At 36.9% G+C, this 69,794-nt stretch overlaps 2 protein-coding genes across 2 annotated transcripts; both read left to right on the plus strand.

Annotated features, from left to right (window-relative positions):
• Positions 1 to 22,110: 22,110 nt before the first annotated feature.
• On the plus strand, positions 22,111 to 34,717 carry LOC126699996 (purine permease 3-like). Its single transcript, XM_050397976.1, has 2 exons — positions 22,111 to 22,924; positions 33,940 to 34,717. The coding sequence occupies exons 1-2, from the start codon at positions 22,211 to 22,213 to the stop codon at positions 34,282 to 34,284; spliced, it is 1,059 nt and encodes a 352-aa protein (XP_050253933.1). The 5' UTR covers positions 22,111 to 22,210; the 3' UTR covers positions 34,285 to 34,717.
• A 4,376-nt stretch (positions 34,718 to 39,093) lies between these two features.
• LOC126699997 (purine permease 3-like) lies at positions 39,094 to 53,900 on the plus strand. The gene is made up of 2 exons (XM_050397977.1): positions 39,094 to 39,883; positions 53,167 to 53,900. The coding sequence occupies exons 1-2, from the start codon at positions 39,173 to 39,175 to the stop codon at positions 53,509 to 53,511; spliced, it is 1,056 nt and encodes a 351-aa protein (XP_050253934.1). The 5' UTR covers positions 39,094 to 39,172; the 3' UTR covers positions 53,512 to 53,900.
• The last annotated feature ends 15,894 nt before the right edge of the window (positions 53,901 to 69,794 follow it).

Genomic DNA, 69,794 nt, shown 5'->3' on the forward strand with positions numbered 1-69,794 from the left:
CAACGGTGTCAGGCTCAAGTTGGGTCTCTTTTGCTGTTTGAGTTGTGGGCATGTGAAAGCATTGAGGAAGAACAAGGTCTTGGGGCTGTAGCCAACCTCTCCTCTGACCTACTTCCTCAGCTTCATTTTATTCTCTTGTATCTTCCTTTCTTTTCGGTTATGTAATGAGCTTTGACGCAAACTGATTCCAGCTTTTCATTATACGCTGTACTATTTCTTTGTTTTAGTGATAATGGAAATTTCTTTACTTGTTTTGGATACTGTTCCTTTGACTACACTACTTTGTGAGTGAGTGTGCCCCATGCGTGTGTTTCTTTCAGAATATTTAGGGCCAAATAGCTTGAAACATAATCTAACTAACTCCAATTTATCAATACTACCAGGCATTATACCGATAATTCACAGTAAATCAAACTTAGGAAACTAACCGGGATAACAGTCGAATATTCTGTGATAAGCGTGTGAACACCGTCCAAGGCTGATAATCTCTAAATAATCCATCCGAGCAATCGACTGGGAAGTAGGGGACTCCGATGGTGCTTTTGTGTATTTGGTTTCCCCATAGGCTTGAGTCCGAGGATCATACAAGGCCTAGGTTCCGTCCAAAACTTACGGTTTTTATTTTGTGTACTTGGTTTCCCCATAGGCTTGGGTCCGAGGACCATGCAATGCCTTGGTTCTGTCCAAAACTTGTAAGATTTCTTTTTTGTACTTGGTTTCCCCATAGGCTTGGGTCCGAGGACCATGCAATGCCTTGGTTCTGTCCAAAACTTGTAAGATTTCTTTTTTGTACTTGGTTTCCCCATAGGCTTGGGTCCGAGGACCATGCAAGGCCTTGGTTCTGTCCAAAACTTGTAAGATCTCTTTTTTGTACTTGGTTTCCCCATAGGCTTGGGTCCGAGGACCATGCAATGCCTTGGTTCTGTCCAAAACTTGTAAGATTTCTTTTTTGTACTTGGTTTCCCCATAGGCTTGGGTCCGAGGACCATACAAGGCCTTGGTTCTGTCCAAAACTTGTAAGATTTCTTTTTTGTACTTGGTTTCCCCATAGGCTTGGGTCCGAGGACCATGCAATGCCTTGGTTCTGTCCAAAACTTGTAAGATCTCTTTTTTGTACTTGGTTTCCCAATAGGCTTGGGTCCGAGGACCATGCAATGCCTTGGTTCTGTCCAAAACTTGTAAGATCTCTTTTTTGTACTTGGTTTCCCCATAGGCTTGGGTCCGAGGACCATGCAATGCCTTGGTTCTGTCCAAAACTTGTAAGATTTCTTTTTTGTACTTGGTTTCCCCATAGGCTTGGGTCCGAGGACCATGCAATGCCTTGGTTCTGTCCAAAACTTGTAAGATCTCTTTTTTGTACTTGGTTTCCCCATAGGCTTGGGTCCGAGGACCATGCAATGCCTTGGTTCTGTCCAAAACTTGTAAGATCTCTTTTTTGTACTTGGTTTCCCCATAGGCTTGGGTCCGAGGACCATGCAATGCCTTGGTTCTGTCCAAAACTTGTAAGATCTCTTTTTTGTACTTGGTTTCCCCATAGGCTTGGGTCCGAGGACCATGCAATGCCTTGGTTCTGTCCAAAACTTGTAAGATCTCTTTTTTGTACTTGGTTTCCCCATAGGCTTGGGTCCGAGGACCATGCAATGCCTTGGTTCTGTCCAAAACTTGTAAGATCTCTTTTTTGTACTTGGTTTCCCCATAGGCTTGGGTCCGAGGACCATGCAATGCCTTGGTTCTGTCCAAAACTTGTAAGATCTCTTTTTTGTACTTGGTTTCCCAATAGGCTTGGGTCCGAGGACCATGCAATGCCTTGGTTCTGTCCAAAACTTGTAAGATCTCTTTTTTGTACTTGGTTTCCCCATAAGCTTGGGTCCGAGGACCATGCAATGCTTTGGTTCTGTCCAAAACTTGTAAGATCTCTTTTTTGTACTTGGTTTCCCCATAGGCTTGGGTCCGAGGACCGTACAAGGCCTTGGTTCTTTCCAAAACTTGTAAGATCTCTTTTTTGTACTTGGTTTCCCCATAGGCTTGGGTCCGAGGACCATGCAATGCCTTGGTTCTGTCCAAAACTTATAAGATCTCTTTTTAAGTAGTCTTTTCTCTATAGTTATTTATTTTTCGGAGGTTAGCCCTTGGGCCAGGGAGGGGAGAGTTGGCTTGAGGCTGGAAGCCCCTAGAGCTGTCCGCGCCATTAGCGGTGCAAGGCGTAGCCCCTAGCAGAAGTTTATGGCCGAGCAACAACTGCGCGTCGCCGGAGATAGGAAAGACTCGTGAATCTCTGCTTGCTAGAAAGCTGACTTGTGCGCCACCCGCGCCAACGCGCAAGCCTTCCCACAGATGGCGCCAATTGTAGGGACACGACTTTCAAACGGCCCAACAACGACGTTGGGCTCGCGCGTGAAAGATCCCCCACAATAATATTTGTAGAGAGTGGGCTTGAAAGGCTAACGTTGGGTCTTGGGGCGTTAGTACAGGCCGGACTTTAGGTGAACCGAGACAAGAAAAGGCTTTAGTCTGGATATTCAGGCCTTACACCTTTGTGACTTGAGGGATTTGGCTCCTCGGATCATGTCCGAGGAGCACTAATGTTTTCTCCGGTTACCCGACGGTGGGTTTTTCGGGGTGATGCGCATATATTATCCGGGAATTCTCCTTCCTGAGGTTTTTCTCCGGAAGTGAGATGGGAGCCCCCCCTTTACTTTGTTACCTTACGTTTTCTTTTATACTAGCCTACGCTCGTTGTCCCTCGTCCACGTGTAGGGTCGATCTTTCCGGGACAGATATTTGTCCCATCAATCTAATCCCGAAATTGTTGGAGATGGTCAATAAAGCCTAGGAATCCGGTTCTGTTAGGTGCAGTGTCATATCAGTGAAGGGTATTAAGGACAATTTCCCTGAGATATTTTCTGATCTTTTAAGTTTGCTTGTATGCCACTCTCATCCATGAGACTCTGGGCTTGCCGAGGACTAAGCTGTCCTCGGCTGTATCTTCGGGCCACTTTGGGCTTTCTATTTTTGAGCTTGGGCCCTGGCCTCCTTCAGTTTGGACCTGTGGACTCCCCATAAGCGAGCGGGCCGGGCCCATAAACTATTGGGCCCCACAAGTTCATTTACCATTTCCCTTAAGGCATTTGTCAACATTTCTCTCAATTTAAATAGCTTCAGCTTAATCGCTAATCTAAATCTTTACATTTTCTCTAATTTTGATGTGAATGCTAACTTGGTTACAAAATCCTAGATGGACAAATACAGTTCTCTAAAACTATTTTTGATCTGACTTTAATGGTTTCTTATATACAATAAGTAGTAGGGCATGAATTCCTAAACAATTGTCGACTTGCAGGCCTCGGCATAATTTTGGCCTTATGCATCTCGATCAATTGAGAGTCGATCAAGCTGGCTATTGGTAGCTTAATCTCAATCGGTTGAGAGATGATCAAGGTGGCTATCTCCAGGATAGAAACAACCTTTTTATTTTATTTTATTTTATTTTTTTTAAAAAAAATTAGTCATGTATACAATCCTTAACATATTCTTCAAAACTTAGAGACTTAAGATTACTAAAATAGTACAATTTGACCTGGTTTCCTAATACTATAAACTATTAAGAGCATCTCCAATAGTTTAGGTAAAAGCAAAATAATCTCTATAGTAGAGAATGAAACCAAAAAAATGGTCTCCAGCGAATTCTTTAAATCACAAAATTTTTTTGCTCATAAACAGTAGCTCATCAAGAGTCTGATGGGCTACTGTACATAAGCAATTGGATTTTTTTAATTAAAATATTATACTAGCTACTATTATATGAATTCTTTTTCTTTCTTTGGATTTTTTTTTTCTCTCGTACTCTCTCTCTGTTGCTTCTCATAGAACAAGTGAAAGGAGGCTCTGCCTTTATATTTTTTTCTTGGATTCTTCTTGTTGTCTTCTCAAATTCCAGCATTGTGAGATCATTGACGTCAACCAACAAAATCAAACAACTGAAAGAAAAAAAAAAAGGAATTATTCTCTCCTCTTGTTTTCTTTCTACTACAAAGGGTGATCTGCAAAGAAAGAATAAAAAAAATATTAAAAAAAGAATAAAGAAATAATATTTAAATGAATTAGAGAATGAATAGAAAATCTGTTAGAAAATATATTTGAAAAAGTAGGTAACTAAAAAGTAAAAGTCACTGTAGTACAAAAATTTGGAGAATCTACTAGAGATGCTCTAACCTTACAAATATTTTGCCTACCTTTTCTAGTTTACATGCAAAACACTTAGAAGGCCATAAATAAAAGTGTAAAATAGAAGTAAAATATGATTATTTGGGTTAAATAACTTGACATTAAAAACCAAATGGTTCGAATAAAATAGTGCAGTTCAATTTTTTCTATAAAAAAATTGATTTTTTAGCTCTTTAATTATTGTTACTATTGCAAATCTGGTATTTATTTTCATTTGGCCTAAAATTATTTACAATTCAACTGTTTAATAGTAAGTGTTGGGTTCAATATGGTTCAAACGAGCCCAAATCCTCTGTCTCACTTTTATTATTTCACTTTATACTCCATGAATAAAAATTTAACACATGTCCACCTATTTAATTAAATTCTAATTTTTTTTGTTTTTACACATTCCCACTACCACCACCACCACTAGTCACCATTAGAAAAGATCACCGGCAACATGTGTTTTTTTTTTTTTTTTAATATTAATTTTAGGTATCTAAAATAAGAAAGGGAAAAAAATTAGAATTTAATTTAAAAAATTGTGTAAAGTTTTTATTTGTAAAGTATAGAGTGGAGCAGAAAAAGTGAAATAGAAGATTTGGACTCGGTTTGGACCACTAAAACTCAAGTTTAAAGAGAGTGTTTGGAAAAAATAAACATGATTTTAGGTAACTGCTTTGAACAAATAATTCTAAAATGTATTTGTTATTATTCAAGTGGGTCATATTACAGTATTTATTGTTTTTTTTTTTTTAGGCACCATCAATATCTATATCTATATCTATAACTATATGTACTGAAGCCTCTTACTTTTTGTTGATTTCATGAGAGTTTGCCATGTAAAATTTGCAGACCTCACAATTTTCCCAGTGAATGAGGAGCATTAGATGGTTCAATGAGGGAGAAAGTCAAAAGAGATTGAGAATCATAGAGAGAGAGAGAGAGAGAGAGAGAGAGAGAGAGAGAGAGAGAGAGAGAGCTATAATATAGTGAGAATGAGAGAATACAACGGCGGTTAATATTACATGGTACACGACTTCTTAGATATTGAGTTACATTTTACATGGCATTTGATTTCTAAGATATCGAGTTTCATAGTTGTCAAAATGTAAATCGTATCATGAATTATTTTTTTATTTTTCTGTATTATGTATTGTATCATGTATTGTAAAATACACAAACACTTAATAAAATTAATAAAACTTATTAAAAATTACAAATATAGATATATAAACTGTATATTCATATAAAATTTGAATATATTCAACTAATTAATGACTAATTTATTTAACACTTATGTAATAATTACTAACAAGTTAACTAAATAAATCAAACTAGCATGTGTCTATAATATACACATTCATATTGATTAAACTCAAAAGTGATAATACATTACAAATAACCCAAAATAATAATTTATTTTCATCATATTGCCTTATTAACTCCATCTAAATCAATACTATATCATCATGTTCATCATTTTACAAACTTATATCTTAATTGAGAACTCCTTCATTATCATCAATATTTACTATCTCTTCTTTTTCTTTTACTTTAATAATTTTAAAAAAAATATTTATTATTGGTATTCTAGTTTCTTTGACTTATAACAATAATGACAAAAATAAAAAATTATTATATTGTCGGTTAATACCTTATTCATAGTATAGAAAAAGAAATTTGTAAATATAAACATGAAGTGTAATGTGCGGTCCAAATTTAGTAGGAAATCAAAAAAGAGAAGAAAAAAAAAATTATGGATATATTAATTTATTATGCTAAATTAAGTAATCTATTTTTTTTTTTTTTTTTTTTTTTGTTGAAAACAAGTCTAACAACTTATTTGATTCAAATAAAATAAATAATTAAAAAAAAAAAACTCATTTTAAAGCTTTCCTTTTTTAGAATACTAAGTATTAACATACACGGGAAGAGGAGGAAAGGTTTTTTAGAGAAACTTATAGTGGTATATATCTAAAAGAACCTAGTTTTTTTTTTTTTTTTTTTTTTTTTTTTTTTTTTTTGAGAATGTATTTTAAAGCATTTGTTAGATATGTATGATATTGACAACTATATCAAATCTATATATATATATATATATATATATATAACCAAAGTTTTTGGAGCTTCCACAATTTTCCACATCAGCACAATATTAAAAAAAAAAAAAAGCAAAATAAAAATTTTCCAAAATCCGATAAACTTTTCTCCCCTAACGCTCCTTCAGTCCCACGGTAACCCACCTTCCATCCAAAGACACACCACTTCTGCCATCAAAAACACAAATTCCTCCATCAAAAGATTCAAAACCCACCATACCCACAATCCAATAAATATCTCCTTCCTTAGACCCATGGCAAAACCCACCTTCCATCCAAAGAACACCACTTCTACCACCAAAAACACAAATTCCTCAATCAAAACCACCATACCCACTATACCCACAAATCAACAAAGATTGTTTTCGGCCAATCCCTTTCTACTCCCTCCAAAATGCAGACCCACCCACAACCGCAAGCCACAAACCATCGCAGACCCACCAACAACCGCAAGCCACAAACTACCAACATGCAACCTCAACAACCCACAAACGCCGTTGAGAACAACACACCCCAACCCACCCGTCGGTGATACACCATCACACCCAACCCACCCATCGAAACCGGCCCAAAGGTAACTAAGTTTGGTTAGAAATCAGTGTTTTTTTTTTCATTTATTTTTGTAGATAAGTTTTGGTAATCAAATTGGTTTAGAAATCTGTAACTATAAACAAATTTAATTAGGACTCTATAACCAAAAATATATACCCGTACTCATAATGTATTTCATTATTTAGTTATATATATTATGCGTTATACTAAATGGTTGATTTTCATGTTGGTATTTCTCTTCCATTCTCTGTTGAATATATACTCTGCCCCTCTTCACTCAGTTTTCTCTCCCACAACCCTGTCGGCACCTGGGTTTCTACCCCTATCGAATTTTTATTTTTATTTTTATTTTTGGTAGCTAATTTGAGTTTGGGATGAGTTTGTAGAGAAATTCAAGTTTGGGTTTGAGAATATCTGCTTATACATGGCTGTATTTTGATTGAAATCAGAGAAGCACCCAACACCCGAGGCAGAACAATCCCACTTGAATGGTTGCCTTAGTCCCTACCATTAAGCGAATCCTACCACAAGTCCATCTATGGCAGAGGGTATGGCTTCCTTTTCAGTTGTCATCATTGGCCACTTGGCCTCACTTGGTCTATCTCTATCTCTCTTCAAATTTAGACTCTCTGTTCTATAAATTTTTTCCCTTTACAAGATTTATTTTTATGGTGGAATGCTTGTGATTAAGATGACTGATATTTAGGTAATTGTTAACTAAAGCTTGGTTTTATGTTTAGTTTAATTGGTTTTATGTTATGTTTAGAAGCTATCTACAAATTCCAGCAATAGCAAAGTGCATAATTGAAAAGGTAGAGCTATGTTTTTACTTCTTCCATATCTATTTTTAAAGAATATTTTGTGCAAATAGTGGGTTATTTTTCATTGTTACCAGGAAAAGGATTAAGAAGGTTACTTATTGATTAAACTAAATAAATGAATAACAGGGTTGAAGGGGTGATTGATACATGATTGCATGTCGTAACACTAAAGATATGGCCCTAGGTAGTACATTGGAGAATTTAAAATCCATTGCATAATATTTATCTACAATTGAATGTCCAAGCAATTTGATTACATTTAAAAAAACTGAAAATTATACCTTTTCATTAGGCCTATTAAAGGAACCATTTTATTTTTCTTAAATGGGTATTTCTATTTTGTTTCAATGTTATTGTAGCAAACTTAAAACCGCTGGTATGGTTGCACATTTTGGACAGAACAGTATTACTCCAAAAGCATTACCAGTAAAGTTTTTAATTTCTTTTTAAAACTCTCTCCATTGTTTCCTCAAACATTCTATCTCTGCAGCTCTGCCCTTATTATAAATGCTCCACTGCAAACTTCATTCAAAATACAAAACAGCAAACATTAGGTGTAGAGAGAGAAATCTGAGGGATTTTTCCATTGTCAGCCTGTTTCCTTCCGCTTTCTGGCTGCAAGCCACCATTATACCTCTAGAAACATTACCGGTAAAGTTTTTAATTTTTTTTTAAAAAGTTGTTGGTAAAAATATGATTTAGGTTTTGGTATTTCAATTTAGGGTTTAGATTTGCGTTTATTTTGGTAGATTAGCCTGGGAGCATTAGTTTGTATGATAAATCTTCAATAGCTTATGATCTTCAAAAACTGAAAATCTTTTTTATTCTATTAGTTGGTTTCTCAATTCTAAGAAACTCTTTTTTTTCCCTTTGGTTTCTCAACTCCCCTAAAAGTGTTCAAAGAAATGCTTGAACAGAACTTTTATTCACCATATTTGATTGGATTGGTGTTGATTGCTTGCTTTCTAATTTTTTGGGGTGCATATCCTTTAAATTTGTAGAATTTTAGTGTTTTAACTATTTTCAGTTCAACTAAACTAAGGAGGTTGTAATCAAATTATAACATATAATTTAGCAAATGTAAATATTCATTAGGTTAGTTGTAATCAGATATAATGTATAGTTAAGCAACTAAGAGATCAATTTAGTCCAGTATTAAAAGATTAAATGCAAATCATATTCATTTTAAAATATAATGTTATAGCGGCAATATAACCCATGCATTACAAGGTTTGTCACATTTTACACTTAGAAAAAGTAATGCAGCAAAATGGTTGAAATCATGACGAATCCAATCATATTTTAAATTTATTAAGAGATTAGAAAGGACTCTACAGATATTCACAAATTCAATGGCCCACCACTACAACCAATGGATCAAATAGATAATTGGATTGCTAGGATAATATTGGTGCTACATCTTGTGCTGCACTATCTATAGAGGTTTGCTTTGGTATTTCAGGTTCTGCAGCTGAATTTAGGCATGTACATTCATTCGTTTTACAAGTTTTTGAAAATAACGATTAGTATGTGTAAGTAAAAGTATGGTGGAAGCTATGAAGCATTCATTTTTAACAAATTTTTTTTTCCTATTTCTTCTATATTATTTTCGTGAATAAAAGGCAATAGAACAATTTAAGTTTATATACACTACACAATCTGTTTGAGAAATTTTACCTATCAAAAAAAATATATATATTTGAAGTTAGGGTAGGTAGATTAGTAGATATATAGTTTATTGATCTAGGGAGGTGGATGAAAATTGTAAGTGACTAAGATAATTGGTTGCCATACATAGAGCTGAATTGGGAAATTGGTGCTGAAATATGTTCGAAGAACTTCATCTTTGAGACTTATTTAAGTTTTTATGTCGCTCCTCTTTCAGATAATGATTCAAAGTAGTTGATTCTTCAAGTGATTTTTATTTGAAACTGATGTAAATTACTTATAGTTTTTGATAACGTTTTAGAGAAAAAGAATGATTGAACTTTTACTTTTAGTTTTAATATAGAGCTATATTCCATTTGCAATGAGATGTTGACTCAAATTCCATTGATGACTTACATTAGTCCTCTCTCTATATTTGTCATCAATAAGTTATTAGCAAGTATGCAGCCATGAAATGCAATAATGACTTTTGGTTATGAGCTACGATGCCACTTGGGTTGATTACTTGATGGACAAAGTAGTCTCTTATTGGTTCTTTTAGCCTTTTCTTTTACTATGAGATTGATTAATTATCTTTTTATTTAACTATTCCGTGCATCGCACGGGTTAGCAACTAGTTTCATTAAAAATAATTGCCGTGCCGATTTTCATCATATGGGCCGAACCACTTCATTGCATAGCGAGCCAACTGATTAGCCACGCAATTGTTTTGCCATCTCGTGTCTAAGATCAGAGCAAACCCAATATTGCTCATTAACTCCTTTGTATTTTATATTGAAACATATTAGATTCTATTTTTTTTATGAAACATATGTAACTTAGATTCAACGTTTCCATTAAACAATAGATTAAATACAATCAACCTTTCTCTGCACATCCACTCAACTAATCAATACAAGTGAGGGTATTATATTATTAATATATATATATATATATATATTAAGCTAAGTTTGCAACAATTTCACAATAACAAACTAATTTATCTACCACCTAACACATACTAAAAATAATAATAAATAAATTACAGATTTTAATGTAACTCTTTATTTTATTTTATTTTTTTAAGTTTATGGTTTTTATTTATCTTTCTTCCCTATTTTTCATAGTTACTATCAATATCGCACTGTCAAAATCATATTAATCTATATATAAAATAATAGGTGAAACAGAGAGAGTGTGAAATTGAATTCCAAATTAGAACTCTAATTTTGTGCCATGTGTCTAGAATCTGAAATTGAAGTTGAATTTTGCATCGTGTGGCTAAATGTATGTGGACTCATTCTCATTAAAACCACTTCTATGTATCGGGTCAAGTGAGTTACTATGCTAATTAAGTTTTTTCTTGATTTTGTAGTCAAACGTGAAAACCAAAGAGATTAATATTGGTGATAAGAACTTGGTTTGGGTACATTGCATAATTTCCAAAAAGATAGCAAAGCCAGAGTTTGCATCTTTGTTATAAATTGCTTACAAAGTTTGCATCTTTACATTTGCACTGAGTTTCGGATTAAAGTGCTTTCTTCTTGTATATGATAGTAACAACAATAGGAAAATTCAAATAAAATTTCGAATTAAATTGTAACAATCTGAATAAAAAATTCCAGTAGAAAGACAAGGTGGAGTGATCCACTCCAAGAAGGCGACCAAACTTGCGTAAATATAGAATAATAAATCTCTCTTCGGAAAATTTACATTGTTCTTAGCCTTTACCTTCACTGAACATTTTAAAAACATAGTGACTCACATCTGCCATCCAGACATCTACAGCCGGATCCTCTCCAATTCGCGTGAGATTCCATTGATCACTAAGTTCCTTTGCAGCCTGCAAAAAGTATCATCCATCGGTCCACAGCAGTGCTTTCTTCATTGTTATAGGTGCCAAACCTGAACAAAAAGCCAAATATAAGGATAGTGAATTTTAGGCATAATGTGCATCTAATCATATATTAGCAATTTATAACAAATGTAAAGATGCAAACTTTGTAAGTGAATAGTAAACAAAACTTAGTGTCAGAACCAAGAAGAAAGCACTTTAATCCAAAACTCAGTGCAAATGTAAAGATGCAAACTTTGTAAGCAATTTATAACAAAGATGCAAACTCTGGCTTTGCTATCTTTTTGGAAATTATGCAATGTACCCAAACCAAGTTCTTATCACCAATATTAATCTCTTTGGTTTTCACGTTTGACTACAAAATCAAGAAAAAACTTAATTAGCATAGTAACTCACTTAACCCGATACATAGAAGTGGTTTTAATGAGAATGAGTCCACATACATTTAGCCGCATGATGCAAAATTCAACTTCAATTTCAGATTCTAGACACATGGCACAAAATTAGAGTTCTAATTTGGAATTCAATTTCACACTCTCTCTGTTTCACCTATTATTTTATATATAGATTAGATATATGATTATGTTTTTTTTTTATGATTTATTTATATTGGACTCATCGTTTTCTACTCTAAATTAACTCATTGGCACAAAAATTAAAGAACTTCATTTCGATAGAACACGTACCGTAAAATTAAACTCTAATTGAAATCTAATTTTTACACTGAATTAACTTAGTTCAAAATTTTAAAAATTTTGATTAGATGTGACACGTGGCGCAAAATTAGACTCTAATTGAATTCCAATTTAAAATCTAATTGGATTTTCTCTTAACTTTACTTATATATATATATATAGAGAGAGAGAGAGAGAGAGAGAGAGAGATGACTCATAAACTTGAATTGTTTTTAGTTCTACCAAAAAAAAAAAAAACTCATAAATATAAAATTATTCAAAAATTATATTTTTTATGGTTTACTTATTTTGGACTCCTCCTTTTTTACACTAAATTAACTCATTTGGTACAAAAATTAAAAAACTTACTTTAGATGGGACATATGTCACAAAATTAAATACTAATTGAAATCCAATTTTTACATTGAATTAACTCATATGGCAAAAAATTTAAAAACTTAGATTAGATGGGACATGTGGCACAAAATTAGACACTAATTGAATTCTAATTTGAAATCTAATTAGTTTTTCTCTCAGTTTTGCCTATTATTTATATATATAGATAACATTAATTTTACTATTAATATTTTAATCACATTTCTTATATAGTGTGCGAAATGTCTTATAATTTTTACATCGGATGTTTTAATTTTTAATTTTTGTTGTTGTTGTTGTTGTTGTTGTATTTAGATAGGTTTTAGTTTTACTAAAAAAAATTTAACCCACTGGTTAACACCTCTTAATTCTAATAAAGACATATTTGATTCAAATCTCACGTATCCCAATTATCCATTATAAAAGAAAAAGATGAAGAAAAAAAAAGTTAGGTTTTAGTCACAAATTATATGGATTTCTGGTATTTTTAAAATTTTATTCTTTTAATTAAAAATTATTCAGAATTAGTTTTTAATTTGAAATTATCAAAACTATAACGAAATTATATAACTTATCAAAGTCCATAAATAAGGGTAGCAACTTGTTGTCACAATGAGAGTGTAACTATTTTTTTTTTTTTTTTAAATTTAATGGGAGAGTGTAACTACTTATAAAAAGAGAAGATAACCACGAGTTATAATCAGACCTATTTTTTAAATTACAAAGTATATATATCATGTCCTCCTTCCCGTTGTAGAAACAATACCAGAGCCTGTTTCTTAATTTTCATATTTTGTTGTTAATAAAATCTCTCATTGTAATTAAATAAAAATAAAAGTTCAAATCACATTATTTAATACTACATATTCTTTAATTAAATAGCGTTTTTATGAAAAGCATTAAACTATATATAGAAATGGTAAAAAAATCAAGAAAAGTTATCTTCCAAAATTTTTAATTAATTTGTAGTGGACTCCAGGTCAAGTCAATGAAGTCATACGAGACATAATCATAGACGAAAAGAAAAAGAAAAAAAAACTGGAGTCAGCTGGTTGGACTGCAAGCCAATTCCAACCCATCGTAAATTCCATTTAACTCTACATAATTACTTTTGAAGTAGTCATTGCAGCTTCCAGTAGTTTGATCTTTTCTCGAATGAGGACTTCAATTGCATTGATTGTCTTCTAATGTTGTTTTCGATATATACAACTCCACCTTCAAGTCAAGCAACCGTCACTCCCCATTATGAGAGGCGACAGTTACATAACGAGGATCATCAACATTATAGGAAGTGGAAATAGTATTACCACCATTTATATATGGCCGATTACAACTCCCAACAAATACCAATTATGAAAAAAAATATATGGTCACGATTCTTCTTTACATAATTACTTTTGAAGTAGTCATTGCAGCTTCCAGTAGTTTGATCTTTTCTTGAATGAGGACTTCAATTGCATTGATTGTCTTCTAATGTTGTTTTTGATATATACAACTCCTTCAAGTCAAGCAACCGTCACTCCCCATTATGAGAGGCAATAGTTAAATAACGAGGATTATCAACATTATAGGAAGTGGGAACAGTATTTCCACTATTTATATATGGCCCATTACAACTCCCAACAAATACCAATTATGAAAAAATATATATGGTCATGATTCTTCTTTACATAATTACTTTTGAAGTAGTCATTGCAGCTTCCAGTAGTTTGATCTTTTCTCGAATGAGGACTTCAATTGCATTGATTGTCTTCTAATGTTGTTTTCGATATATACAACTCCACCTTCAAGTCAAGCAACTATCACTCCCCATTATGAGAGGCGACAGTTACATAACGAGGATCGTCAACATTATAGGAAGTGGGAATAGTATTACCACCATTTATATATGGGCCATTACAACTCCAACAAATACCAATTATGAAAAAAAAATATTTTAAGATACCAATTATGTGTTATATTTTGCACTTCATTTTTTCAGTTGTTATATCTATTTGAATGAAATCTTTTTTAAGATAGGTCTTACACCTCGTGCATGCATTATTTGGCATATATGCTATAATTTTGTCAAGTGATTATATTAAAAATTACTAAGATAATTTACTTTAAGTGAACCAAAGTTTTACATAAAATAAAATGAACAAAGTTTAGCTACAAAATTAGTTGTAGTCTAAGGTTACAACCTTACTTGATATCTTTTTATTAAAGGTGAATTTTAAGAATTCCACCATTAGATTACATATTCTTCTTATATCCTCCATATTTGCAAAATTTCAAGAAAATTAAAAATCAATAGTTATGCCATCAATAAATTGTTTTAATTATTAGTTTTTGTAGTTTAAGATTATACATAAAATATAAATTTATAGATCATATACTAAATAATATCTGATTTACACAAAATTTGACGTGTGTATTAAGAGTGTAAAGAATATATAATTCAACTCTTATATTTTTAAAATATATTGTAATGTTTATTTTATTAAGTAATATTGTAGTCTTAAATTATAACCAACTTTGTAACTAAGCTTTGTTTAAATAAAATCATTACACTGATTAAAATTTAATTATCAAAAGTTTCAAGAAATTCAAAGGCAATTATTATTTACTGTTTTAAATTATTTTATAATCTATTAGAAACTCTGGGTTTTTTTTTTTTTTTTTTCCTTTTACATTATAAAAACTTAATCCCAATCGATGCACATTCTACATGTAACTTAAACTTTGTTCCATTGAAAAAAATAACTTTATTTGTTTTATTTTTATCATCTATTTTATTATTCAAATGTTATTATATATGCGTGTGTGTTTCTAATGAAAAGCATAACAAAATATAAAAGACATTAGTATATATGTTGCTTGATTGATGTAATAAAAATCAATTTCATATAACCTCTTACAGTTTTTTTTTTTTTCCTTTTTTACTGCTTGGTTCAGAAAACAAATGTTTTTTAACAATATAATCTAAATATATATATATATATATAGATATATATATATATATAACCGAAGTATCTGCTGGCACCACAATTTTCCACGTTAGCACAATATTTAAAAAATAAAAAATAAAAAAAAAAACATTATGGGTCCGTTTGGTATGTGTGTTTAAAAATTGAAAATTGTTGTTTAAAAATTTTTGTGAAAATACGTGTGGGTGAAAAAGTGTGTGGAAATACGTGAAATGTTGTTTAAAAACTAAAAATTGTTGTTTGAAAACACTCACCAAACACCTCCTATAACACCTCAAAACCCTAGCAACCTTACCCTTCTCTCAAGTTAAGAAATATAAAGCCACAGTTTCTGCAAACTTTCTCTCTCCAAACGTAAATATCAAATTCAACCCCTTTAATTTCTCTTTATATTTTTGAGGCTTCTATAGAGTTATAGTGAGTTATGCTGATTTTGTTTTTTGTGTGTGTGTGTGTGTAGATGGTCATAATACTCTGATATTCCAAGAGAAGTTTGTGTTTACGTTAATTGAAGGCCTTAGAGAGATAAGTGTTGCAGTTTGGAACAACAATACAAAAGACGATTTCATTGGCAGCGGAAAGTAATTACTTTGTCTCATATTTTTGTTTTTTGAATTGAATTTGTGTGCTTTTTAGACCCTTTTAGATCAATTTTGTTAATTGGGTGTTTTTTTTTTTTTTTTTTTTTTTGATAGGGTCCAATTGGGGAAGGTTCTTTTAAAGGGTTACGACGACCGCACTTGGTGTCGTATACTAATAGTGGAGGGTAGGTGCTATAAATTACTAACCCTTTTAAGTGTATAATCTGTTTCTAAAATTATCTATAATATTTTGTCCTCCGAAAATTTTATCTCTTTAATTTTAGTATATTGTGTTTCTTAAGCTATAGACAGATTTTCTTTGTTTCTTATTTTCAATAATAAATCATTTTATTGCAATACCGGTAATTGTTTGAGAAATCCAATATGTTCATATCTCTATAGAATAGAGAATAGTAGAAGCCAATTTTATTACAACTACTTAAATTGAGTTGACTTAATTCCGTACAGTTACAAAGTATAGCATGAAAGATAATGGAATTAATTGTTGTAAATTCTTCAGAAGGCTACTTTAAATAGTAAGTCAATGTGTCTCTTACATTTGGGTATTAGTTAGAATTATTTTCAAATGATTGTATCAATAAAAGTGAATGTGTATAAATTTTGTTTAATTATCCCGTGCATTACACGAGTTAGCGACTAGTTGTGACTAACTCATGAAACTACTCAACCTATCTCAAGAAATTGTTGATAAGAAATTTATAAGGAAGAATACCAAGACACCCCTTAAATGCTCAATAAGTCAATACACTTTATGAATAACTTTTATTTTAACCAATTTATTTCTTAAACTCTACATAGTTCCGGAATCAAGCCATCTGGTAGACAAACTGCTTAAACTTTAAAGTGCCGTTAGTCACTCACGTGACTTGCACGTGTAAATGAAAATTACCAAGAGAAAGGCCACAGCACGGCATCGTAAACACCAGAAAGTCCAAAATTACAGTTAAGGCCCAATAACTTATTAGACTTATGATATAATTATGGGCTTAGACCAGCACGCTAGCCCTCAAAACGTGCCACATGATTCCACCGTCGTCACAATTGCACCAATCTGATCAAATCCGAGTTAGGTCCATTTGTTTTGCAAAATGAAATTACTTCTCATTTCTTCTAGAAAGGTTCAACTGATTAAGATAATCTTTGCAGAACTTTTGAGCAAACTGATGGGAAAACTAAACTTATATATACGTTCTTATCTAACAACACTCCTGCGTATTTTACATATAAAAATTTGAATAACTTAAATTTTTCCCCATTGACATTGTTTAAGATTTTATTTTGGATATATAGCTTCTTCTTCTTCTTCTTCTTTTTTACACAAAAAATTAGGATAGGAGGATTTGAATCAAATTAATTGTCTTCTGTGAAATAACTGAAAGATACTATTGAAAAAAAAAAAAACAACAAAACAAACTAGAAGTAACTTATGGTGAAGCAACAAACATAATTACATGTTAAATTAAATTTGTGAAATAGTTTGTGTTTTTTAAACGACTTTTAAAAAACAGTCTTTCAGGCTACGACCAAACTTTTAAAATGTTTAATAGAAGGTTACAACCCGCTTCTCCAAATGTACTTAAAAGAGTAACATCATATCAAAATATTGTAAATTTTTTGATATTGTGAACTTTTATTGGATCACTAGTATCAAGAACGTGGATGGCGCTGTGCCACTAGTTTCTATGAAAGAAAAACATCATCTTTAGCTGCACAGCTGTGCATGCCTAGGGTAGTACAATTGCAATATATGGAGAAAGTCAAGAATATTTTGTTGCATTGTTATTGATTTTTTTTTTTTTTTTTAGGAACACATTTTTATCGATATTAATGATGTGTTGTACACCTGCCGTTTACTCTCAAAAAAAAAATGATGTGTTGTACTTTTGTACATATAAATAAGGCAAACATTAACTCTGTGCTGGATTTTTTTTTTTTTTGATAATCAAAAAGGGGCGGAGGGAATTATTTGTGGCTAACCCCCCGAGCGTGACCTAATAAGGGCATCCTCGCTAGAAAATATTAGATTGAACCATAGTTACTGTGACTGAGGCGCCACAGACCTTACACTAGCACCCCAAGAGAGCCAGTAGGAGAGGCACAATGCAAATTAGGAAACCCTCTTCCCACACGGTACCTGCCACAACTCTAACAAGGGACCTTGTGCTTGCATGTGGGATCTCTCCCAACTGGGCCACTCCTCCAGGGGCTACTCTGTGCTGGATTTAGTATGCAAAAAAAAAGACAATAAAAATTTCATGGGATAGCCTATTCAATGCCGTGAGAGGACCATTTTGTTAATTACAAACTGTTATAAATGTGAAAGGGATTCTAGAAGCACTCCCATACAAAATCGATTGAAAAAAACTATCATGGGGTTGAGAAATATTCTCATAAACAAATGATACAAAAAAAGAAAATCTAAGAGAAAAATAAACACACAAGAGAAGATACTAAAAATTTGCAAGTGATAATGAGAAGGAAATTTCACTAATAAAATATAGATGATACTAAAATAATTCTCACAAAATCCAAACCCAAAAAAAAAAAACAAAAACAAAAACAAACAAAAACAAAAAAAAACAAAAAAACAAATTTTTTTTTTTTTTTTTATTACTCTACTATAATTTGCAGCACAAAACACCATTAGACAAAGACACAAATTGATATATATTTTTCAAAGTCAGCTAGTGGTCATTTTAACTCCAATCAAATTTGACAAGATAGGTGGGCCAAAGGTGCTAAAACAAAGGCTAGAATCTTGTTGCCATGCACGGAACCAGCTTATAAGAGTAATCTAATTAAGGCTGTGTTTGTTTCGGTGTAAAATATTTTCCCGGTGTGAAATATTTTCAGGCGAAAATATTTTCGGGAAAGGAAAATATTTTCTAGTGTTTGATTGCATTTTAAAAATTATATTAAAAAACAATTTTCAGTGTTTGGTAATATTCTGAAAATGCTATTTTGCTACAAAATTTTCACACTTTCTCAACCATTTTCTCAACTACCAAACAAACTTTATATCAGAAAATCCACAACCACCCACACACCAGCACCCACAGAAAATCCACAACTATCCACACAAAACCCACCACCACACAACACAAAAACCACCAAAATGCCACCACCCACACCACCACAACAACAACAAAAAAATCAGAGATCAAAGAGATCAAGCAGATCGGCGAGAGAGTGATCAGCGAGAAAGCAGATCGGCGAGAGAGTGATTGGCAATCAAGCAGATCTGAGACGATCTGACCCGATTCAAAAGGGAGAGGGAGATCGAGAAAGAGAGAGATCGGCGGCGCGAACTGCGAACTCAGCGACAGAACTTGACAACGCGATCTCGCCACTGCGTCTGGGGTTGGGGCGCGATCTTGCCGCTATGTCTGGGGTTGGGCCGCTGCTTACTCTCCCTACTCTCTCTTCTTTCTCTCTCTCTGCCGTTTTGCGCATCTGTGAGTCCTTCTTTCTCTCTCTCTTTCTCTTTTTGCGCGTCTGTGAGTTCCGGAAGTGATTTGAAGGTAAAATAAAAACGGAAATGCTTTTACACTTGGGAGCTCTTATTTTAAGGTTAACGCAGAAAACAATTTCAGTTTGACCCAATTTTCAGTAACTACCAAACACACATGTTTACGGAAAAACATTTCCGGAAGTGGTTTGAAGCCAAAACAAACGCACCCTAAAGCCACTTTACAATGACAAGTGCTTTTGTCTACATCATTCAAAAATTTTGTATCCAAATTTCTACAATTTACTTTGGAACGATCTGTTTCAAAAACTAGTATTGTGAAACAATGAGACCTAGAAATGGGTCAGGAGTCATTTGCATGGGTATTAATCTTGGTAGTTACTAGTTAGTAGTATTTACATTTGAGAGTGACAAAAGAAAATTTATCTTCCAATCAAAAGGCAAGACTAGTAGGTTAGTTGTGCGAGACAAGATGTGTACACAGTTTTGTTAGAGTCCGACATTGACACCAATCTACAAAGAGTATAAATAAGAATCAACATTGGGCAATACTGGACCTTGGTGATATCATAATGTATGTTTATCGCAGTTAACACTGTTAATTATGGTGCGATCAAGTAAGAGGTGTTACTATATAATAATAGTGATGGGTGATCACACCATGATATAATATAGTGCACTTTTACTATATATTGACAGATTATATTTCTTAGGTAAGATGCATTTTTAAGAGAATAAACATAATTGTTACTGACAGTCATTTAGAGTCTATAAATACTGCTTGGAATTCTTAGTCCTTACACACTGTCAACATTAGATTTATTTTCTCTTTTCCCACCCCGACAGGATAATGATAATCATCCACACTTCTTGATCCAACTCCAACATGATTTGAACATATGTAATGATGCAGAAAACTAGAAACTAAAACAAGGAACGGAAAACCTGACGGACCATACGAAGGAAGTTGACAATTGAGACGAATAATGGTGTAACTAGGAAGACAAAAGAGAAGAAAAGAAGAAGAAGTCACTAAAGTAATTTTTTTTTTTAACGGAAAAGAACAAGAAGATCCGTGATAATGATGATGTACCCATCTCATTATAATAGTAGGTTCCATTGTCATATATAGTTCAACCTTATAAAAATATACCAATAAAAAAAATAAAAAATAAAAAAACCTTATAAAAATATATTTTATAAAAAAAAATTATAAAAATATACACTCAATTTTTGTGTGTTGTGGACTTAGGTCATCAAGCCAATTTTACACTGAGTGTTTGGATTCACGTTTACATTTTCTGCCTTTTTTTTTTTTTTTTTTTTTTTTTTTTTTCGAGCGCGTATAAACAGTAACACCACATGGATTCACTGTGCAGGAGACAAAGTGCCCTGTTTATGCACTGTTCACGGGTCCCACGGCACTATTCACACATTTAAAAATTATTTTGCTACAGTGTTTTCAGTTTTCAGTTTCAGTAAAAATAAGTTGTATCCAAACGAACTATAATACTATTTATGCTCTATAATTGCTCTCTCTTTTCTTAATCTCAATAATCTCAGCAACAATTCTAGGAGTTTCATGATCAAACATTTGATGGAAATTAAAGATTGAGCGAAAGCATTCTATGTTTCTATCATATCCAAATCCATATCAATTTTAAAAAGAATAAAAGGTAATATATATATATATATATATATAGTAGGAAGGTAATATTAAGGATATATTAAAAAAAAACCAATCAGAAATGGAAAAAAGTTCCTAAATAGTAAATAATGACAGGGACCTAGCATTATGATTATTATTTTAAATTTCCGAAAGCTTTTTCTAGCTAGCACAAACAACCAATAATATCCCAAGAATCGACCACAATATTGCTTTGGTAGGACGACAAGCAATCACCTAACAGAATGAAGCCCCAAGGGAATCTTGAATTGTTGTTAGCCACACATCATAGCCGTTTCCTTTTGTACCTATGTCGTGGATAACTCTACAAATCACCATCATGTTATATATATCAAAACTACTCCGCACATGCCTAATATGTTTTTAACATCATATATATATATATATATGTGTGTGTGTGAAAGTTAGTTAGATTGAAATGGTCAAATATGAATAATAGAGAAAGAGGGATAGATTCAAATAAAAAATAGTGAACAGAACTTGTTGACGAGTTACCAATCAATCACTTTAATATGTTCTTCTCAACAAACAAAAAAATCACATTAATATTTTGTGAAATTAGATGTATTACTGCATTTATTGTCTCATATATAGTCACTTTTTTTTAGCTGAACATATATATAATCACTTTCAATCAAACCAACTTGTTCAAATTGTAGTAGAATTAAAGGTTGGTAACACACACTTTGAAACAACCTTATATATAAATAATAAATGACAAAACTTAGTTACAGTATCTTAGGTACTATTCCTTAAGTTCATCTTTTAAGATTCAGTCATGTAGCTACTTAACTAAAAAATACAATTCCAATCTTCTATCCTATGAGAAAAAATCTACATAGTAAAATCTTAAAAATGAAATTTGAGGAACAACACTTAAGTATTGTACTTAAGTCTTGCTCAAAAATAAAATAAATAAAAAAAGAGAAAAATTAACAAATTTTCTAAGGACATTAGTTTAATAAGTTATTTTAAAAACTTTTTATGGAAACTTTGTTATGAATTCTTATATTTTTCATAAAAATTGTATCAAAATTTTTAAAAAGTAATCGTTAACATATGCTAACGGATCCAAAAATAAATACTCAAATATAAAGGCCCTTTAAAATTCATACCTCCTCAATATATATCTTGATTCTTGACCTGTCTTTTGTCTCTTTTTTCATCCCTACTTTATTATTTATTATCGTACATAGAGATAAGAGAGTGAGAAACACAAACACAGAGAACGAGAAAGAGAGTTCTACAATCATGGAACTGGAAGCTCAAGGAAACCCCGCCAAAAACAAAGTTCTTCTCATACTAAGCTGCATCCTATTATCTATAGGCAATTGTGGCGGCCCTCTAATAATGCGACTTTACTTCATCCATGGCGGAAAAAGAGTTTGGTTCTCAAGTTGGCTTGAAACTGGTGGCTGGCCTATCATTCTCGTCCCTCTCATAATCACATACTTAAACCGCCGAGCCAAACAAGGCTCAAGCACAAAGCGCTTCTTCATGAGACCACCTTTGTTCATTGCCTCCGCAGTAATAGGAATCCTCACAGGCCTTGATGACTATCTCTACGCCTATGGCGTGGCTCGCCTTCCCGTCTCAACTTCTTCTTTAATCATTGCCTCACAGCTTGCTTTCACTGCTGCCTTTGCTTTCCTTTTAGTGAAGCAAAAGTTCACTTCCTATTCCATCAACGCAGTGGTTTTGCTCACCATTGGAGCTGGTGTCTTGGCTCTACATACGAGCAATGATCGTCCTAATGGTGAATCTAATAAGGAGTACTTTGCTGGGTTCTTCATGACACTAGGTGCTTCAGCACTATATGGGTTTGTGTTGCCCTTGGTGGAATTGACCTACAAGAAGGCCAAGCAGGCCATCACTTATTCATTGGTGATGGAGATTCAGATGGTGATGAGTTTGTTTGCAACTCTTTTTTGCACCATAGGGATGCTGATTAACAAAGACTTCCAGGTATGTGATATAATTATAGTTAAATAATGGAATTTACATTTTTTAATAGTTTAAAATTTAGTTTAAAGTTTTATAATAACTGATAATTTATAATAGGATTAACTCAAGTTTTATACCTTCAAATCTCAACCTTCTGTATCATCATATTATATATTAAAGAATAAGTACAATTATAGCAGGTCAATTTTACTATCTAGAACTCAATTTAAAGTTTATTAAAATATTATTAAATGTAGTATAATATATTAAATTTTTTACTATCTAGAACTCAATTTAAAGTTTATTAAAATATTATTAAGTGTAGTATAATATATTAAATTTTAAGTAAAAAATTGATATAAAAAACTCTTATTAAATAGTATATATCGTGAGTTTTAGGCCTTGTGAAACTTAAATTCTTCTGGTATATGTTACTGTCTCTGCCAGTCCATCTTTGGCCTCTCTCTTTCTTCGCTGGCCTAATTATTTTCGTTGACCAACATAGTTTTGAGAATAGGACAAGGGTTTTTTTTTTTTTTTTTTTTTTTTTTTTTTCTTCTTCTTCTTTTCTTAAAGTATAGGAGAAGTTATTTTCTATATTTTTAACGTTGGATTATGTTAGAACTTTCTTTGGCATAATAATTAAGTATTCATCGCACTTCAGCCAAATATATATATATATATATATATATATATATATATATATTTATAATTAAGTAGTCGTTTCACGTTAATATATATATATATATATATATATATATATATATATATATATATATATCCATCGAAGAAATAAATTAAATAATAATAACAGAAATTGTCTAATACCTTTTTAAAAAAAAAACAAAAATTGTTTTATACGCTTGTCATGGCTTCAAAGAGTTAATTTTTTGTTAAATGACAATAATATTTCAATTTACTAGCCTATGATTAAAAATTAATTTTACTAATATATACCCTGAGTAAAATCATTATTATTTTTTTTTTCTACACAAACTCCTATAACTACTTGTTGACATTTTCCAACATTAAAACATTGTTGAAATTATATGCTTTACAAGTCTTTAGAGGCGTTAGATGGGTGAAGGATGTTTATATCACATCAATTCAATGAGTTCCCCAAAAATGGAAATCATCTCTGCTCCCCCAAAGGTTGGAAAGTGTTGTGAAAAATTGGTGAAATAAATCTGTTTACACAAGATTAAAGAACAGAGAGAAGATAATATGACACAAATAATTTACGTGGTTCGGCAATATGCCTACATCCACGGGAGACGATAGAATTAATTTTCACTATAATTGTGGAGATTACAACAATGACTTGAAGACACTCTCACACAAACCCAAACCCCAAATACACCCTTAGTTCTCTCACAAATAAGTAGAGAACACCCTATTGTATTTAGACAAATTGGAAGACACAACTTCTTAGCTCTGGTGCACACACACAGAAGAAATTATTTTGCTATCTCCCTAGTTCACGTAGGAACTCTCCTTTTTCTCTCACAGCCTATTGCTCTCAATTGCTCCTCCTCTGTTTATAGCTAAGCTCCAGCCGAAATACCAAATTTCAGCACACTAGAGACTTCTATTGTTAAGGAAGTCAACAATAGTGACTAAGCAATCCATGCAACATTTAATGCATGAGTGTTGTGTTTCTTCACGCAAGCTTACATACAAGGAATTATATATCTTTGACTTTGTAAATCAAGTCATACTTTCACACATAGGCATGCATCCATTTATGGCCTATAAAGTCATAGTGTCACACATTTCGGCTATGCATGAATTTGGTTTGCATGTATTTTCGGCTAAAAGGTGAAGCATGGATGCATCTAATATGTTCCAGAACATAAGAGAATAGTGCAATACTTCTATCAACAAAGAAGTCAAATATTTCGGCCATGAGTTCATGCAATGTTCTGATGATTGTTGGCTAATGTCAAGCCACCAATTTGACAATTCAAACCATTCCAACAGAAAGTCTAAAGTGGAATAATGCTTGTACCAAAATAAAGCTCAAACACTTCTCAAAAAAAAAAAAAAAAAAAAAAAAAAAACCTCAAACAAAGTGCCAAAATATAGCCCAAGCAAAATTTAGGTGCTGATCTTTAAACTCGATTCTTAAAATTCAGTTATGTAGTTTTTTTTTTTTTTTTTTTCTCATGAGATAGAAGTGTACTTTTAGTTAAGTACAAGCACATAATTGAATTTCAAGAGGAAAACCTAAGATATATTATTTAAGTACTGTATCTAAATTTTGCCCATAAAACCCATAGTTTTTGTTAAAACTTGTCTATGTGATGAGTTGTAAGTAGTTGAATAAAAGTGATTGGTTTACAACTCCATCACTTACAACTTGCCACTTGGACAAATTGTTGCAAAATTGTGAGTTTTATTGTGATAGTGTTGTTTTTTATATGTGTGATCAATTGATTGTCACCATTGAAAAAAGGGAAAAAAATCATATCATATTCAAATTTCTTAGGGTGACAATATTATTTAACTTAATCCACCAATATAAACATGACATGATTTTTTATTTTTTGCTATTTAATGTTTAGTCTAATAAATTGGACCATTATTGGGTTGACCAGTTTTGATATGAACCTATTTAAATTATTGGAAAAGTTACACTTTAACCCCCTAATTTATGACCCATTATACACTTACCCTCATAAATGATGAGAATGCACACTCTACCCCCTAAACTATACATCCTTCTACACTTACCACTCTTGTCAAAAAACCTTTTTTCCATCACTACCATGGACGAAACAGTCCTAAATGACCTCCAAAAACTCAAACTAACCAAAGAAGAAGGAGAAGAAATCTGCATCACAAGCAAAACCCAAAGTAACCTCCTTGAAGAATGTTCTTTAAGCCTTTTTGGGAAGCTTCTTTCAGATCGCCACCAGAATAGCCGTGCTCTCAAGAATACTCTCAGAATGGCATGGAAGTTGGGATCTGATCTACGGATGGTGGATGTAGGTAATGGTATTTGGCAGTTTAAGTTCAGCTCTAGATTTCAAATGGAATGGGTCGAAAGAGTGGCCCGTGGAATTTTGAAAACAATTTGCTCCTTTTATGTCGCTGGAGAGCAGGCCTTACCTCAACAAACATTATCTTTACTCACTCTCCTTTCTGGGTCCAAGTATGGGGCCTTCCCTTTAAGTTTATGAATGAGGAAGTAGGCAAAGATATAGGAGGCACAATAGGAAATTTCCTTGAGGTGGATAAACGATCCTGGCAGTCCGATCAAGCAAAGTACATGCGCATTAAAGTCGAAGTTCAGCTGGACAAACCTCTTCGCAGAGGAGGTTTCGTTTCCAGTCCAGAGAGCGGGAAGCATTGGGTTTATTATAAGTATGAGAGGATTCCTACGCTTTGTTTCAGGTGTGGTAAGATCGGGCATGATGTTAAGCATTGCTTGGAAGTGGCGGTAGAGCATGAGATAGGCAACCAATACGGTGACTGGATGAGAGCGGGCTGGGATTCAAAATGGGGACCGAGCAGATCTCGGTCCACCAGTAGTGAAGGCAGAACCGCGGCGGCAGACGGCACTGATGTTGCTGGAATGCGTGCCTCTGCAAACATCCTGGGCATGGCTGAGCCTGACAGCCTCGGTGAAACAAATGGGTCAAACACAAACTCGGCTTTTGGGGTCTGCCCAAGGGGTTTCCTCTGAAAAAAATCTGTCCTCTCTGCTCCTACAGACGGCGGATACTCAGGATGGATGGGACAAGACTGAAAATTTGAATTTGAAGCGTAGGGAGAAAGCTAAAGGGATTTCACGTGACAGTAGCATTAAGGAAATACCACAAAGCTCTCTGAACCCAAAAGAAGAAAAGGAAGATGAGCACTCTGCTGTGGGCCAAGCGCAAGAGATAAAAGGAAAAGCCCATGAAGCTACTAGCCCACTAAGGCAATTGGACCGCAAGTGCAAAGGTGTGGCCACTCCTTCTGTGCAAGGCCCTACTAAAGATACCCAACAAAAGAAAAAGCCCAATATGAAGAAAATAGCTAGACAAGTGGCCCAGCATCAAACACAGGCCTTAGACACAGAAATGTTTAATTCAGATGTGAGACTGGGATCCAAAAGGCCAGGTACGTTTGAATATTTAGAAGTTGAAGAAAACAGAGCTCAAAAACGTTTATTCACTGCTCTCTCTCCCCCTCACTCTTCCCCCCTTAATAATATATCGGCGGTGGCTGCCTTGCAGCACCGCCGGGAGCAATGATTGCCCTTGGATGGAATTGCCGGGGGCTTGGGAACCCCCGGACAGTTAGAGTGCTGCGTGAATTTATGCAGCGTTGGGCTCCCAAAATTGTCTTCCTTGCGGAGACAAAACTGAATAAAAGAGAATCAAACAAGAAAAGAAGATCTATGTCTCACTTAAATTTCCTTTTTGTTCCTAGCAAGGGTCAGAGTGGTGGTCTTGCAATGTTTTGGACTAAGGATACTTCCCTTGACATAGTATCCTACGGCCCTCATCACATTGATGCCATTGTCACTGAGCCTGAATCCGGTTTTAAATGGAAAGTCACCGGTTTTTATGGTCACCCGGAAACACACCAAAGACATGAATCATGGAAGCTTTTAACCTCCCTTCATCATCAATACTAGCTCCCTTGGCTCTGCCTGGGGGATTTTAATGAAATAGTTTCAATGAGTGAAAAACAGGGGGGTGCTCAAAGGTCCCAAAATCAAATGGACGGTTTCAGAAATGTGATTAATCTATGCAACTTTAGGGACCTGGGTTACAATGGATCTGATTTCACATGGTGTAACATGAGAGAGGGGGTTGATAGGATTTATATGCGTCTTGATCGGGTGCTTGCAACGGATGACTGGAAAAGCTTTTTCCAAAATACGAGGGTACATCATCTCATCGACTCCACCTCTGATCATTGTGCCTTGCTTGTTTCTAATATGGTGGTGGTGCAGCCTCCACAGAGGCGCCGTTTCCATTTTGAGGCGATGTGGACGCACAGAGAGGAATGTAAGGAAGTTATCCAAGAGACTTGGAATGCCTGTCTAGACACAAGTACCCCAGCGGGGCTTGCACTTAGCCTTAGGAAGTGTGCTGCGGACCTTTCAAGCTAGAGTCACTCAGTCTTTGGCCATATTCCTAAACAGATACAAGCAAAAAGGACAGCTCTCCAATCTCTTGTACTCCGTGATTCTGATGGTAATCTTGGGGCTGAAATAAATAGTTTGAGGAAGGATTTAAACGAACTCCTTGACAGCGAGGAAATTTACTGGAACCAAAGGTCAAGAGTTCAATGGCTAAAGGAAGGGGATCGCAACACAAAATTCTTCCACTTTAGAGCATCTGAAAGGAAGAAGAAGAATGCTATTTTGGGACTCCGGGATGATAACGGAAATTGGTATGATACAAACGACACTATTGCTGATGTTGCTGTACAGTATTTCAGAAATTTATATACATCGTCCCAGCCAGCAAGCTTTGATGATGTTACAACAGCAATACCAACTCGGGTTACTGATGAAATGAACAGAGAGCTGATTAAAGAGTTCTCCGAAGATGAAATCCTCACTGCACTAAAGCAAATGCATCCAACTAAGGCCCCTGGACCCGATGGTATGTCTGCAATATTTTTTCTTAAATATTGGGATATTGTAGGCAGCAGTGTTACTGATATGGTTCTAAATGTGCTAAATTCTAATATGCCTATTGCTGAGTTGAACAAAACAAACATTGCTCTAATTCCAAAGAAAAAGTCTCCAACTCATATGGCTGATTTTAGACCGATCAGTTTAAGCAATGTTGCCTATAAAATCATTTCTAAAGTTCTCTCAAACAGGCTTAAGGCTATTCTTCCTCAGATTATTTCTGAAAATCAAAGTGCTTTCCTCTCTAAGCGCCTCATTACTGATAACATTTTGGTGGCTTATGAAATAATGCACTATCTCAAAAACAAGAGTAAGGGGAATGAGAGTTTAATGGCTGTAAAGTTGGATATGAGCAAAGCTTTTGACCGTGTTGAGTGGGGGTTCATTGAAGCGGTAATGGAAAAGCTTGGGTTTCATAGGAGGTGGATCAGCCTAATCATGCATTGTATTACTACGGTCACATACTCGGTTCTCATTAATGGCAAGGCTTACGGCTGTATCAGTCCTACTAGGGGCCTTAGACAGGGGTACCCTCTCTCCCCTTACCTCTTTATTCTTTGTGCTGAGGGTCTCTCCTCTCTCATCACTCGGGCTGCTCAAAACAGGGAGTTAAATGGTATTTCTATCAGCCGAGGATGTCCTCAAGTGAGCCATTTGTTCTTTGCTGATGATAGTTTGCTCTTCTGCCATGCAAACAGCCAAGAAAGCCATAAGCTTACTGAGATTCTGGCCATGTATGAAGCTGCATCGGGTCAAAAAATAAATACGGATAAATCATCTGTGTTTTTCAGCCTTAATGCATCTCAAGAGACAAAAGGGATGGTTTTTGACATTCTTGGCCCAATGCAAGACTCTAGGCATTCCAAGTACCTCGGTCTCCCATCCATCATTGGCAAATCCAAAAATGAGGTTTTTGCGGATGTTAAGGAGAAGGTGGGGAAAAAGCTTTCGGGGTGGAAGGAAAAAATGCTATCTATGGGAGGAAAAGAGATTCTTATCAAAGCAGTCGCTCAAGCCGTGCCCACATATACTATGAGCTGTTTTCTTCTTCCAAAGGGCCTATGTGATGATCTTGAAAGCATGGAACGCAACTTCTGGTGGGGGCAGCGGAAACAAGAGAATAAAATAGCTTGGGTCGCTTGGAAAAAGATGTGCAAATCCAAGTCTCAAGGGGGTATGGGTTTTCGAAATCTTCATGCTTTCAATTTGGCCATGCTAGCTATGCAAGCGTGGAGACTTTTCACTAGACCGGACTCTTTGATTTCAAGAATTTACAAGGCAAAATATTTCCCATATTCGGATGTAATCAATGCCCAATTGGGCTGCAACCCCTCCTATGCTTGGCGTAGTATCCATAGTAGCCTTGAAGTCATTAGGAAGGGCACAAGGTGGCGTGTTGGAAATGGCAAAACGATTCACATTTGGGAGGACAAATGGCTCCCTACACCCACCACCTATAAGACAATCAGCCCACCCTACTACTTTGACGACTTCCCCATGGTATCTGCCCTCATTGATCAGGATACAAAACGTTGGAAAGCTGATCTTGTTAAGAAAATTTTCCTCCCTTTTGAAGCGGACACCATTCTCAGCATTCCCCTTAGCTACTCCCTCCCGGATGACAAGCTCATTTGGTTGGGAAACACGAGGGGAGTTTTCACGGTTAGGAGCGCTTATTATGTGGCCCTTTCGTTGTATGAGACATGCAATGAGGGTGAATCTTCAGTTGGTGACTCCCGGTCTTTACTATGGAAGAGGGTGTGGCATCTCAACCTTCCTGAGAAGATTAGAATTTTCGCTTGGCGGGCTTGTATGAACGCCCTTCCTACAATGCATAACCTAAAGGTAAGGGGGGGTCAATATAGATGGTTACTGTCCTTTGTGTGGTCAAGGCCCTGAAAATACTATGCACGCCCTCTTTAACTGTGATAGCTCAAAGCTGGTTTGGAATTTTTGGGTTGGAAGACCTGCTGCCTTGGATGGTGGGGCTTTGGATGTTATTGATATGGCTCTCCATGTAATTCAAATTGGCAGTCAAAAGGATTTAGAGACCCTTTTCGTCACTGCCTGGTACATTTGGTTCAACCAAAATCAGGTTGTGCACGAATCCCTCTCCACTCCTCCTGGTCAGATATGGAACTCAGCTTTAAGACTTGCTAAGGATTTTAAGGGTGCATTAACTCCACATAACTACCAGCAAGGACCGTGCCTCCTATTGGTCTCTTCCTCCGCCGGGTTTTCATAAAGTAAGTGTTGATGGTGCTACCTGTCCAAATGGCTCAAATTCATGTATTGGAGTCATCATTCGCGACTCATCTGGGCAAGTCATTGCAGCTTTGAGCAAACCTCTATCAGCCCCTTACTCCCCTGAAATTGCCGAAATTCTTGCTTTGGAAAATGGTGTTGCCTTGGTGCATGAAATGAATACTACCCGGGTAATCTTTGAATCGGAATCCCTTGCAACGGTGCAATCTGTGGTTTCTATGGAATCTGGAGGTTTGCTTAGCCATATCATCAGTGGAATCCGTAGCTCTCTACTCCATTTTTGTAGCTGGCATCTTCACCACCTGAAACGGGATCACAATAGAGCAGCGCACGAGCTCGCCGAATTAGCCAAATCGACTGGCTTTGCTCAAGTCTGGAAAGGAACTTTACCTCCATTGTCTCATTCTATTCTTTTTCCAGATCCCACTTAGACTATTAGTTTCTTTGTCTTTGCTGGTCTCCTCTGTTGTAATGCCTTTTTGGGCTCTTTTATATTCATGAATGAAGTTACTCTTTTCAAAAAAAAAAAAAAAAAGTGTGCATTTTCATAGTTTAGATGTGCAAGTGTAAAAAAGAGTATAACTTGGGGGTTAAAGTGTAATTTTCCCTAATTTATGTAAACAAATGTCACTTTTATTCAATAACATTTTAAATTTTATATATGGAATTAAGTAATTAAAAGAATTTATTAGTAATATTGAAAAACTCATCATTGAAAGTATAAAAATTACCTTTTATTGAAAACAAAGAAAAATAAATAAATGCTTATTTCATTTTATCTTTCTTTAAATTGTGTATATTTGTAAATTTGAGTGGAATTTCGTTAGGTTTAAATAAAACCTTTTAGATTGAATGTTGCTAGTAGTTCTATTAATTTTACTACGAAACATAATTTATGTAGAATTTATTTATTAATAATTGTAATTTATGTGCTTACAAAATATAAAAATATATTAATTATTTTAGGTCTTATTACTTAAATAGATTGAAATGAGTTGTATATGTGTAAACAAATTAAAATGAATCATGTTTGTACCAACCCAACACAACTTTTTATTAAGTAGGTGGTTTGAGGGGGGGGGGGGGGGGGGGGGGGGGTGGTTAGGCAATCAAATGTGATTTTTTTTTTAAACCCCCTACCAATGTCTGTATCAACACCATTGCATTTGTAAAAATAGTCACCGGCAGCTCAGTATTAGAGCATTCACATCCGGTATCTACAAAAAATTCTATTTTACCATCTTAAAAACTACTTTATCATTTATACCATACCATTTTACAACACACCTAACATCCCCAACTTTTATTTTACCATACCACACATTAAAATAATATAAAAATATTTCTCAATTCTCTCTCTAATCTTTGTTTCTCTTACTCTCTCTTAACCACCCACCACCACCACCACCACCGTCCAGCTTCCCAATCACCCCCCACCTCCGCTGAGCAATATCCACACCACCCACCACCAAGAATCATTTTATATCAACCACCACGCCACCACCACCATGCCAAACCAAACCAAACCAAACCAACCAATCTGTGCTAAACCCAAGCCCCATTGAAATCCAAAGTCCAAAAAACAAAAATCCATAACAAAAAATCCAACCATCCAAAACCAAAAAAACAAAAATCCATAGCAAAAAATCAAAATCCAAACACCATCAGAGTCGGAATCCACCCCAAACCCCATCAGAACCCACCCAAAATCAAAACCCACTCACCTCTGCCACGATCCACCCGATCTCGCCACGTCGTGAGTCCGTGACCTAGCTTGCCACGACCCACCTTGCCACACACGACCTCGCCATGACCCACGTCCATGCCGCCAGACCCAAGACCCAGCTCACGCTGTCATACCCACAACTCAGCTCACGCTGCCTACCCATGACCCACACCGTCACTTGACCCATGCCAGAAAATACCCACCACTGTGAGCTAAAGAGAGATGTGATGAGAGAGAGGGAGAGTAGAAGACTGAGAAGAGACATCGAAGAGAGAGAAAGAGCAAAGATTTGGAATAAAAAATAATATTTGAGATTTGGGATTGTGCTACAATACCATCATATTTGGGATGTTACTGTAGCACAATTGTAAATTTTTGGGTTTACAAGTTCGGGCAATGGGGTTTTTTTTGAGATTTTGATGCTAAATATGCCAATATATGGCATTTACAAGTCCGAGTGTGAATGATCTCAGCATGCTTTTTGATTGGTGGTGCAGTTTTTAAAATTACCCCTAGTTTGGCGTTTTTAATGAGTGGCACTGCCACCTCTTTATGTAGAAAGTCTTAGATGGGTAGTCTAATGTGACAATGTTTTTTCTCTTTAATGACTGTAACTGCGACCTCTTTATGTTAAAGTCTTACATGAACAGTCTAACGTATTAATCTTTTTCTCTACTTAAATATGTGGATAAGATCGGTCCAATATGCTTTGATTATCATGGGTTAATGGATGGCACTACTACAGTACTAATATTAAAAAATCACTATGTCATCAATACTATAAGATTCTGAAAAGGGATTCACTTTGGTGGGCTTTTTATGTTGATTTTTAATTAAAAAGCACCATTATATGTCTACCACTTAAAAAAAATTTCCATGAATGTCTATAAGCATTCACACACACAAAAGGAGAGTTTATTAGCATAAAAATATTCTTAAAAAGAATAAATAATTTATGAGTTTTAGGTAACTTAACTAATAAAATCTCTGATAATAAAAAAGATCGAGCTTCCTGTGACTTTTGCCACTTATGATCAGTGTTTATTAGAGCAAGACGTTCAATGTGAAGGGTTGCGAAGTTGCATCATGTATGAAAAATGGATCTATGGTTGAGTATGGAAGTAGCTAGTGGCAGCTGCTCAACTGGATCAATTTCCTAATTAAGCTAAACGTGAACATAATTACATTCTCAAGCATCACATTCTTGAAAATTTGGATGCTGGAAACATAATAAATTCTCCAAATAAAACATTTTCTAGAGCTGTGGGTTGTGTGTTACATAAAGAAGCAGTGATGGTATATCACAACATGTAGTTTAAATCCAACCCCAGTGAAGTTTTAAGAAGTCAATTCCATAATATTGTAACTACGAATATTTCATGCGGTGTAAATTCTATTATTCTGTAGGCAATTCCAAGAGAAGCGAGGGCATTTGAGCTCGGGGAAACAAAGTACTACGTGGTGATAGTGTGGAGTGCAATTATTTGGCAGTGTTTCTTCATGGGAGCAGTGGGAATCATCTTTTGTGCTTCTTCTTTATTATCTGGAATTGTAATTGCGGTTCTACTCCCAGTAACAGAGGTCCTAGCAGTTATTTTCTACCGAGAAAAATTTCAAGCAGAAAAAGGAGTTGCCCTTGCACTTTCTCTGTGGGGATTTGTTTCATATTTTTATGGTGAGATAAAAGATGACAAGAAAAAGAAGCAGATTCTGATAAAGACACAAGTACCTCAAGATATTCCTAATCCATGATAACAAAACTAGTTGTATTTCTTGATTTTTCACATATGGTAGGATATGTTTGAAGTTTGAAGGTATTTAAGCATGGCTTCGCTTCACTCGAATTCGATAATATCACGGGGAAAAAAGCTCTAAATTTGGCTTGCATGTGGAAAATTTCGAAGGTGATACTTGTGATGTCCTACTTTGCTTATCTAATATGCAAATTCATGCGATAGCAAGAGTGGTTAATAGGATCAAGATGAAGAATATGTACAATGCATCTCAAAGCTTTGTGCTGTATTTGGAAATTGTTATACTCTGTTTTTAATTTAAGATACACTATGAATGCTTGCACTGTTTTACATGTTGGCTTTGTTTTCAGTGAAGCTGTTTGTTTGTAAATGTAATATGTTGGTTTACTCAATTTTGATGAAACAAAATTCTTGTTCTTCATTTTTTTCAAGTGTGAGCCCATGAACTTTGGTAGGAATGTAGGATACCATTCTATCATGGTTTCTCTCATAAATAAATAAGATATATTATCTTATATACTACTACTCTCCTCATTCATAGTAGAAATAGTAAAAGTTTTATGGATTGTGTCTACTTTTCCTATTCAAATATCACCCTTATGAAATTTTGCAATCCTCCAAGTCCAACTCAATCTTTTTTTTTTCTTGATATCACGAAAAACATTAACGAGAAGAGGTTAAATTATCATTACAGAACTACTAGAGATACCCCAGTAATACTGGCTCGGCATTCTAATAGCTAAAGAAACTAAGTCTAAAATAGTGTGGATGGTTAAACCAAGTTGTGCTAGATGTTGCAGGTCTGTCATCATGGATTGTTTCTACCACTTTGGTTGACTTTTCTTATTGCAAACTTGTTCTATTCTTTTGCAATTAGTAAGGATCAATTTCTTTTAAAACCAAGGTCTCTAGCTTTTATTGAGGCCTCCACTACTGCTTTCTGGACAATTGTTGGGTAAGTTGGTGCAGCACTACTAGCCCCTCCATTGAAGTTAATATTGCCCAATAAGTTTTTTTTGCTTCATAGTCATCTCATCCTCTGTTGAGTTTCCTTTTCCTAGAACCTGCTACTTTGATGATAAGTTGCCATTCCCTGTTGGAACTAAAATTGTGACTGAGCTTTCGATGTTCTTGGGAAGAAGGTTGTTCTTTGTCAAAAGCCTCCTGATACTTGCAAATAAAAGATTGAGAGATGAATACAACATTCATAGGATTTGGTGTTATCTCTTCATGAACCACCTGGTTTCTATGGTTCCACAAAGTCCACAGGGTAGTGAAACGAGATTGAAGATATATATTCTTCTCAGGGTCCACTAGATCTCTTCTCAAAATGCAAGCAGATAGCTATTGGTTGGCTGTTATTTGATTTAACTCCGAGGTATGGATTGAAAGGTTTGATCCATGCCAAATGGCTCTTGCAAATGGACAATATAGGAAGAGATGAGATATGGATTCCTTCTTTTCATGACATAAGGGGCATGTGTTGTTGGTAGGAATTCCCCTCCTATTTAAAATGAACTTTACTAGCAGACTATTATGAAGAAGTTTCCAAATAAAAGTAATAATCTTAATAGGGACTTTGATTTTTCAAATGACATTTCACGTACATTCTTAGGAATAATGGTTCTCTTTGCTCATGGATGGAATGATTGAAAATGTCTCGAATTAACAGATCATACGCTTTCTAAACTTGCTATTCACCAGTGGATGAATGCCTCTTCAGCAATCTGTCAGTGCCATTATCGATCTTTGGTAGGGGATATTTAAGCACCTCTTTGCTAGTTTAGGGATAAACTTGCCTAATAAAGTCTGGGCTTCCAGGCTTTAGTGTTGTTATTGATGAGATTAGTAACAGTACCTAAATAAAAGTTGCCCCCATTGGGAGGCCGTAGTGAGCCATGCAACCATGAGAAATGATTGAGAGGAATGTCAAAACCTTTTCCAACTAGCCATCTCTAATTCCCTAATAAAGAATTTTTCTTACTAACGTATGCCGTGCCTAAAATCATCCCAAGCGCTGCTAATGTGGCGACTGCTCCACTCCGCCGCGGTCTCATAAATTGAACTTCGTTGCAAATCACCGCGGAGTAAGTGCTGCGTCCAAATCTGTTCTATCTACTCGGCAACGGGTACTTGATTGGGCGCCGGGGGGGGGCAGTTTGGTTTCGTGCAATGCCCAAGGCTCGTTGAGCCCCCACTCCTAAGTTGGAGCAACAAGCAACGGATTGAGTGCATCTTTCCCCTTTCTATTAGTAAGGTTGTCAAAAGGCTTTCCTTGAGTTTGATTGCAGCAAGGGGCAGGTGAGCGCAGAGAAGGGCACCCTCAATTAAGTGCCCGAGTGAAAGACCATCAAGAGCTACAGAAGGAACAAGCCAAGCCTAGCCGCTTTGCGGTCCAGGCGCCATTATAGGCACCTAGGTTCGGGCACCCCTTATTGAAAGCGACTGCGTGTTTGGGTTTCTTTCCCAAATCTTGCTAAATTACTATTTTGATGACTTAGATCAAACCTTTAAAGTCAAGTTTCCAAAAATAAAGTATGCTCACTTTGATGATGTTTTCTCCAAATCCAAGAATGATGTGGTTTGGGTTCACAGTCTTGAATTGCAGTTCTAGGGATATATTTTGCTTTGAAGGTCTTAGCTAGCAATGAGCTTGGGTTATATATGGATGATTCTCGAGTATTGTTTTGCAAGCATGGCTTAGTTGACAATACTGAATTTTTTAAGTTCAAGCCCTCGCCCCCCCCCCCCCCCCCCTTCTTCTCATCCCTCCCTCCCTCTTAGACTTGCATATTGTATCCCAATTCAAAAGATGAAGTTTTCTCACACCAGGATCATGAACCTACCAAAAAGCTCTAGTGATGGAATCCATTTTTTTTTTTTTGCAAATGATTTCAAGCTAGAAGTCTCGCAAAAAGAATAACCAAAGTTGGAATAAGAAAGTCCAATTCAAAAGGTAAAATTTTACACTTGTCAATTGTAAGAAATTTATCAATATTTTTTACTTTGTGCTAAGGTGGCGTTCTAAGTTTGTTTGGTCACTTTTGAACTTTTTCTTTTAGATAGTTACAATTTATTGCTAACCCCATATTTCAAACTCTTTCATCCCTCTTAAACCCTTAAGTACTTTGTGCATGAAGTCAATTATGCTAGAAGGGTCTTGGTGGTCACTTTAGAACTTGGTTGTCTCATATTTACATAAATTTTACTCAATAAAGGTATTAAATATAGTATAGTGGAAAATCAGTCATTAAGGAGACTTGACCTCCCAACCCCCTACTAAGCCTGGTTAGAAGTGTGTCTTGATTTATAACATTTATAGTTTATATTGACAGATTATGTTTCTTAGATAAAATGCATTTTTAACCGGAGACATAATTGTTACCGACAGTCATTAGGAGTCTATACAAGACTTGGACTCCTTAGTCCTTACACATTGTCGACATTAGATTTATTTTCTCTTTGTCAGTATTGGTGATTCCAACCCCGACAGGATAGTGATAATCATCCACACTTCCTGATCTAACACCAACATGATTTGAACATATATAATGATGCAGAAAACTAGAAAATAAATCAAGGAACAAAAAAATCTGACGAACCATACGAAGGAAGTTGACAATTGAGATGAATAATGGTGTAACTAGGAAGACAAAAGAGAAGAAAAGAAGAACAAGTCACTAAAGTAATTTAAAAAAAAAGGGGGGGGGGGGGGGGGGGGAGAATAAGAAGATCCGTGTTAATGATGATGTATCCATCTTATTATAATATTAGGTTCCATTGTCATATATAGTTCAACATTATAAAAAATATATTTTACCCAAAAAAAAAAACATTATAAAAATATACACTCAATTTTTGTGTGTGGTGGACTTAGGTCATCAAGCCAATTCTACATTAATTCTATTTATGCTCTATATTTGCTCTCTCTTTTCTCTCAATCTCAATAATCTCGACAACAATTCTAGGAGTTTCATGATCAAACAACTGATGAAAATTAAAGATGGAGTGAAAACATTATATCATATCTAAATCCATATTAATTTTAAAAAGAATAAAAAAATAGTAGATCAAAATGGTCAAATATGAATGATAGAGAAAGAGGGATAAGTCCAAATAAAAAATAGTGAACAAAAATTGTTTACGAGTTACCAATCAATCACTTTAACATGCTCTTCTCAACAAACAAAAAAATCACTTTAACATATTGTGAAATTGGATATATCACTACATTTATTGCCTCATATATAGTCACTCTTTTTTGGTTGAACATATATATATAGTCACTTTCAATCAAACCAACTTTTTCAAATTGTGACGAAGAAAAGTCCGTAACACACCCTTTGAAACAACCCTATATATAAACCAATATGTTGTTCCTTAGATTCCTATCTTAAGATTCAGTCATGCAACTACTTAACTAAAAAAAATACATTTTCATCCTATGAGAAAAAATTCACATGGTAGAATCCTAAAATGATAACCTAAGAAATATCACCTAAGTAATGTACCTAAATCTTACCGAAAAATAAAAAATGAAAAGTTAACAAATTCCCTAAGAACATTAGTTTAATAAATAATTTTAGAAACTTTTTATAAAAAAAAAAAAAAAAATGTAACTAATTTTTATTATAACTTTTTATATTTTTCAATAAAAATGGTATCAAATTTTTTTTTTAAAAAAAATTATAGTTAGCAAATACTAACGGAACCAAAAATAAATACTCAAATATTCAAATATAAAGGCCTTTAAAAAATTCATACCTCCTCAATAAATATCTTGATTCTTGACCTGTCTTTTGTCTCCTTTTTCACCCCTACTTTATTATTTACATAGAGATAAGAGAGACACAAACACAGAGAACAAGAAAGAGAGTTCTACAATCATGGAACTGGAAGCTCAAGGAAACCCCGCCATGAACAAAGTTCTTCTCATACTAAGCTGTATCCTATTATCTATAGGCGGTGGCGGCCCACTAATAATGCGACTTTACTTCATCCCTGGCGGAAAAAGAGTTTGGTTCTCAAGTTGGCTTCAAACTGGTGGCTGGCCTATCATTCTCTTCCCTCTCATAATCACATACTTTAACCGCCGAGCCAAACAAGGCACAAGCACCAAGCTCTTCTTCATGAAACCACCTTTGTTCATTGCCTCCGCAGTTATAGGAATCCTCACAGGCTTTGTTGACTATCTCTACGCCTATGGCGTGGCTCGCCTTCCCGTCTCAACTTCTTCTTTAATCATTGCCTCACAGCTTGCTTTCACTGCTGCCTTTGCTTTCCTTTTAGTGAAGCAAAAGTTCACTTCCTATTCCATCAATGCAGTGGTTTTGCTCACCATTGGAGCTGGTGTTTTGGCTTTACATACGAGCAATGATCGTCCTAGTGGTGAAACTAATAAGGAGTACTTTTCTGGGTTCTTCATGACACTAGGTGCTTCAGCACTATATGGTTTTGTGCTGCCGTTGGTGGAATTGACCTACAGGAAGGCCAAGCAGGCCATCACTTATTCATTGGTGATGGAGATTCAGATGGTGATCAGTTTGTTTGCAACTATTCTTTGCACCATAGGGATGCTAATTAACAAAGACTTCCAGGTATGTGACAGAATTATGATTAAAGGATTGAATTTACATTTTTTAGTAGTTTAAAATTTTAAATAATTAATAATTTATAATAATATTTTAGTATAAAATTAAATTAGGTAAGAATATGGTATAAAAAGTCTTACTAATTCGGACTCTTCTGAGTATATATTAATATGTCTCTGTCAGTCCGTCTTTAGCCTCTCTCTCTCTTTCTTCGCCGGCCTAATTATTTTCATCGACCAATATTTTTTTGAGAATAGGACAACGGGTTTTGTTTTCTTTCTTCTTTAATCTTTTCTTATTAAAGTATAGGACAAGTTAATTTTCTATAGTTTTAACTTTGCATTATGTCAGAACTTTCTCGGGCATAAAAAAAAAAAAAAAAAAGTATTCATCCCACGTTCTTCGTCTAAAAAATATATATATATATATATATATATATATATATATTCATCACACGTCAGCAAAAAAAAAAAAAAACTTAAATAAATAAAAAAAATTAGTATTCATCCTACGGTAAAAAGTATATATATGTATGCCCCTAACATATTAATCATTTTTTAAAAAAAAAATTATGAAAAATTGAAAAAACTGTCAAAATAATTAATTATATTTTACTTTTTATATTAAAAAATTTTAAATGGTTTACTAAAATATATATATATATATATATATATCCAAGAAATAATAATAATAAGTTAATAAGTGAAATTGTCTTATAATTTTTGTTATAAAGCAAAAATTGTCACATACACTTGTCATGGCTTCCAAAAGTTAACTTTTAAAAATGGCAATAATATTTCAATTTACTGTCCTGATTAAAAAAATTGTTATTCATTTTCTATCATAACGCAAACTCCCGTTACTACCTTTCAGGGCTGTAAATGAACCAAATCATTCATGAACAACTCATGCTTGGCTCGATAAAAAACTCGTTCATATTTTTTTGTTTATAAATAAGTCAAGCTTGAGCCTTAGTTTTAGTCTCATTTAATAAACCAGCCGAGCCCAAGCAAAAAAATTTGTTCACGAACAAGCTCATGAGCTATTAGGCTTAATACAAAACAATTCAAATATAGACTCATTTATAAGTTTATATGTGTTAGCTAAATATACTTATTACACATATTTTAATAATGATATGGCCAATATGGAACCATTACTCATTACCGTAATTTTTTTTCTTCCCTCTAAATTGACCAAGAACCACTTTAGACTATAATTATATTTAAAAAATAATTAATTAATTAAGTGGGCCACATATGATATTTCCCTATTAATCATCTAAAGTAAAGTTATGAAACATGTTAGTATTTTTTTTCATCCATAGTAGTTACAAACAAGTATTTTTCTAGTTCTTCACTATATAACGTGAATGTAAAAATTGTATTTTGAATAATTGCTGAAACTATAGACAATGAATGATGAATGATTGAATTTAATTATTTAAAATTTTAATTTAAATAATGGCTAATCATAAGTAGGACTAGACGCATGATAAAATAAGTAATTTATTTTCTTTTTCTTAATTTTAGAGATTTAAGCATTTGATAATGTGATTTTTTTAGATCTCAAGCTCAAAAGCTTGACTTGAGCTCGAGTTTGAAAGCTTGACTTGAGCTCGAGTTTGAGCTTGACTTGACTAATTAATCAAGTCAAGCCAAGCCAAGTTCAAGTTTTTTGGCTTTCCTACGAGTTCAAGTTCAAACATCATTTTTAGGCTTGTCACAAGCTCAATTCAAGCTTAAACTTTTGACTTTTCCTAACGAGCCAGGCTTAAACATGTACTACTCGACAAAGCTCAGTTCGTTTACTGCACTACTACTTTTTTACTTTTTCCAATATTAAAACATTGTTGAAATTTTGTGCTTTATAAATTTTGAGAGGTGTTCGATGGGTTAAGGATCTTTAATATCGGGTTTGGCTTACCTTTAGTATTTTTTTAACTGGACATGTCATTTTGTTTTAAATATACAATGACAAGTGATAGTGAGTTTTTAATCTCCAACTTTTATTTACTTAGTGGGTGACGTGACGATCTCTCATTAACATAAAAGGAGATTCCAATTTAAAAAGTACTAGAGGTAAATCACATTCCAGTTTAAAAACCCCTTTATATCACATCAACACAATGAGTTCCCCAAAATGGGAAATCACATCCCCGCCCCAAAGGTTGGAGAGTCAAATTGTGGAATAATGTAGTGTCATAACAAAACGCATAATTTCTATCACAACTTGTTTACGTAACAAGTTGTGAATAGTTGAGTAAAAGTGGTAAATTTATAACTCCATCATTCACAACTTGTCATGTGAGTAAACTATGGCAAAATTGTAAGTTTTGTTGTAGTACTAGCATTGTTCTTAATGGTGATGTGATTGGTAGATCGATGCCATTGAAAAAGAGGGAAAAAATCATTTCATATTCAAATTTCATCGCAAGGGGTGACAATATTTAACATAATCCACCAATATAAACATGACACTTTTTTTTTTTTTTTTGCTATTTAATGTTTAGTCTAAATAAATTTATATCAGTGTGGGTTGACTCGATGCAAATTGGTTAAAAAATTGGCTAGCTCTTTTTTTTTTTTTTTTTTTTTTGTATTATCCTACAACCTAAAATAACTCAAAATATTATTGGATTAACTGGTTTTGACATGAACCTATTTAATTTATGGACGGAAATTATACTTTAGCCCTTTAAAATATGACACATTTTACACTTACCCTCATAGACTATAAAAATGTACACTTTATTCCCCTAAATTATGATAATGCACACGTACTACTTCGCTAAAACATTACTCAAAGGATGAGGTGTAAAGTGTTACCTTGTAAGGTTGAATTTAATCAACCATTTTGTTGGCTTTATTCTGTGCCAATTTGCTTGTAATTCAACATTTAGAAACCCTGTATTTAGGTGGGAATCATGTAAGGGTAGTGTGTGAGAGAGTGTGAAGAAAAGCTCAAATGTATGCAACTCAGCAGGGCCCCGCGACTGGCTTGCGGCTGGCAAGTCGTCAAAGCAAGCACACATGTGAAGCATGCAGGGGAGCTGAAGAGTCACGCCAACTATTGCACTACAGGACAAATCTTCCAGTCTGGCCAGACAATTAGCTCACAACTCGGACTCGCGACTCAGTCAAGTCGTGAGGCCAAGTCGCCAGAACCCCTGTTTGTTACAAAACTGACTTTTCGCATTCCATACACACCCTACTATATATAGACCTTTATACCCACGAAATGTAGAGAACTTCCAGAGAGAATTTTGAGAGAGAAACCATAGAGAAACACAAGATTGACTCATTCATAATCTTCATCCTTTTATTCTCCAAATTCCTCTACTCTCACCCTCTCCATTGTTACATCCTTAAGAAGTACATTAGCCAAAACTTTCTCTCATCATACCCATATCTATGAGGAGGCTGTTTGGTGCTTAGGAAGCAGTTAGGAAGGGACCAATTAATATTAGTTGATGCTATGGACTATAGCGGAATCCGGTAAGCTAGAGAAGACAAAGGTTCGGCGTAACCTCGTTAGAGCAAGAAACTTGGAAGGCTTAGGTACACTAGGTAGTTAAGGCTTGGAGGGTCTTCTGTTATTCATATATTCCAACTTCATTTTCTAGTGGATTATTGACCACTTAGAAGGTAGCGAAGAGGTTTTACGTCGAGGACTTCGGTTTCCTCTTCGATAACACATCACTGTGTTGTCTTTGTATTTACATCTCTCTTCCCTTAATCTGTGCCATTTAATTTCTGCTGTGATTGTGATTTTATTTGGTTTAGATTGTTTTATCAATTCTACTTTAAGCTTATGTTCATATTCCGCATATATATTGTTTGATAATAAGCTTGAATTGGTAATTTATAATTTGGGGGTCTAAACGTTCAAGCTGTTTTACACACTATTTGAACATTCATACCTGGATAATAGTTTAGGGGGGTAAGTGTAAAAAGGAATATAGTTTAGGGGAGTAAAGTGTAATTTCCCCTAATTCATGTAAATAAATGTCATTTTTATTCAATAAAATTTTAAATTTTAATTATATATTTTTATATATGGAATTAAGTAATTAAAAGAATTTATTGGTTAATATTGAAAACTTTATCATTGACAATATTAAAATTCTAACATTTTTATCGAAAACAAAGAAAATTAAATAAACGCATGTTTCATTTTATCTTTCTTTAAATTGTGTATTGGTAAATTTGAGTGGAATTTCGTTAGGTTAAATAAAACCTTTTAGATTGAATGTTGCTAGTACTTCTATTAATGTTATTACGAAATAGAATTTACGTAGAATTTATCTGTAAAAATTGTAATTTATGAGCTTATAAAATATAAATTTTATTATTATTATTTTATGTCTTATTATTTAAATGAATTGAAATGAGTTGTATATGTGCAAAAAAAATATAACAATTTATTAAACAAATTGAAATAAATCGTGTTTGTGTTAACCCAACACAACTGTTTATTAAGCAAGCTACATGAATTTAATAAGTAGGTCATCTTCTTTTTTTTTATGATACACACACATACATACACACACATATGGGTTGGATTTAAGTTATATTATGTGTAACTTTAAGTAATGTTACACCACTCAATATTTTTTAATTGGATGCAAATTTTGACAAATTCACCGTTAAATTACATTATTTTCATATATTCTTCATGCTTGCAAAATTTAAAGGTGATCAAAGATTAATAGTCATGTTATCGATCAATTGTTTAAATTTAAGTTTTTGTAGTTAAAAATAATGCATAAAAGATGAGTTTTATGGATCGAATGGTAAATAGCATCCAATTGACATGAAAATTTGCATGAATATTAAGAACATATAGAACATGTAATTAATGATATGATTTTCAAAATATGAATTCTATAACAAATTATTAGTTAGTGTAACATTGCTTAAAGTTATACTATGTATAACTTAAACCCAACCCTAAGGGCAGAGCCAAGGGGGGCAAGATGGGGCAATTGCCCTCCCTGATTCTTCTAAAAAATGCCTTGATACCTGCTATGTGATGTGTATTTAAGTAGTTTGCCCTCTATCAGTGGAAAAATTATAAAAAACACTCTCACTATTATGAAACAGCCTTAACACCAGAAGGAAATAATGGAAAAAAAGCTTCCTAATTCCCTCACACAATCATTTTCACCTATTTTAATATTCTTAAATAGTATTTATTTCAAGTAGTTTTGATCTTGTCTCATCCATTGTACTATTTACAGTACTTTTCTTCCCTATTCGAATTTTTCTTTTCTTTTCTTATTATAATTATAATGCCATAAACATAATTTTTTTTATAGTAAATTTCACAATTGTGAAAATAGTTAACTGTGAAGGGTGAACAACTTACATCGATGAACCCACCACTTTATTTCTGTTAGGACCATTGTTAATGCAATGCTATTACTATGCATTGATGTACTATTCACTATGCTATAGCTATGTTGTGTTAGCTAATTGTGTGGCTGTGTGAGTTAGTTGCTGGTGGGTTAGTTAGTTAATAGTGGAGGTAGTTAGTTAGTTGGTTATGGAGTTAGTTAGTTAGTTGGTTGTGGAGGCAGTGGCATTGTAATGAGTTGCAAAGGGGAATTGTATAAAGGCAAGACCATTGTAAATGATTGTTAGCTATTGATCAACAGAATTATTCATTTCCCTCTCTCTCTCTCTCTCTCTCTCTCTCTCTCTCTTTGTGTGTGTTCTTTGGAGGTCCCAGCTGTCCTCGAATTCAGCTACCAAAACAAGTTCCACCTTTCATTTGGTATCAAAGTTTGGCTTTCCTTGGCATTCATGGCAGAGACTCATGCCTCTGCTGCAACCAATGAAGCCATTACTTCACTTCGAAGCATATCTAATCATCATACTAAGGAGTTACAAGAGATACGAACCGTACAAGAAATTCACATGAGAACTTTGAATGAGGTGAGCCAACAATTAACTTCAATTTTGCAGAAATTGAGTTCCTTAGATCAAGGTGGCTCTTCCTAATCTCCAAGAATTGGGGAAAATCATAACCCTAGTTCTGCATTGTTGCCTCTTTCTCGCCCCATGAAGTTAGATTCCCCAAGATTTTCTGGTGAAGAACCTGCAAGTTGGGTGTATAAGGCAAATCAGTATTTCAGGTATTACAATACTCCAATTGGAGAGAAATTGATGCTAGCTTCCTTTCATATGGAAGGTGAAGCCCTGATTGGTTCCAAGAAAGTGAAGAAGCAGGGGTGTTTTGTGAATGGGAGTCACTGGTTCAGGCTCTGCATGTGAGATTTGGCTCGACTACATATGATGATCCCATGGAAACGTTGACAAGGCTGAGGTAGACAACTTCTATGGCAGTGTATAAGGCTTAATTTGAAGTCTTGTCTAATAGGATTAAGGGGTTATCCTCATCACACAAGCTAAGTTGCTTTCTCAGTGGGTTGAAGGATGAGATAAGGCTTCCTGTTCGTATGCTTAATCCTCAGTCACTAAATGAGGTTTTTGGTTTATCCAAGATTCAGGAAGAGTACAACTGGAGCTGTAAGAGGAATTCTAAGGTCCAATTGGAGCAAGGTAAGACCTCAATCTTAAGTCCACCCAAAGTTCCTCCTTTGGTAGATAATAGGAATAATAGATTACCAATTAAAAGAATATCACCTGCTCAAATGGAGGAAAGGAAGAAGAAAGGATTGTGTTATAATCGTGATGAAAAGTGAGGTCCTGGTCATAAATGTAAAAATGCTATGTTGTTCCTTCTTGATTATGTGGAATTTGTGCCTGAAGTTAATTTAGGGGTACATATTACTGGATTGGATGAGGGTAGTGGGGTTTCTGTTTCTGATCTCACCTTATACAGTCAAGAAAATAATACTGCGAATGCTAAAATTACACTTTATGCCTTGAGTGATACCCCTACTTTTGGTACTATGAGGGTAATGGGAAGGATCAAGCATAAGTCCCTTGTAATTCTTATAGATTCAGGTAGCGCACACAATTTTATTGACACTTCCTTACTTCCTCAGTTGCATATTCCTGTGGATACTTCTCAAATTTTGGAAGTGAAAGTGGCTAATGGTGATGTGATTAGAACTCAAGGACTATGTAAGGAAGTTCCTATCTTTTTGCATGGGCATCAATTCTTGGTTCAATTACATGTGTTGCCTATGGGAGGTTATGACTTGGTGTTAGGGACTCATTGGTTGAGTACCCTCGGAATCATTCAATGAGATTTCAAGTTACTAACCATGTGTTTTTCCTATGAACAAAAGTTTGTGTTGCTACAAGGGTTGAGGGGTGCAGGTACTAATATTCAAGAAGGTACTCAGTTCTTGAAGGAATCTGTGAAGAGAGGGTTGGTTCTACATATTTCAGTCCCTACAGATTCTCATTCTACAGATTGTGCTCCCAAAATTCCTATGCATGTTTCTGAGCTGTTGTTGGAGTTTGATGCTGTCTTTGCCACTCCTGTGGGGTTACCTCCTATTAGGGGGCATGAACATCAAATCAACACCAAGGAGCTCAAGCCATTTTTCAAAGACCTTACAAGTACCCTTACTATCAAAAAAATGAGATTGAGAAGATAGTTAAGGAATTGTGTTTGTTGGCTCCATTAGGAATAGTTGTAGTCCATTTGCCTCACATGTTCTCTTGGTTAGGAAAGATGATGGTTCTTAGAGGATGTGTATTGATTATAGGGCTTAAACCAAGAGATAATTAAGGAAAAATACCGTATTCCTGTCATTGATAAGTTGTTGGATGAACTATGTGGTGCCTATGTATTTTCTAAATTGGATTTGAGGTCTGGTTACCACCAAATTAGAATGAAAGAGAAAGATATTCCTAAAACTACTTTTAGGACCCATGAAGGCCACTATGAGTTTTTGGTTATGCCAATGCTCCTTCCACCTTCCAATCCTTGATGAATGCTATTTTTAAGCTATTCTTAAGGAAATTTGTTCTTGCCTTCTTCGATGATATATTGGTGTATAGTAGTTCTCTATCTGATCACCTTGGTCGCCTCAGATTGGTTTTGGAAACTTTGGCTAAGCATCAGTTGTATGCCAACAAGTCTAAGTGCATGTTTGCTTGTGAGGAGGTGGAGTATCTAGGCCATCTTATTTCTGGTAAGGGAGTGAAGACTGACCCTAGGAAGACTGTTACTATGCAGCTGTGGACTATTCCTAAAGATGTCAAGGCTTTAAGGGGCTTTCTTGGCCTTACTGGATACTATAGGAAGTTTGTGAAGGGATATAGGCAAATTGCAGCACCCTTGACTGCATTATTGAAGAAAGATTCCTTTTGTTTGGACCCTTAAAGCTACTCAAGCTTTTCAACAGCTTAAGGATGCTATTTCATGCCCTCCTGTGTTAGCTCTACCTGATTTCACCAAGCCTTTCACTGTGGAGTGTGATGCTTCTGGTCTAGGGTTGGGAGCTGTTTTGATGCAAGATCATAGCCTATTGCTTTCCACAGCCAGGCATTGAAGGGTAATAAGCTCTCACTTTCCACTTATGAAAAAGAATTGTTGGCCTTGGTGGTAGCAGTGAATAAATGGAGGCCCTGTTTGTTAGGAAGGCCATTTTTCATTAAAACTGATCACCAAAGTTTGAAATATTTGTTGAAGCGGAGGGTGGGAACTCCAGCCCAACAAAGGTGGATCACTAAGCTCATAAGGTATGTTTTTATAATGGAATATAAGCAAGGCAGAGATAATGTTGTGGCTGATGCCCTTTCAAGGAGACATAGTGAGGAAATTGGTACCTCGAGTTCTGCTTCTAAGTCACCTACCCCAGCTGTTCTTGCATCATTTGTTTCATCTACTTCTGAAGGCACATTATAGATCATATCCTTTCCTACCCCTACTTGGTTGTCCAATCTCAAATTGAGTTATGCTACTGACTCAAAAATCCAAGCTATTATTCATGCTATTCAGTCAGGGTCTAATGTACCTTAGGGTTTTACTTTCTACAATGGCTTACTTTCTTACAATGGCAGATTGTATTTGGGTGATTCTAATGGGGATTTGAAGTCTGTGGTGTTGCAGCAGGTGCATGATAGTCCATTAAGAGGTCATTTAGGATATGTAAAGTCTTTGCATAGGCTCTAGAATGATTTCTACTAGCTTGGCCTAAGGCAGGATCTGAAGCAATATGTAAGGGAATGTGATGTGTGTCAGAGGCTAAAGCATGAAACTTGTTTTCCTACTGGGTTGTTGCAGTCCCTACCCATTCCAGAAAGACCTTGGCTGGATGTAAGCATGGATTTTGCTGAAGGGTTGCCTAAGACTCATTTGAAATTTGTTGTGTTTGTGGTGGTGGACAGACTCACTAAGTATGTCCATTTTATGCCCCTTTCCCATCCTTACACTGCTACCAAGGTTGCCAATCTCTATCTACAGTTTGTCTTCAAATTGCATGGTATGCCTTCCACCATTGTTAGTGATAGGAATCTTGTATTTACCTCCAATTTTTGGAAGGAATTGATGAGGTTGCAAGGGGTCACTTTAGCTATGTCTTCCTCCTATCACCCCCAATCTGATGGATAGACTGAAGTAGTTAACAAAAGTTTGGAGCACTACTTAAGAGCTTTTGCAGCTGATAAGCCTAATACATGGGTTGAATGGTTACCTTTAGCAGAATTCTGATTCAATACCAATTTCCACACTTTAGCTAAGCTCTCTCCCTTTGAAACTCTTTATGACTATCCTCCTCCTCGGGTTATGGATTATGGTACAACTAGAGCTGGGGGTGTGGTTTTGTTGCTTAAGGATAGGCAGTAGCTGTTGGCTTTACTTAAATAGAACTTGTGTGCTGCTCAAGAGAGGATGAAGTGGTATGCTAACAAAAAAATGGTAGAGATATCCTTTAAGGTGGGGCATTGGGTATACCTGAGACTGCAGCCATACAAGCAATTTTTTATGCATCACAAGAAGCTTGGTAAACTTGCCACTCGTTTCTATGGACCATTTCAAATTGTGCAGAAGGTTGGGGATATTTCCTACAAGTTGGATTTGCCTGCTAGTTCCCTTATCTGTGTTTCATGTTTCAAATCTCAAAGCCAAATTGGGAAATCGGGTGGTGCCTAAGGCTACATTACCTACTGTCAATGCTGATTTGATCATTACCCCATAACTAGTGTAGATTTTAGCTACAAGATCTCATCGGTTGAGGAGCAAGACTATAACTCAAGTTTTGGTTCAATGGCAAGGTGAAAGCAAGGTTGATGCTACTTGGGAGGTCTTGTATGATCTGCAATCTTAGTTTCCTCACCAATCTTACTTGGGAGGTCTTGTATGATCTGCAATCTTAGTTTTCTCCCTTTGAAGCTCTTTATGACTATCCTCATCCTCAGGTTATGGATTATGTGACTGGTACAACTAGAGTTAGGGCTGTGGATTTGTTGCTTAAGGATAGGCAGTAGTTGTTGGCTTTACTTAAATAGAACTTGCGTGCTGCTCAGGAGAGGATGAAGTGGTATGCTGACAAAAAAAATGGTAGAGATATCCTTTGAGGTGGGGCATTGGGTATACCTGAGGCTACAACCATACAAGCAATTTTCTGTGCATCACAAGAAGCTTGGTAAGCTTGCCCCTCGTTTCTATGGACCATTTCAGATTGTGCAGAAGGTTGGGGATATTTCCTACAAGTTGGATTTGCCTACTAGTTCCCTTATCCATCTTGTGTTTCATGTTTCCAATCTCAAAGCCAAATTGGGAAATCGGGTGTTGCCTAAGCCTACATTACCTACTGTTAATGCTGATTTGATCATTACCCCAGAACTAGTTCAGATTTTAGCTACAAGATCTCATCAGTTAAGGAGCAGGACTATAACTCAAGTCTTAGTTCAGTGGCAGGGTGAAAGCAAGGATGATGCTACTTAGGAGGTCTTGTATGATCTACAATCTTAGTTTCCTCACCTTGTGGGAAAGGTGCTTTAAAAAGGGGGGGGGGGGGGGAGGGTAATTGTTAGGACCATTGTTAATGCAATGCTATTACTATGCATTGATGTACTGTTCACTATGTTATAGCTGTGTTGTGTTAGCTAATTGTGTGGCTATGTGAGTTAGTTGCTGGTGGGTTAGTTAGTTAATAGTGGAGGTAGTTAGTTAGAGTTAGTTAGTTGGTTATGGAGTTAGTTAGTTAGTTGGTTGTGGAGGCAGTGGCATTGCAGTGAGTTGCAAAGCGGAATTGTATAAAGGCAAGACCATTGTAAATGGTTGTTAGCTATTGATCAACAGAATTATTCATTTCCCTATCTCTGTTTTTTTCTTTTCACACACACACACTCTCTCTCTCTCTCTCTCTCTCTCTCTCTCTCTCTCTCTCTCTCTCTCTCTCTCTCTCTCTCTCTCTCTCTCTCTCTCTCTCTGTGTGTTCTTTGGAGGTTCCAGCTGTCCTCGAATTAAGCTACCAAAACAAGTTCCACCTTTCAATTTCCTTCACAACTCATAGTCCACTATTTTAACAATTGTAAAATTTATTATGAAAAAGTTGTGTTTGTATGACATTTCAATTAGTAGGTTCCATAGTTAACTTCTGTAGATTGATTTATTTTTTTAATTTATTTTAAGCGATCAAATTATGTCTAAATTTTATGTATTTAAATTAATTTCACACTTTGATTGTTAGTAACTATGATTGATTATTTTTGTTTCTTTGTTTTAATAATATCAAATATATACTTGTAATTACAATTGTCTATTTATTATGTTATTATTATCGATTAATATTTTTAGATTACTTTTGTTTTTAGTATTTTTTTCAATCTTGCCCCCAAACTGAAATCCTGGCACTGCCACTACAATCCTATATAGAGAGAGAGAGAGAGAGAGAGAGAGAGAAGGGTGTTTTTTTCAAGAGGGGGGGGGAGGGGGGGGGGGGGGGGGGGGGGGAGGTTTGGTAGGCAATCAAATGTGATTTTTATCCATTTTTCAAACCCCTTATCAATGTCTGCATCAACACCATTGCATTTGTAAAAATAGTCACTGAACATTGCCTGAAGTGATCAGCCTGGTATAAGCATGGTTGGTTTGGTTGGTGCTGCAATTTTTAAAATTACCCCTAGTTTGTCGTTTTTAATGAGTGGCAGTGCCACCTCTTTATGTAGAAAGTCTTACATGAGTAGTCTAATATTATACAATGTTTTTCCTTTAATGATTGGAACTGCGACCTCTTTATGCAGAAGTCTTACATGAACAGTCTAATGTATTAATCTTTTTCCCTACTTAAATATGTGGATAAGGTCGGTCCAATATGCTTTGATTATCATGGGTCAATGTATGGAACTACTACAGTACTACTTATAAAAAAATCACTATGTCATCAATACTATAAGATTCTAAAAATGGGCTTTACTTTAGTGGGCTTTTTATATTGATATTTAATTAAAAAGCACCATTATATATTTATATGTCTACCACTAAAAACTTTTTTCCATTAGTGTCTATATAAGCATTCCCAAAAAAAGAGGTTTACAAGCCTAAAGATATTCTTAGAAGAATAAGGGTATTTGGATGCGTGAAAACTAAATTATATAACTCAGTTTTTTGCCCAAAACTAAAAGAATGTGGGGTCCACCAAAATTCAATTTGTTTGGACTGATTTTTGAATTGAGTTTTCACACTCAAAAATCAAAAATTTGAGTTTGAGTCATGAAAACTGAAAAACACAATTTGGATGTTTTTGAATTATAGGTTTCAATGGCCTCCACCACTTTATGCAAAAATTTGAATTATAGATAGGAGATATGCACCAAGATATAAAACCAAACAAGTTATTTTTAGAGTGAGTGAAAAAAAAATAGAGTTAGAGAAATGAGTTATGGGAATTGAGTTTGTATTATGAGATTTGAGTTATGGGTGATACTCAATCAATTAACTCACATATTAGGCCGAGCTTCTAGTGACTTTTGCCACTTATGAACAGTGTTCACAAGAGCAAAACGATTCTATGTGAAGGATTGTGAAGTTGCATCATGTATGAAGAATGGATCTATAGTTGTGTACGGAAGTAGCTAGTGGCTGTTGCTCAACTGAATCAAGTTCCTAATTAAGCTAAACGTGAACTTAATTACATTCTCAAACATCACATTCTTGAAATTTTGGATGTTGGAAACACAATAAATTCTCCTAATAAAACACTGTCTAGAGTTGTGGCTTGTATGTTAAGTAAAGAAATGGTGATGGTATATATCACCAACATGTAGTTTAAATCCAACCCAAGTGAAATTTTAACAAGTTAATTCCATAATATTGTAGCTACGAATATTTCCTGCAGAGTAAATTCTATTATTTTGTAGGCAATTCCAAGAGAAGCAAGGGCATTTGAGCTCGGGGAAACAAAGTACTACATGGTGATAGTGTTTAATGCAATTGTTTGTCAGTGTTTCTTCATGGGAACAGTGGGAATCATCTTTTGTGCTTCGTCTTTGCTATCTGGAATTTTAATTGCAGTTCTACTCCCAGTGACAGAGATCCTAGCAGTTATTTTCTACCGAGAAAAATTTCAAGCAGAAAAAGGAGTTGCTCTTGCACTTTCTCTATGGGGATTTGTTTCATACTTTTATGGTGAGATAAAAGATGACAGGAAAAAGAAGCAGATTCTGGTAGAGACACAAGTACCTCAGGATATTCCCAATCCATGATAACAAAACTAGTTGTATTTCTTGATTTTTCACATATAGTAGGATATGTTTGAAGTTTGAAGGTATTTAAGCATGGCTTCGCTTCACTCGAATTCGATAATATCACTGGAGAAAAATCTCTAAATTTGGCTTGCATGTGGAAAATTTCGAAGGTGATACTTGGGATGTCCTACTTTGCTTGGATCAAGATAAAGAATATGTACAATGCATCTCAAAGCTTTGTGCTGTATTTGGAAATTGTTATACTCAGTTTTTAACTAAAGAATACACAATGAATGCTTGCACTGTTTTACATGTTGATTTTGTTTTCAATAAAGCTGTTTGTTTGTAAATGTAATATGTTGGTTTACTCAGTTTTAATGAAACAAAATTCCTGTTCTTCATTTTTTTCCAAGTGTGAGCCCATGAACTTTCTTCCTACCACTGTGGTTGACTTTTCATATTGCAAACTTGTTCTATTCTTTTGCAATTAGTAAGGATCATTTAAAAAAAAAAAAAAAAAACCAAAGTCTCTAGCTTTTATTGAGGCCTCCATTACTGCTTCCTGGACATTTGCTGGGTAAGTTGGTACAGCACTACTAGCCCCCCAGCCCAGCGCACCACCCCCCCCCCCCCCCCCAAAGTTAATATTGCCCAATAAATTTTTTTGCTTCATAATCATATCATCCTCTGTTGGGTTTCCTTTTCCTGGAACCTGCTACTTTGACGATAAGTTGTCATTCCCTGTTGGAACTAAAATTGTGACTGAGCTTTCGATGTTCTTGGGAAGAAGGTTGTTCTTTGTCGAAAGCCTCCTGATACTTGCAAATAAAAGATTGAGAGGTGAATACAACATTCATAGTGATGACGTCGAAAATTGTCACCAATGGGTCACACCGTACTCGCGACTCGAATCGAACCTGCACGACAAGAACAATCGACGGAAGTCCTTCAGAGAGCACCGGTGTGGTGCCGGCCAAAGGTTCTCCGACGGTCAAGTTAGAATTGTTCTGTTTTACTTAGAGCGTTAGAGAGGGTCAATTAAAGCGTACCTCGATTTCTGTGGGTATTAGACCTTTTATAGTGATAGAGGGTTGACTTTTCCTTTTTGGTTTCCACATCTTTTCAATGTGGGACTCTACTCCCAATTCTGCTAAGCGTGGTGAGCAAGGATTCCCACTTCCGGATCTTAGGGTTTTTCTGGGCTATGGACGTTTTGGATCATGGGCCCTTACTGTGTCAGTCAGTGATGGGCCTTCAAAGCTGGGACCATCTTCACACAGGCCCAAGAGACCCAATCCGTCAGGCCCGTCAAGGCAAGCCCATCAGGCCCGATATTTTATCATCTTCAGTTGCCCCCTTCACCCCAATGGTCCGTCACCTTTTAGGTCAAAGGATCAATGGGGTGACGGTCTTTAGGTATGGGTATGACGGTCATTTTATAACGGATTCATGCACTAAGGACGACGGTTCCAGATGGATGAACCCGTCATAGGAAGATTCACCAAGTTGACGGTTACATGACGGGTACGAATCTGTTGGTAAGTACTGACAGGTTGTCTGCATTTATTAAGCATGCCACGTGTCACTCTCTGAATGGTCGTTGTATAGGATCGAAGCGTCGCTTCGTCTTCCGTGCACCTCCTATATATATAAGGCGCCTCACTCTTTCATTTTTCACTTTTCACTCAGAACGCATTTGTCAGAGCGAAGCCGTCAACCTTGTCAGAGTAATCCGTCGTGGACGACTATCTGTTGATTACACCAACCGTCACCTATCCTCTGATAAGTTTGGTAAGTGCTTCTAATTTACTATAGTCAAGTTACATTTCCGTCCATGCATTGTTGTTAGGCTTTCCGTACCCGTCAACACATTCAAACCCGTCGGTCTTAGGTTTCATTGTCAATTGTAGGAAATGTCTAGTGCGTCAAGTAACCAGTCGGTGGTTCGTGATGGGACGGAATACGAGGATGTATACCCGTCCGGTCATAAAGACCAAGAGAGCCCCGGCGAAGATAGGAGTCCGTCTGCCTCTTCTTCATCCTCAACAAATGAGGATGTGGAGATTGTCGAAATAGAGGGCTCCGATGACGACGGGGATCAAGCACTGGAGTCCGTTGTAGGCGCTGATGGACTAAGGCAGTTCATCATGTTGCCAGAGTGGACGGTGCATAGGTTCACGTCCGTCATAAGGGAGAAACACTTCAGCACCTTCAGGACCAACTTCCAAATCCCAGACTATGTTTCCATCCGTCTACCATATGTGTCGGAGAAGTGTTACTATGAAGGGGTAGACGGTGTCGGAGTGTACGAGCAGGCGTTGAAGGCTGGACTTCAATTCCCGCTTTCTACCCTTCATAGGGAACTCTTACAGTATCTGGGGTTGTCCGTCACCCAGATATCCCCTAACGCCTGGAGGGTCTTCATAGCCATGGAGATTCTTTACGGTGCGATGTCAAACGGGGAAAGAAAATTGACGGTCCGTGAATTTCTTCACTGTTACCGTCCAGACGAGATTTCTGGATCAAGGGGGATGTATAGTTTTGCTAGTCGGAGCCCCTTGTTGAAGGTGATCTTTGAGACCCCAGACTCAAATAGAGACTGGAAGAGTCGGTACTTCTTCCTGGAGGGTGACAGATGGATGAACCATCCAGGGAAGACGGAGTACATGCCCGTCGACACAACTTGGGCAGTTATAAATCAGACACGTATGCATCCGTCTAAATTTTGTACTGCTTTTCATATCCGTCCAGTTATATGTGTATATCTTGATCATCTTTCTTTGCAGGTAGACGGCGCCCACAAGTCAGCCTCGAGGAGTTTAGCTTCCTTGAAAAGGTTTGCAAGAAGACTACGCCGGAGGAAAGGACTTGGGCTAAGTTGGTGAACCCGAGGACCATACATTGGTACTGCGACGGTCCTGAGCCCACCCAAGAAGCAATAAGATACGACGAGCGAGTTCATAGACGTAAGCCCGTCGACTTTACTTTGCCATTTACCTGGCTTTATTTTGTTTTAATTTCATCCGTCATTATTTGCAGAGATGGATGACGCAAAGAGGAGAGCTTTGATCAAGTCACAAGCCGTCAAGAAGAGGGAATCCGGCGAGGAGGTACCTAAGGTGTCGGCTTCAGTCCCTAAGAGGAAAATGACGACAAGATCCGACCGTCCATTTAAGCAACCAAAGGTCTCTCTTGAACCTGTGGTTGGCTTAATGGCTGAGGGTAACAAGGCCGTCACCCCAGCGAAGCAGGGGAAGGGTAAGGGATTGATGACGGTCCCAGACGGTAAGCAAGAGAGACCTCCTTCCCTTCTCCGTGATGACTCCAACTATGCATTGGAGAAGCTGTCGTCCATCATCACGGCAGAAGATTATGAAGACCTGGGAAACCATTCGACGGAGGCCATGGGGGAGACGGGCCTCTTTGCCGTCGCTCAGGTTGGTTATGTCCGTCAAATAAGTTTTTATTTTTATTTCTTGTTGTTACTTACATTATGTGACGGTCTCTTTTCTATTCGCAGTCCTTGGTCATGATGAAGGGACTACTGGACCGGTGTCTCAACCGTGAGAGTGCCTTGGAACGGGTGCGCGCGAAGGCGGAGCAGACGGAGGAAGAGCTCGGACAACTCCATAAATGGAGGTCCAAGATGGAGAAGAAGCTGGAGCTTTCTGAGAAAGTGAGGAAGGAGCTGGAGGAGAAGACGGCCACTGCGCTGACGGCCATAGAGAATAAAGAGGCGGAGATCAAACAACTCAAAGAAGAGATCCGTCAGGCGAAAGAGGCAGCCGTCGAGGAGTATCGATGCTCGGAGTCCTGTTTGAGTGAGCTGTTGGACTCCTTCCTTCAAGGCTTCGATGACTCTCTCCGTCAAGTCAAGAAGGCTTATCCAGAGCTGGATTTGACAATGGTCAAACTTGAGGACCAAGCCCAGACTTCTGCCCTCCCCGTCGCCTCCGAAAATACGGAGGACCTTTTTGGCGACGGTGCTGCTCAAGGAGACGGAGAGTCCGCCCCGTCGAAGGATGTCCCAGTTGCTGAACCGAAGGAAGTTTAACGTCTATGTAATTCATTTTGAGGACAATCCGTCTATTTATTTATTTTTTTTTTATCCACATGTTAAGACAATCCGTCCTTTTTAATTGTATTAAACATTTGCCTTTGGGGCTTTTGGCTTAATGTTCACATATGCTTTTTATAATTGTTTGGTACCCTGTTTAAAGCTCCGTCTCCCTTCTTGAGGAAGGATTTTTGTGAGAATATTTGTTTCTGTGATATTCCCTCCACATTGTAGACTTATTATCTTGTGTTGATTGAGCATTTACATCGTTGAGGATTTTCCTTTTCCGTCTGTTTTGAGAGGTTTATTAGGAGGACCGTCCACTTTGTGGCGTTGTACATCATTTTTTAAATATATCGCGTATTTAATGGACTTGTAAAAATTTTAACGTAGTTAACTTCCGTCCACTTTGCGAACACGCTCTTCTATTATTTCCGTCCACCTTGGGACTTTATTTCATGTATTTCAACATCTTAGTGATCTGTCCACTTTGTGGACTAATTTCATCACCTTAGTGATCCGTCCGCTTTGGGGACTTATTTCAACACCTTAGTGTTCCGTCCACTTTGTGGACTCACGTTTTATCACCTTAGTGATCCGTCCACTTTGTGGACTCATGTTTCATCACCTTAGTGATCCGTCCACTTTGTGGGCTTATGTTTCATCGCCTTAGTGATCCGTCCACTTTGTGGACTTATGTTTCATCACCTTAGTGATCCATCCACTTTGTGGGCTCAGATTTTGCGTCCGTCCATCCTGTGGACTTAAGGTTATCCCGTGTAGGTTGATCCGTCCACCTTGTGGACTTGGGGTGATCGCCCCTGTAGGACGATCCGTCCCTTTTGTGGACTTCATATTGTATCCGTCCATCTTGTGGACTTAAGGTCATCGCTGTAGGATGATCCGTCCACCTTGTGGACTTAGGGTGATCGTCCCTGTAGGACGATCCGTCCATCTTGTGGACTTCATATTTTATCCGTCCATCTTGTGGATTAAGGTTATCATCCCTGTAGGATGATCCGTCCACCTTGTGGACTTAGGGTGATCGTCCCTGTAGGATAATCCGTCCATCTTGTGGACTTCATATTGTATCCGTCCATCTTGTGGACTTAAGGTTATCATCCCTGTAGGATGATCCGTCCACCTTGTGGACTTAGGGTGATCGTCCCTGTAGGATAATCTGTCCATCTTGTGGACTTCTATTGTTTCCGTTAACTTTGTGGACAATTGCAATGACATACATTCAAGTAGAAGATCAAAATTGCATCTGATTATAGAAATGCGTAAAGGAAAAGTGCCTGCCCCCTTGGGCTTAAAAAAGGCACGACAATATTGTAGCAAAAATAGTTAAACAGTGCCAAAAAAAAGTTAATAATGCCAAAAAGTCTTAAAAGAGAAATTGGTTGTCGTGTCAATATTACTGGTAGTATTTCCTCAAGTGCTCGGCATTCCACGGATGTGGTAGCTTTTCTCCGTCTATTGTCTCCAGGTGGTATGTTCCTTTCCTTTTCCACGACGTAACTCTGTAGGGTCCTTCCCAGTTGGGGCCGAGTTTTCCCTGTGTAGGGTCTCTAGTTGTACCCATGACCCTCCTGAGTACGAGGTCTCCTACTTGGAAGCTTCTTTGTCGGACCCGGGAGTTGAAATGTCTGGACATGCGATCCTGGTATCTAGCGATCCTCTGTTCTGCTGCCGACCTGACCTCATCTATAAGGTCCAGCTGTAGCCTCATGGATTCGTCATTCCTTCCCTCGTCGTGGTTGTGAACCCTGTAGCTTGTGAGTCCAATTTCTGCTGGGATGACTGCCTCGCTCCCGTATGTCAGTCGAAACGGTGTCTCTCCTGTCGGAGTCCTCGCCGTTGTCCTATACGCCCACAGTATGCTTGGCAATTCTTCTGGCCATATGCCCTTTGCCCCCTCGAGCCGAGTCTTGATAATTTTTAGCAGGGATCGGTTTGTGACCTCAACCTGACCGTTAGCCTGAGGATGGGCGGGTGATGAGTAGTGGTTTTTTATTCCTAGCTGTGTACAGAAATCACGGAAGGGGCCGTTATCGAACTGCCTCCCGTTATCTGAGACAAGGACTCTAGGAATACCAAACCTACATACTATGTTCCGCCAGACAAAACTTCTAATGTTCTTTTCTGTAATGGTGGCCAAGGCTTCCGCTTCTACCCATTTCGTGAAGTAGTCAATACCCACTACCAAGAACTTTAGCTGCCTTATCGCCGTTGGGAAAGGTCCCATGATGTCCAGTCCCCACTGAGCGAACGGCCATGGAGCCGTTATGGGGGTTAGCTCTTCAGTTGGCTGTCCGATAAAATTGCTGAACCTCTAGCATTTGTCGCATCTTTTAACGTAGGACTCAGCATCCTTTTGCATGGTCGGCCAGTAATACCCAGCTCGTAACAGTTTGTGCACCAACGACCGCGATCCAGAATGATTCCCGCATATTCCTTCGTGTACTTCCCTCATCACGTAGTCTGCCTCTTCAACCCCGAGACATCTTAGGTAAGGACGGGTGAAACCTCTCTTGTAAAGAATGTCTTTTATCAAGACGAACCTTGCCGCTCGGACTTTTAGCTTTCTCGCTGCTTCCTTCTCTTCAGGCAATATCCCGTCCTTTAAGTATGAAGCTATCGGCGTAGTCCAGTTTCTTTCGGAGCGTATCTCCTGCATGTTGTCGGGGTCTATTGGCGGAAAGATTTGAACAAAGGGAAGTACATTACCCGGTGTTATCATATGTTCTGCTGAAGCGGCTTTGGCTAGCCGATCAGCGGGCTCATTGTCTCCCCTGGGGATCTGGACGAACATTGCTTTTAGCCCGTCGACTCTAGCCCTGACTTGATCAAGATATCTCTTCAACCTTTCCCCTTTGCATTCATAATCTCCGTTTACTTGATTGGTCACGACTTGAGAGTCGCAATGTACGACCACACTTTCAGCTCCGGCGACTTTGGCTAGGTCGAGTTCTGCTGCTACCGCTTCGTATTCTGCTTCATTGTTGGTAATGGGAAAGTCGAGACGGACCATACATTCAATCTCGTCTCCTTTAGGTGACAGCAATACTATGCCGGCTCCTCCAACTCGCTTATTGGATGATCCGTCGGTGTAGATGTTCCACTGGGGGGGTTCTTCTGCCCCCTTGTCCGCGTCATGCGTAAACTCTGCTATGAAGTCGGCTACAGCTTGTCCTTTAATGGCCACACGTGGACGGTACTTGATGTCAAACTCACTCAATTCTATTGCCCACAGCGTCAGTCGACCTGCGGCCTCAGGATTACTTAGTGCCCTTCGCAAGGGCTTGTCGGTCATTACGTTCACGGTATGGGCTTGAAAGTAGGGCTTCAGCTTGCGAGCCGCCGTGACCAACGCAAAAGCGAGTTTCTCCATAGGTTGGTATCTTTCCTCGGCACCGCGGAGCGCCCGGCTGGCGTAGTACACGAGCTTCTGTGCCCAGTCCTCCTCTCTGATTAAGGCCGCGCTGACGGCCACAGTGGAGACAGCCAAATAGAGGAAGAGCTCTTCACCTGGTTGCGAGGGGCTCAGTAGAGGTGGTGAAGATAGATAGGTTTTTAACTCCTCGAAGGCTCGCTGACACTCGTCCGTCCACTCGAATGACTTTTTCAATGTTCGAAAGAAGGGTAAACATTTGTCCGTCGCTCTCGACACGAATCTATTCAATGCCGCTACCTTGCCGTTAAGGCTCTGTACTTCCTTCACGTTTCTCGGGGGGGCCATATCCATTATGGCTCGGATTTTGTCCGGGTTAGCTTCAATCCCCCTTTGAGATACCATGAATCCTAGGAATTTGCCTGCCGATACACCGAATGCGCACTTTCCTGGATTGAGTTTCATGTTGTAGGATCGAAGTGTGCCGAATGTTTCCTTGAGATCTTCCAAGTGGTCTTCCTCCTTCCGGCTCTTCACCAGCATGTCGTCGACATAAACTTGGACATTCCTCCCGATCTGCTGTGCGAACATCTTGTTCATTAGTCTCTGGTATGTTGCCCCTGCATTCTTCAGACCGAATGGCATTACTTTGTAACAGAAGAGTCCTTGACTGGTTACAAACGAAGTCTTCTCCTGGTCGTCCTCGTGCATGCGGATCTGGTTATAACCCGAGAAAGCATCCATGAAGCTTAGCAATTGGTGTTGAGCCGTCGAGTCCACTAGGATGTCGACCCTTGGAAGGGGATAGCTATCTTTGGGGCATGCTTTGTTAAGATCGGTGAAGTCCACGCACATCCGCCATTTGCCACTCGTTTTCTTCACCATTACCACATTCGCCAGCCAATTGGGGTAGTAGACTTCCCTGATGAAGCTTGCCTCTTGGAGTTTGCGGACCTCTTCCGCTATTGCTTGGTCTCGTTCCGGGGCGAATACTCTCTTCTTTTGTCGGACGGGTGGAAACGAGGGCAACACATTCAACTTATGTACCATGACCGAGGGGTCGATTCCTGGCATATCGTCATGGCTCCAGGCGAACACATCCTTATTGCTTCTCAAGAAAGCTACGAGCTCTTGACGGATTGCGGGTTTGGCAAGCGTTCCGATCCTGGTGGTTCGGTCTGGATTGGAACTGTCGAGAGTTATCTCCTCTAGCTTTTCTGTAGGTTCTGCCGTCGTTCGGTGTTCTTCTATGTTCAAGGCTTGGATCTGGTCTTCCACCTCCATCATAGCTACGTAGCATTCTCGTGCGGCAATTTGACTTCCGCGTAGCTCTCCTACCCCATACTCTGTTGGGAACTTGATCATCAGGTGGTAAGTTGAGGTTGCCGCCTTCCACGAGTTGAGCGTGGGTCGCCCAATAATAGCATTGTAGGCTGACGAGCAATCGACCACCAAGAATGTTACGTCCTTGGTGATTTGTTGTGGGTAATCTCCTACTGTCACCGATAACGTGACTGCGCCCAAAGGGAATATTCTACTCCCTCCGAAACCAACGAGCGAGGCGTTTGTTGGTATCAGCAGCTCCCTATCAATCCTCATTTGTTGGAACGCCGGATAATACAAGATGTCGGCCGAACTACCGTTGTCGACCAACACTCGGTGGATGTTGTAGTCGCCTGCCCGCAAGGTGACGACGAGGGCATCGTCGTGTGGATGGTGTAGGCGCCTTGCATCCTCTTCCGAGAACCCGATAATGGGGCCTTCCCTTCTTGCCATCTTTGGCACTGTACCCGCCAACTGGACATTCTGTACCATCCGAAGATATGTTTTGCGAGCCTTTTTTGATGACCCGGCCGCACCTGTTCCTCCAATTATCATCCTTATGTCCCCCAATGGGGGCCTTGGTCGCTCGTTCTCTCGACGGGGGTGTTGTTCTTGTGGGGGTTGATCCGTTCTCTCCTTACTGACGAACTTCTTCAATTTCCCTTGTCGGATAAGGGTTTCGATCTGTTGCTTCAAATCATAGCAGTCGGCCGTGTCGTGACCATGGTCACGGTGGAAGCGGCAATATTTGTCCCTGGACCTTTTGTTGGGATCACTCTTCAGCTTTCCCGGAAACGTCAGGGATCCTTCGTCCTTAATCTGCATTAGGACTTGGTCTATCGGGGCGGTCAATGGAGTGAAACTTGTGAACCTTCCGCCCATTGGTTTTGGACGTCTCTCCTCCCTCCGATCTCCCATCCGTCCTCTCTTCCGCCCTTGGTCCTGTCGGGGGTCCTCTTGTCTGTCCCTTTTCTTGGGTCTGTCTTCTCGGGCTAACAGTGCGTCTTCAGCGTTCATATACTTGGTGGCCCTGTAAAGCACCTCTGACATGGTCTTTGGGTCGTTTTTGTATAGGGAGAACAAAAACTTACCCCCCTTCAGCCCGTTCGTGAACGCTGCCACCAATATCTTGTCGTCGGCTTCGTCGATCGAGAGCGCTTCTTTATTGAAGCGTGATATGTAGGCCCGTAGCGTCTCCTCCTCTCTCTGCTTGATATTCATTAAACAAGCTGTGGACTTCTTATACCGATGTCCTCCGATGAAGTGCGTAGTGAACTGAGCGCTCAGCTCCTTGAAGGTGCCGATGGAGTTTGGTGTTAGTCGGCTGAACCAAATCCTTGCCGCGCCCTTCAGGGTTGTAGGGAATGCCCTACACATAATTGCGTCTGCCACTCCCTGAAGGTGCATCAGGGTCTTGAAGGTCTCTAGGTGATCGAGAGGGTCCTTGATTCCGTCATAACTGTCCATATTCGGCATGCGGAACTTACTCGGCAGGGGGAAGGAATTGACGGACGCCGTAAATGGCGAGTCAGTCCGGTTGACAAGGTCGTCAAGATCGCTGGACACTCGCCCCTTGAGAGCGTTCATCAGGACTTCCATCTATTCCTTCATCGCCTGCATCTCCGCGATGATGGGTTGTGGAGCTGTATCCGTCACTGAAGGGATGCTAGCGTCCCGTCGCACTTGTTTGCTCGGGGCGTTACTCTCCTGTGGTCCGTCATTATTTCTCCTTTCCTCACTGTTCCCTTCTTGATCTTCTCCTTGGCTATTCACCGCCGCACTCTTTTGATTCAGCTGCTCTACCAGGTCGTGGTTTTGTTTGGTGAGGCGTTCCACAGCTGCGGCGAGCGTCTTGACCTGTCTCTCAAGGGCAGTCATAGGGGCCTCTTCTTGGACGTCGTTTGTGGTTGCCATCGAGCGTGTGAGTACCATGTAACTCTTTTGTCTAGGAAACGTCGTTCCCACAGACGGCGCCAACTGATGACGTCGAAAATTGTCACCAATGGGTCACACCGTACTCGCGACTCGAATCGAACCTGCACGACAAGAACAATCGACGGAAGTCCTTCAGAAAGCACCGGTGTGGTGCCGGCCAAAGGTTCTCCGACGGTCAAGTTAGAATTGTTCTGTTTTACTTAGAGCGTTAGAGAGGGTCAATTAAAGCGTACCTCGATTTCTGTGGGTATTAGACCTTTTATAGTGATAGAGGGTTGACTTTTCCTTTTTGGTTTCCACATCTTTTCAATGTGGGACTCTACTCCCAATTCTGCTAAACGTGGTGAGCAAGGATTCCCACTTCCGGATCTTAGGGTTTTTCTGGGCTATGGACGTTTTGGATCATGGGCCCTTACTGTGTCAGTCAGTGATGGGCCTTCAAAGCTGGGACCATCTTCACACAGGCCCAAGAGACCCAATCCGTCAGGCCCGTCAAGGCAAGCCCATCAGGCCCGATATTTTATCATCTTCACATAGGATTTGGTGTTATCCCTTCATGAACCACCTGGTTTCTATGGTTCCACAAAGTCCATAGGGTAGTGAAAGGAGATTGAAGATATATATTCTTCTCAGGGTCCACTAGATCTCTTCTCAAAATGAAAGCAGATAGCTATTGGTTGGCTGTTATTTGATTTAACTCTGAGGTATGGATTGAGAGGTTTGGTCCATGCCAAATTGCTCTTGCAAATGGACAATATAGGAAGTGATGAGATATGGATTCCTCCTTTTCATGACATAAGGGGCATGTGTTGTTGGTAGGAATTCCCCTCCTATTTAAAACGAACTTTACTAGCAAACTATTATGAAGAAGTTTCCAAATAAAAGTAATAATCTTAATAGGGTCTTTGATTTTCCAAACGACATTCCACACACATTCTTAGGAATAATTTGTTCTCTTTGCTCATGGATGGAATGATTGGAAAGGTCTTGAATTAATGATTGGTTCTAAACCTGGTATTCACCAGTGGATGAATGCCTCCACAGCAATCTGTCAGTGCCATTATCAGTCTTTGGTAGGGGATATTTAAGCACCTCTTTGCTAGTTAGGTAGGGATAAACTTGCCTAACTAAGTCAGGCTTCCAGTCTTTAGTGTTGTTATTGATGAGATCAGTAACAGTGCCTAAATAAAAGTTGCCCCCATTGGGAGGCTGTGGTGAACCATGGAACCATGAGGAATGATTGTAAGGAATATCAAAACCTTTTCCAAATAGCCATCTCCCATCCCCTAATAAAGAATTTTTTTGACAAATGATGTTTCTCCAAATCCATGAATGATGTGATTTGCGTTCACAGTCTTGAATTGTTGTTCTAGGGATATATTTTGCTTTGAAGGTTTTAGCTAGCAGTGAGCTTGGGTTATGAATGATTCTCCAATATTGTTTTGCAAGCATGGCTTAGTTGAAAATACTGAGTCTTTTAAGTCCGAGTGCGAGCCCCACCCACCCCCCCCCCCCTCCCCCCCTCTCATCCCTCCCTCCCTCTTAGACTTGCATATTGTATCCCAATTCAGGAAATGAAGTTTTCTCACACGAGGATCATGACCCCACCAAAAAGCTCTAGTGATGAATCCATTTTTTTGCAAATAATTTCAGGCTAGAAGTCTCACGAAAAGAATAACCAAAGTTGGAATAAGAAAGTCCAATTCAAAAGGTAAAATTTTACACTTGTCAATTGTAAGAAATTTATCAATATTTTTTACTTTGTGCTAAGGTTGTGTTCTAAGTTTGTTTAGTCACTTTAGAACTTTTTTTTTTTAGATAGTTACAATATGTTTAGCTTAAACCCTTTTGTCCCTCCTAGACCCCTGTGTACTTTGTGTATAGAGTCAATTAAGCTAGAAGGGTCTTGGTGGTCACTTTAGAACTAGGTTGTCCCATATTTACATAAATTTTACTCAATAGAGGTATTAAATAGAGTATAGTGGAAAATCAGTCATTAAGGAGACTTGACCTCCCAACCCCCTACTAAGCTTAGTCAGAAGTGTGTCTTGATTTATAAAGATTTTCTTTTCTTTTCTTTTTTGAGAATCTATTTATAACCTTAATTTGTTTTCAAAGTCTTCATCTCCCTTTTCCGCTTACCTAGTGATAATGTATTAAAAATCGTCAGTGAGCCAACGGTCAAAATGGAGAGCTCCTAAAGACTTGCAAAGATGAATACACTCTCAGAGAGCGTCAGTGTGGGGTCAGCCTACTAGCTGACAACCCTCCAATAATTAAGTCAACACGTCACAAGATCTCCAAGAACTCTCAAAGCATAAGAGATTTAGAATTGTATTTTTCACGTACTTCGAAATAGGGGTGTCCTGGTGTGTGTATATAAAGGTCTGTGGATGACCACCTGATGCCTATAGGTTTTTTGATCTTGAAAACAAAATAACTTTTTAATTTGGTGATGCGATTTTTCATGAAGAAAAATTTCCTTTTAAATTGAAAAATAGTGGGGGTGAAGAAAATATTTTGTCACAACCTAGTTCTTCTACTTCACACTTACAAAATCAAGAAAATTTTGAAATGGAACCTAGAAGGAGTAAAAGAGCTAAAGTTGAAAAGGATTTTGGTCCTGATTATTATGTTTTTAACATTGAGGAAAATCTCCAAAATTTAAAAGAGGCTTTAACATCACCTGATGAATATTTTGGAAAGAGGCTGTAAATGATGAGATAGAATCTCTAATTTCTAATTGAACTTGGAAATTAGTAGATCTTCCACCTGGTTGTAAGACCATAGGTTGTAAATGGGTCCTTAGAAAAAAGTTGAAACCGGATGGATCAATAGATAAGTTTAAAGATAGACTTGTTGCAAAAGGCTTTAAACAAAAAGCTAATCTTGATTTCTTTGATACATTTTCTCCGGTAACAAGAATTACATCTATTAGATTGTTAATTGCTATTGTTGCAATTTTTTATTTGAAAATTCATCAAATGGATGTAAAAACTGGGGACCTAGAGGAAGAGATTTGTACAGAACAACCCGAAGGCTTTGTAGAGCCTGGACAAGAAAGTAAGGTATATAAGCTAACTAAATCCCTATATAGCTTAAAACAAGCACTTAAGTAGTGGCATGAAAAGTTTGATTCTTGCATGATTAAGAATGGTTATAAATCAAATGAACGTGATAAATGTATTTATTCTAAATCATGGAATAATTTACATGTTATTATTTGCCTCTATGTGGATGATATATTGATTTTTGGCTCAAATATGCATGTTATAAATGAGACGAAAAATAAGCTTAAAAGTCATTTTGATATGAAAGATCTTGGTGAGGCTAATTTTATTTTGGGCATGAAAATTACAAAAACATGTGATATAATATTTCTTGATCAATCACATTATGTTGAGAAAATATAATTTTCATGATCACAAAAGTGTAGCTACTTTTTTTTTTTCTAGTGTTCATTTATTTCCTATGAATAATGATAATGAGATTTTTAATCAAAGGATTATGCTAGCATCATTGGTAGTTTGCGTTATGCTATTGATTGTACTAGACTTGACATTGTATATGCAGATTTACTAGCAAGCCTAGTAAAGATCATTGGCTAGCTATTGAGCGAGTCATGAGATATTTAATTGGTACCAAAAGCTATGGCTTATTTTATAAGTATCCTACTGTGATTGAAGCTTTTAAAGATGCCGATTGGAATACTTTGTCAGGTGATTCTCTTTCTACCATTGGTTATATTTTTACCTTAGATAATGGTGCTATTTGTTGGAAATCTAAAAAGTAAACAATAATTGCTAATTCAACAATGGAAGCTGAATTAATAGCATTAGCTTCAGCCAGTGAAGAGGCAAATTGGCTTAGAGATTTGTTATATGAAATTTCACTTTGGGAAAAGCCAATTCCACCTATATTAATTCATTGTGATAGTACTGCCACAATGGTAGAGTTAAAAACTATTATTATAATGGTAAATCTAGACCTATAAGAAGAAAGCACAGTACCGTACGATCTTATTTGAGTAGTGGCATCATAACTGTGGATTATATTAAATCTAATGATAATCTTGCAGATCCATTCACCAAGACCTTAGCAAAAGATAGGATCTGAAATACATCGAGAGGGAGAGGAATGGAACTAAAATCCATAAATTGATGAGCCATGTATGAGGATACCCAACCCAAGGACCAGAGATCCTTAAAATTGGGTTCAATGGGAAAAACGAATCATACGATGGTCGTAAGAAATGCACTATTTATTTTTTTAATTATTTATTTTGTAAATAATTTTTTAATTGTTCATCCCTATGATGTAAGTGCATCTATCCTGTAATGTGGAGAGGTTGAGTAAAAAACTCTTAATAAAATTTGTAGCTCGTATTAGTGGGGTGTCAGAATTACACCTGTTGGGCTGTTGTATCCCTAGGAGGGACAAGTCAGAGAAGGTCTACACCACTTACAAAGTTTAGCCAACCAATGGCTTGAATCTCTTTAAAGAAAGCAAGTGTCGCACCTCAATCCAAATAATGTTATATATTTTCTTTCTCTTCAAATTAATAATATTTTAAAGTATTATTCAGTTTCTCTTTATGTTATTTCTATTATTATTGTGTTTGCACCAACAAGTCTAACTATAATTCAATTATTAAATATCAATATATATTTATGAAAGGTAAGGGAATAAATATTAGTCGCAAGACTCACAACGTTTGCTTTATGAGAGAAGAGACATTACCCTAAAATTAAAGACGGAGACTTCTTAGAGGTGTATTAATTACCAGTTATCACTTACCAGCTATCACACATACGAAGACCCACAAAGATCCACGCAAAGAAGAGAAAGTGTGTGTGTGTGTGTGTCACAAGGACCTGTTAGAGCTCAAGCTTTAAAATAACCCAAGCATGAAGAAAGTACTTTTCATACTAAGTTGCATCCTATTAAGTATAGGCAATTGCGGCGTCCCACTAATATTGGGATGGAGATTCAGATGGTGATGTGTTTTTTTGCAACTCATTTCTGCACCGTAGGGATGCTCATTAACAAGGACTTCAAGGTATCTTTCCATCGGTTAACTCAAAGTGCACTTGAACTAATAAGGACTCTAACCTTCACTTCTTCCCATTTTAGATAACTCCTCTTAGCTAAAACTTAGGCAATACCCATTAATTAATTTAAATTTAAGTTATTTTAATATTGAAATATACCAACCCATCCTATACTTACTATTACAAAAGTTGGGTTCTAAAAAGCATGATTATATCAAATGAGTGAATGACTATCTTCTCTTTATGACAAGTGTCTACATTCTTATTAATTATTAAGATAATTTATTTTAGATTAAACTCTACAATCTGCCAAGAGCCTTGTAACTTATTATCATAAGTATCTAAAAATATTCTCTAGACCAATATTCTTAAAACATCCATTAACTTTTCTCATATTTTATTATACGGTTAAAACTCTATTTCTAAAATTTTGAGTGACTCATTAATCATTGAAATAGTTTCTATGATAACAGTAGAGTATTTATTTTTTCATTTACATATAATTTTTATTTAATCCGTGTAAGAATAAGACCTATGTAAT

The sequence above is a fragment of the Quercus robur genome, chromosome 9, assembly GCF_932294415.1.
Source record: "Quercus robur chromosome 9, dhQueRobu3.1, whole genome shotgun sequence".
NCBI classification, from domain to species: domain Eukaryota; kingdom Viridiplantae; phylum Streptophyta; class Magnoliopsida; order Fagales; family Fagaceae; genus Quercus; species Quercus robur.

Bases quoted from the DNA above. Each gene is read 5' to 3' on its own strand.
- LOC126699996 (XM_050397976.1), top strand. From the start codon at position 22,211: ATGGAACTGGAAGCTCAAGGAAACCCCGCCAAAAACAAAGTTCTTCTC. The intron at 22,925-33,939 runs GTATGTGATATA...ATTATTCTGTAG, and splicing joins TGATTAACAAAGACTTCCAG to GCAATTCCAAGAGAAGCGAG.
- LOC126699997 (XM_050397977.1), top strand. From the start codon at position 39,173: ATGGAACTGGAAGCTCAAGGAAACCCCGCCATGAACAAAGTTCTTCTC. The intron at 39,884-53,166 runs GTATGTGACAGA...ATTATTTTGTAG, and splicing joins TAATTAACAAAGACTTCCAG to GCAATTCCAAGAGAAGCAAG.